General features: G+C 39.9%; 1 protein-coding gene and 2 long non-coding RNA genes across 5 annotated transcripts; 2 read left to right on the top strand and 1 right to left on the bottom strand.

The window, feature by feature from the left end:
• Positions 1-4,683: 4,683 nt before the first annotated feature.
• On the bottom strand, positions 4,684-10,741 carry LOC117667765 (uncharacterized). Its single transcript, XR_004592136.2, has 3 exons — positions 10,530-10,741; positions 7,531-7,626; positions 4,684-4,936 (listed from the first exon to the last, which is right to left on the bottom strand). It is a non-coding gene; the product is annotated as an uncharacterized LOC117667765 (long non-coding RNA).
• A 2,500-nt stretch (positions 10,742-13,241) lies between these two features.
• On the top strand, positions 13,242-21,500 carry LOC117667766 (uncharacterized). Its single transcript, XR_004592137.2, has 4 exons — positions 13,242-13,372; positions 16,430-16,575; positions 18,857-18,937; positions 21,314-21,500. It is a non-coding gene; the product is annotated as an uncharacterized LOC117667766 (long non-coding RNA).
• Positions 21,501-42,180: 20,680 nt separating this feature from the next.
• Positions 42,181-69,793, top strand: MTMR9 (myotubularin related protein 9). Of its 3 annotated transcripts, none has more exons than XM_034421312.2 (11): positions 42,181-42,637; positions 43,389-43,749; positions 49,139-49,247; positions 49,455-49,580; positions 52,517-52,690; positions 54,116-54,333; positions 55,938-56,099; positions 56,626-56,767; positions 65,272-65,492; positions 67,283-67,434; positions 69,314-69,793. In XM_034421312.2, exons 2-11 carry the CDS (start codon positions 43,565-43,567, stop codon positions 69,490-69,492), a joined length of 1,668 nt encoding a protein of 555 aa, XP_034277203.1. In that variant the 5' UTR covers positions 42,181-42,637; positions 43,389-43,564; the 3' UTR covers positions 69,493-69,793. The 3 variants fall into 3 exon arrangements, with proteins under 3 accessions (XP_034277203.1, XP_034277204.1, XP_087739436.1); XM_034421313.2 differs by having other exon boundaries at positions 42,194-42,641; XM_087883310.1 differs by lacking the exon at positions 42,181-42,637 and having other exon boundaries at positions 43,172-43,749.
• Positions 69,794-72,089: the final 2,296 nt, after the last annotated feature.

The following is a 72,089-nucleotide window of genomic DNA, read 5'->3' as shown; positions in this document are numbered from 1 at the left end:
CTGCTTGGAAAGCCTATGCTTGTAGTCCTCAGTGAGGTGCTTCTGCTGAGCCTCCTTCTCGGTCAGATCCAATTTGAACTGAGCCAGCTGTTTTGCCAACTGTTTCTCATGGTGACTGCTTAGCTCCAACAACTGCTTCCCCTTTGGGGCCCTAAGGAGCCTGGGCACGTAGGTGAGGAGTGGCCGGGAGGGAAGAGGCGAGTAGAGGCTGGCGAGGCGCCTCTCGACGTGAGTAACATCAAGTTGGCCATGCCCACCCAGTCACATGACCACCTAGCCACGCCCACCCAGCCAGTCATTAAGCAGATCATATTAGTTTTACCGTCCTTATGGAAGGCCAAGAGGGTGGGGGCAGATCTCACCATTATTCTTGAGCCACAGCAAAAAAAGGTTGTTACTTACTTTCAGTCTTTTTTTTCAGTAAGTTGAGTGCCAGCAACATACTTAGCCTAATATAGGATAGCATCTGTCTGTATGGGCCTACTTATATGTATGCAAGCATTTTCCTTCAGAAGAAACAGAGCTGCTAATTAGAGGCCTTTCTGTGAAAGGCAGGGTAAGAGAACTGTTTCCCACTTAGTGGTTACTTATCTGCAGAGATAAACTTGTCGAGGGCCACAAACTAGAAGGTCTCTATAGCAGCATTGCTTTATAAAAGGGTCCCCAACCCCTGGGCCACAGACCAGTATCGGTCCTTGACCCTGGGCCACACAGCTGGAAGTGAGCAGCAGATGAGCAAGCAAACCTTCATCTATATTTGCAGCTGTTAACATCACCGCCTCAGCTCCACAGGGTTTAGCTTCTCATAGGAGTGTGAACCCCACTGCAAACTGCATGTGAGAGATCTGGGTTGTGCGCTCCTCATCCCCGCACGGTCCATGGAAAAATTATTTTCCACGAAACAGATCCCTGATGCCAAAAAGGTTGGGAACTGGTGCTTTATACCCCTTAGCTTTTCTAACTTTTTTTTTCTATCTCTGTAGGTTTCTTTTTTTCCTGACACAGCAGGCTTCCAGAAAAGAGAATGATTGCTTTGCCAGAGGCCTGAATTTCTTGCTTACAAGGAGCTTTCAAAATTAGTCTAATACCTACATAAAATAGGCGGAGAACAGCATATGTAGCCTTAGGGTTACAAGTTGCCTATCTCTCCTACATTTCTTTTGTAGTAGTAATAACGTATGTGTGGTCGTCTTAGATAGAGATTTTTTGACTTCTGAGGAACTTTTTAAGGCAAAGTGGGTGCAGTAACTTTACTATATCTCAAAAAAAAAAAATCATGTTGCTGAAAGTTAGCTTTTCTGCTGCCAAATTTCAGCAGCATAACTGGAGGTGCTCTTGTTTATGGTTTAGCATGCTGTATGAATGCAGCCACTGCAGTTTGTAAATTATGGTTTGGTGTATTGTGAAAACCTAGCTAATGGTAGTTCGTTCAATTAACCATGGAAAAGAGCAACTTGAACACAATCTATGACTCTGATGAAAATATGTATTCACAGAGAATACCCCAAAGATCAATCTGTGAGAGCTCATTTAAAATGCTAGAGAGGTAAACTGGTTAATAAGTATTATGAGACCCTCACACGGATAAAGTCTATCTGGTTTAGGTTATCACACAGGATTATTGTGAATGGCAAGAAAAGAATGATATCTGGTTCCTGTTGGGAAAATGGGTGTTGGAAGAAATATCCATCTGGTTCAGTTCCAAGCCAGGAGAAAGGCACTAGAGACAAAATGGAGTCTGGAGGCTGATTGAATAGAGGGTCCATTTATTGCAGGCACTGCATATGTCTAGTTTATTAAAAAGAAGGACTAGAGGTGACATGATAGGGTAATAGCAATATCTAAGGGGTGCCACAAAGAAGAGGGGGTGAACCTATTCTCCAAAGTGCCTGAAAGGAGGATAAGAAACAATGGATGGAAAGTAGAGAAGAGAAGCAACCTAGAAATAAGGAAAAAATTCCTGATAGTGAGAACAATTAACCAGTGGAACAACTTGTGGATGCTCCAACACTGGAAGTTTTCAACCATTGGAAGATTGGACAACCATTCATCTGAGATGGCCTAGGGCAGGGGGTGTCAAACTCATGGAGTGCTTAGATCTGGCCTGCGGGGCCACCCTGGAAACAATGAAGGATTGGCCCACGATGCCTCTGCCTCTGCCAGTGAAAACAGAGCTCAGGGGCAGCCCTCCCAAGCTCCATTTTCGCTGGCAGAGGGTTGCAGGAGGCTGTCATGGCTGAAAACGGAGCTCGGGAGCCCATTTTCGCTGACAGAGCACTTGAGCCACCACATGTGCCCCCGACACAAGTGACGTCAAGCTGGCCATGCCCACCTCGGCCATGCCCACCCCAGCTCCCCAAGGTCAAACACAACCTCAGGCGACCCTCAATGAAACTGAGTTTGACACCCCTGGTATAGGGCTTCCTGCCTGAGCAGCAAGTTGGATGAGAAGTTCTCCAAGGTCCCTTCCAACTCTGTTGTTCTGTTATAAAGAAATTATGTGGCCCAAAAACATTGCAAATTTTGCACCCATTGAAGTAGGGGTTAGCAACTTTTTGGGGACAGGGACCACATTTACTTTAGGAGGAGGGGGAGCTCTACTGTGAGCAAAGCAGTTGTTCAAGAAGGCAGAACTGCACTGTATGTGTACATTTCCTTTTTTTCCGGTCTAATGCAGGTTTTTTGTACTCAGAGGACTGCTGGACTGGAATAGCTTGTCAGCCCCAGGAAGTAAGCAAATACTGTAAACACACTTTGGTTTATTTATGGATTCATAGTGAATGCTAAACTTGGCAACTCTTATCTTACTGTCCCAAACTTTTGTCAGGAAAAAAAATCTAGTTAAGGGACTTGGGAGGGAGACTTGGGTTTGGGGTTTGGAGAATTGCCACCTCTGGTCTTGAATGGGATGGCCCTGTCCCAGACAGATCCAGTGCATAATCTGAGGTTTCTCCTGGATTCCCACCTCCTGCTCAAGGAACGGGTGGCAGTCATGCCCAGGAGGGCCTTTGTGCAACTGTGGGTTATACATCAATTACGCCCTTTCCTGGACTAACACATAGGAAAAGATGTAATTGGTGCCCTTTCTCTGCTCACAGTCACTCATGCCCTACTCTTGACTATTGCAACCTACTCTACATGGGGCTACCCTTGAAAAACATCCGGCAGCTCCAGTTGGTTCAGAATATAGAAGTCTAGTATACAGTTCTGAATCTCCTAATGGTTTTCTGTTCATAGAATAACAAGATTCAACCCTTCTTAGCTTTTCTTAGATTGGCCAAGGTTAGCTAAATGCTGCCATCTGCTGTGTCTAGGCCTACTACTGCTGCCATGTAGTAATCTTTGGATTTGTAATGATGCAATTAATGTTATATGCAGATCAGTGGTGGGTTGCTACTGGTTCGCCCTGGTCCGGGCAAACCGGTAGTAGCGGTGGTGGGAGGCTCCGCCCACCTACCCGGACGTCATCAAATACGATCTGCCCATGCACAGAAGCTTCTGGGCATGTGCAGAAGTGGCACGTGCACGAGCGAACTGTTAGCAAAGGTAAGTGAAACCTACCCGTGATGCAGATCTCAATAATCCTAGAAGTTTTCAATCCAGAGAAAGACAACCCAATTGAAGTCTTCTTGAAGGTACTGGAGTGCTTACTATTGTAAGGTGCTGCAACAAAGATGGCTTTGTCTAATCTAACAAGATTTATCTCTGTGCACTTGATTGTCAGTATCTCCTTCCAATGAGTTAAATCTCTAAGCTAATATATGCAGTTAAACTAAGTAGTTGTAATTGAGATATGCAAAATGTTCAGTTGCGGAAGTTTCAACCAAAGAATATAGTTATTCTGACCACTGAGGTCAAACTAATTGCAGTACATTCAGGGTAGACTGTTTCAAGGTTGTAATATTTGTTTAACAAAACATTTTGCATCTCCCTGGTTCTTGTAATCAGATGGTCTCTTATAAGAAACTTAAAAATCATAGTTTGACATGTGATCTTTGGAATTTTTGCACATTCAGTAAATACATAACATCCCTATGACTTTTCTAAGCAGTGATATCAAAACAAGACATCTGATTTAATTTTCCATGCAAAAGGACTTGGGGAGGGAAATATACAAATCAAAAGAATCTTTTCCACCCAGAAATGGACTTTCCATCTTTTTTATCCTAATGTGTATCTTTTATAACTGCTACAACTTCAGCTCTATTTTTAAAGTTCCTCCAGAAATAACTGATAACATTCTATAGTATTAAAGGATGGTCATATTGAGAATGAAGACAATGAATTCAAACTAATAGCAAAACTTCGCTTATTTCAGTGGTGGATTGCCCCCTGTTCGGACCGGTTCTATAGAACCGGTAGTAAAACCGGAGGGAGGCTCCGCCCACCGACCCCAATGTCATCAGAATGTTTCTGCGCATGCACAGCCCCGTTGCAAACTGGTAGTAAAGGTAAGTAGAACCCACCCCTGGCTTATTCCTTTCCCCTACCCTTACTCTGAATGGGAATAGCGAATGGTGCCCAATATTCATGAAAGAGACGCTACTTTTTATGTTCAATTATGGCAGTGTAAAGTAAGGTGAGAAATGTTTCTAGCTTTCTGATTTGGAAAATACTACATGTCCTCTTTTCTCCCTTGAGATTTTCATCCCCTTCACCAAGGAAACACACACACAAACAAAATCAAGATATTGATGTGGCTTTATTGAAGAGGAGCAGACATGATGATGTCTCCTAAACAGTCAGGAACTGGAAGGAGCTCCTCTTGCCCCATCTCGAAGGATCAGCCATCCTCTTCTTTAGCCTTTCTTGTGAGCCCTGCAGCAGTACAATCCACGTGCGTTGCAGTCACAGGAAAAGTCGGCGGTATGGTATTTGCCGCAGTGTTTCAGACAGTTGCCTCCCAAAGAATTGCAAGACGTTTGTCCTTTGCATGCTGCAAAGAGTTGGGGGGAAAAACAATGCTAAGGAAAAGTGAAACATCTTCATCCATTTTCAGAAAGACTTAAGAGGAAATGTACAGTTGACAGATAAGAAATAAGAATTAGCAGAAATTCAGTCTCATTTTAAAACAATCATGCTTTTAACCTTTTTGGATCAGCTTTACCATCCTATTTTCTAAACTCATCACATACTAGTAGGTTCTCCATGTGTTTTATAGGATCCACCATCTAATCCATTAGTTCCATTCAGTGGTGGGTTTCAAATTTTTTTACTATCGGTTCTGTGGGTGTGGCTTGGTGGTCATGGCATGGCTTGGTGGGCGTGGCTTGGTAGGCATGTAAAATCTCCATTCCCTCCCCAATCCAGGGGAAGGTTACTGCAAAATCCCCATTTCCTCCCAATCAGCTGGGACTTGGGAGGCAGAAAATAGATGGGGGTGGGGACAGTCAGAGGTGGTATTTACTAGTTCTCTGAACTACTCAAAATTTCCGCTACCGGTTCTCCAGAACTGGTCAGAACCTGCTGAAACCCACCTCTGGTTACATTATTGCTCAAGACTTTCCTTTTGCTGTTGGATCTTTGACCACAAAAGATGTAGCTGTATTGCTACAAATTTTTTCAATTGTCACATTAGAAGACTTTCCCGGTTTGACTATGCCACCTAATTCTCCCAAGACTATCCTGGTTGGCCTTCCTCTGACCATTAGGACAGGGATGCACAAATCTACTGATATTCTAGAATCACATTTTTTAAAAATGAAAATGGCCCCTGAACTTCAGAGGTGTAAGGCAGGGGAGACTGATATCTCTATAGTAGGCAGAGCTAATAACCAGCCTATTTTGAAGGAGAGGGAAGTGATGGCCAAAAAGCAATTAATTTTACTCCTAGAACAAAAACATACACAAACATGGAGTGAATATTTAGTGCTGCCCATTTAGGTTACTGGGATCTATTTGCAGTCCAAGATCTACAGATTGCGCTGCTCTAAAGTTGGGAAAATATTTGGGGCCCTAAATCATGTTAGGCTCAATCCTATTTGCAGACATTACTAGTCAGTAGATCAGAAATGCTGATACACTCCAGGAATTTTAAATGGAGTCCTTCAACCAAATGAATCTGTCAATTTTCCAAGGGCCATTTCACTTAGTTACAACTGAGTAGCCAGCTCCACCTGCCTCTCCTCTCCCAGGATTATTTCTTTTCCAGCAGATATACATGGTAACAAAAATAACTATTTAACTACAAAATACTTATTTAACTTAATAGATATTTCCATTTATCTGGCTCCTCCACATTTGTTTTCTTTTAGTGTCATGATTTTAGACTGTCAGTAGAACCTGCCTATTAGATCAAAATAATAATTCATTAAAATTTCTCTGGAATATGGAAACCAGTTTTGATTGATATTATTCTAAAAGAGAGTCTAAAGTCATCCAAATTGACCAAATAATTATGTAAAACAAATTTTCAGAGGATTCATGAAAATCAATAGGAGGCAGGAAGCATACTAATTTCCCTGGTCCTAAACAAAGCAACAAATAAACTGCATTTACCATATATCATAAAAGCATAATATTCTATATATCCAGAAATGAATGTATTTATTCATATATGTATATATAAAAGAAGGGAGCCAATTGTTCAGTTCTTATCCACTAAGATATGTACTTTATCTTAGTGCAGCATTTCCTCTTTCCCCAGGACCAGGCAAATGTGGCTCAAGGTTGCTTGCAAGCAAGAACCAGAGACGCACCATTTCCCATTGTTTCCCTGCAACTGATATTTTGAAGCATGCGGCTTCCAATCTAACAGTGCCACTGAATTTTCAGAAAGGTAAGCTGTTGACAGACCTTTTCCTTCAGGAATATATCCAAACTCCTGTAAAGCAACCATCACATTTCATGGCAATGAAATCTACAAGTTAAGTGGGCACTGTGTGAAGTGTTTCATTTTTCTATTTTAAATCCCTTTCTAATCTTTGGATGATCCCTGCCTGTGGTGCTTTGAGAGGGAGGAGGAATTCCCTATCCCTTTTCTCAGTACCTTGAAGGATGTTATTTACACCTCAGTCATGTTACTTTCAGCCTCTTTTTATTTCCTCCAAGGAAAAAAAAATAATCCTCTGTCTTTTACCAAGCCTAACGTATCTGAGATCCTTGAAGCTTTATAAAGCATTTTTCTATTTAACCACAATTTCAGCTGTTAAGTGCCATCAGTACTCTAGGGAAAATTGAAGTGCTGGGAAACAATAGGGCATGATCACTATACATGGACTAATGGCAAGGTTTGGAGAAATACAGAAAATTCTTTGAAGAAGAGAAATTAAAACTCCTGTCCTGCATAGTGAATGATGCTCAGTATTCAGAAATCATAGAATGTTGAGCCTCAGCTGAAAAAGGAAGATGGGGAAGAGAAATAAAATTGAGATAGCTGGAGGAGGCCATAGTAGGTTGGCTTGAACCTTCAGTAACAGTATTACCAACTAGTTCTGGCTAGAAATTTCTGCAGACGCAGAACCTTACTTCACTCCCCCAATGATACATTTTTTCAAGAAGCCTCTTCATTTCCCTACCCCGTACTCATACCTGGATCAGCCATGACAGCAACAACCAACAGCATGACAACCACAGCAAGGTAAAGAACCTTCATGTTGAGAAAGGGCTGCTTTGGTCTCCAAAACTCTGAGAAACAGAAGCAACTCGATGAGCTGGATACTCAATGATGGTTGCAGTCAGGATTTGGTACTTTTATAGGGAATTTGTGGTGGTGGTGGGGAAAGCCCATGTAAATAGTTGTTTAGTTACTTGCATGCGTCATCTTACGTAGTTATCACCAGCTTACGTAAATTATGCCTTGTTTGTCAATATTTTTCTTGCTGTTTACTGCCCCCAACAATGCACGGTAGCTGGATTTTCAATAGGCATTGTTGTCTTCTCTCATTGTATGTTGCCATTTTTTGTGTGATAGCATTATTTGGCTGTCCCCAGCCAATTGTAAACATAAGAATCAACTTCATGCTCCCAGAAATTAGTCTTGGATTGCCAAGTCAGAGCCAATGAAGGAGTAGAAGCTTCCTCTCATTCGGCTTTGTAGTGAGAAATGTGAATGTAGTCACCATGAAGGCCAAACAACAACTATTGGCCTTTCACAGTGGCCATTTTCTCAAACATGGAAGTGAAAGAGCAGGCCTAAGGAAACTAATGCTTCTGAGGAACATATGAGGTGTGATGCCATTCTGGTTTGTTCATTTAATGTTCCAGATGTAGAGGACATTTTTCAAAGAAGAAGAGGAAAGGTCCACTGCCACACTTCTAACATTTATAAGGCAGAGGAAAAACCAAAAGTTTCCCATATTTTGGGGCACTTTAAATTACATTTTTTCCCCCATTCAATTGTGTCTCATTCTGGGAGACTGCCCCGATGAGTTCCTGTGGGATTTTTTTTGACAAGGTTTGTTCAAAGTGGTTTGCCATTGTCTCCTTCCTAGAGCTGAGAGAGAGTGACTGGTCCAAAGTAAACCAGCTGGTTTTGTGCCCAAGGCAGGAGAACTCACAATCTCCTGGTTTTCAGCCTGATGCCTTAAACTCTATACCAGGGGTCCTCAAACTTGGCAGCTTTAAGACTTGTGGACTTCAACTCCCAGAATTCTCCAGCCAGCTAAGCTAAGCTGGCTGCAGAATACTGGGAGTTGAAGTCCACAAGTCTTAAAGCTGCCAAGTTTGAAAACCTCTGCTCTACACCAACGGCCCCCAATCCTTTGGGCCCCAGGGACTGGCTCCATGGAGAAACGTTTTTTTCCATGGACCAGATGGGGCGTGGTTTTGCGTGCTTCCTGCATCCTGTGGGTGGGGCTTTGCTTGTTTGCGCAGACATGCTGCTGGCATGTGACAGACTAGTGCCAGCCCATAGACCGAGGGTTGGCAACCCCTGCTCTATACCAAACTGGCTCTCAAGTATTATTATACACAATTATTCAAAAAAAATTATTATTTCAAATAATTATATACAATTATACAAAGTAGTATTTATATTAGTGCATAAATGATGACATACTTTTGAGGATCAGGTCTGCTTAAAACAATGCCAGTGCCATTTTTATGTGTGTTTTTTTTTATGGCACTACACACATCATGAACACCATTTTGACTGTTTATGTCCCATCATGTTGTATTCAATTCCTAGTGACTACATAGGCGGATTTTATATTTTATATCCATGTGGTTTTCTTGATTAAAAATATATAAGTGGTTTATTATTGCCTTCACCCATGCAGTATGAATTGATGCCTTTGCCAGTAAAATGGTCACCTGCCTCTGACAACTTCTTATAATGCTTCTGTCTATATAAGTGTCTACTTGTTTTAGGTGGGCAGTTGGGATAACCTTCATACCTTGGGTGACCCTACTGGGAGAATATGTACTTTTGGCATAGAGTAGACACTCAACATTCTTCACTCATCCCTCCCAGGAACAATCCCCCTCCACAATGGGGCAGCAGCGCAAGACTTGGGGGGACATGCAGACATACTCCTGACAAAAACCCAATAAGGGTGAGGTGGACAATTTCCTACTCACAGAATGGAACCTTCACAAATAGAGTTGCTAAGTTTCCATCAGCAGTATTCCCTTAAAAAGGCATAAAATGTCCTAATTTGGAAATGACTAAATCTAAACTAATGAGGTATTCCTTATTTATTTCTATTTTATCCTAGGTTTTACACTGTTTTACTGCATTTTATTCAGTTCTCCCCTTTCTCAAGTTTTATGTCTTATTTTTCTAGGTTTCAAATGACCAACCCTGTCTTCATTGTATTTGGCCATTGTTTCTGATGGTTGCTTATTGTTTGTTTGTTTTTTGCTTTACTGGCCACTGGCTTAATTAAATAAATTTGAGGTTAGCAGGGATCTTTGCCTTATTTCAAGTTGCTCTGTCTGCCTCACCATGTAGGATTTATTTTGTTCCCAGCTTAGTATCAGACTGAACCTTCCTATTTCAGGAAACAATGACTGAATTTTTCTCCTGTGTAATCTAATACGACCCTGTCATGGGGTGAGGGGAGGGGAGAGCATGAAAAAACAGCACTTGAGCAACCCTCAGAAAAGCAAGGTCACAAACTTTCAAAAGGTGGGTCTACTTTTTGGTTGGGTCTATGAAAGTTATGACAATCTCAATTCCTTGGGATTCTGGGTTGAAGCTATGCCTTTCACCAGACATTGAACAACCAACACCCCGAAAATATTAGCATCCAACCCAGAGGTGGGTTTCAGCAGGTACTAACCAGTTCTGGAGAACCGGTAGTGGAAATTTTGAGTAGTTCGGAGAACTGGTAGTAAAAATTCTGACTGATACCCCCTCCCCCCATCTATTCTCTGCCTCCTAAGTCCCAGCTGATCGGGAGGAAATGGGGATTTTGCAGTAACCTTCCCCTGGATTGGGGTGGGAATAGAAATTTTACAGTATCCTTCCCCTGGAGTGGGGAGGGAATGGAGATTTTACAGTATCCTTCCCCTGCCACGCCCACCAAGCCATGCCACGCCCACCAAGCCACACCCACAGAATGGTAGTAAAAATATTTGAAACCTACCACTGATTCAACCCCAGAAGACAAATTTTCAGCAAATTGCTTTGTACACACAATGAAGGCCCCAATCCAGAAACAATTCTTTTTCTTAATATAGCATGGTCCGTATTTACTGATGACTGTTCCGTAGAGCTGTAAAGAGTTTCTTTCGGACTCTACCTGCCCAGAGTGCTTTCTGAGTCCAGATGAACCTCTCTGCAAAATTAAAAAGCAGAAAGAGAAGATGGAGGAAAAGAGACTGCTTAAGTAGCTACCTACTACTCCAGAGGGAACTGCTCGATGGATTGAGTTATTTGTCTCACTTCAATGAAGCTGAAAGAGTCATGGCTCAGCACAGCAACTTGCTCAGAGGAGAGAAATCCGCTGAGACACTCAACCCAATTATAATCATGCTATGCATGAAGGTTGATTTTCCTTGGGTTTTTCAAACAAGTGGTGATCTGTGTAGTGATCGACTGGAAGTAAAATCACTCTCAAGATGAATGAAAAAGAGATGGTTTTTAAAAATCTTTTCTTAATCCTGTGCTAATTATTATAGATTTACTGTAAAAAAACATATTTCATCAACATGTATTCATTGTTAGCATCTCTGAGCAGTCAATAATGGTCTAGGAAAGTTTTCCAGTTAGGAATAGACAATGTTATTTAACTAACATAAGAATCACATTGAGTTTTTACATTATTTTTAATTACTAGTTCTGATTAGATCTTCTTAATATTCTGAAAGACCTACGGCAAATATTCACTGGAGTCTAGATTTGCCAGAGAGTCAGAAAAAGGAGAACACACACTCAGTTTCCTACTCATGTCCTCTATCTCAGGGGTCCCCAATCTCTGAGCCATGGCCCATTACCAGTCTGCAGCCTATTCGCAACCGGACCACATGAGTGGTTGGCTGGTGTGAGTACCTGCGTCTGCATGCAGAGCCCAGAGGTGAAATCTAGCCGGATCTATCCGGCTCATGTGAAGCGGTAGTGCTGGCAGAGGGAGGCTCCACCCACCCGCTGGGATGTCATTATGTCCCGTTTTTGGTCCTCTGCGCATGCGCGGAAGGCACATTCACACTCCAGTAGTGAAGGTAAGTGCATTTCCCCGCTGGCAGAGCCCCACTTGAGGAAGCATGTGTATGTGTGTGTATTTTATTTATTTTTACCCTTACTTGGATTCAAACTTGGGCTTCCTGCATGTTAGGCAGTTGAATTAACCTTCTGAGCCACAAGGGTATGGCTAGCTGATGAAAGCTAAAAAGCTTGAAATAGATCTATACTAGTCTCCCTTTATTTCTTTATCAGCAAAATATAAATTTGGTATAAAATGGTTTGTCGTGAATGCGACTGCTTGAGGGCTCCTGCATTGGAGCTGAAAGGTGAAGGGGAGCAGAATGCCCTCCCCTCCCACATGTTGGGGTAGACCAGGTGTCTCGGTAAACACTTAATATATATGTGTATGTATGTGTATATATATATATATGGTGAAGCAAAACATTGATACAACTTCTGGAATTGGATTTTAACTATTTTTTTTAAAAAACCTTCCATCTGCTTATTTGAAAAAAATGCAATACTTTGACTGTGGGGCGGGGGGAATGTCCCTATGTATGGGGCTCAAGGATGTGCTAGCATTACTCTCCTCAAGTTGATCCTATGTCATGTACAATTGAAACAACTGCAGATTGTTATTCTTTTTCTCTTTGTTTTTATCATGCAGGAAGAGGATTAAACAAAATGAAGATGATGGCCACAACCATGCAATCAAAACCCCACTCTTTTCTACATACTTCATGTGGGATTCTTATCACATGGTTATGGCTGCCGTATTGTCTTTTTTGCACCTTGTACCTGTCCCAGGTCAAATTTTGGAATGCAAACCCCTTTGGGCAGGAAACTCTCGTTTTGTATTTCCTACTGTAGTATGTATGTATTTATCTATTAGATTTTTATGCTACAAACCTACATACATACAAACACCCGCGAAAACCTGAGAAACCTATATATATTATATATATATATATATATGTATATATGTATGTATGTATATATATATGTGTGTGTGTGTATATATATATATGTGTGTGTGTTTGTGTGTGTATACTTGCTTATAATTCACAAGATACCTGTGTGTAAAATAAATAAATAAATAAATACAGATTTTGCGCAAAACTCATGTTTAAAAAAAGCAAAAGGATAAAAATGGACATCTTTTAAAAGAAACAAACAGCAGAAATACATTTTTAGAAAACGCACAAGGAAAATGTCAGAAGTTGAGGAAATTGTGTAAATAAAAATAAAAACTGTTTTTAATGAAGCTGTTTTAAGGCTACTCAGAAAGCAAAGATGGAAAAATTGGTTACACAACATGAGAAACAACCTTTGCGATTAATCCTATGCAGCAACTGAATACAGATCGTGGATTCAATTCTGGTGAAGGTGAGTCCCATAACATCAGCTTGAAACTGTGATTTGTCATGAGTTTATGTGTTTAAATCCCATGGCTAACTTTGTTTTCTGGCCTCTGAACAGACAAGAACACAGCTACACAGGATAAGAAAACAAGTCCTGGACTTTTCATTCTCTGAGCAGGAGTATCAGGGTGGAATGACATTCAAAAGATATAGGAGGAAACTTTGCCTGACGGAAGTTGGATTTTATTTTTTTTTGTACTCTTCTATGTCTGCCCTGTACTTTGCGCAAAAAGTTAATCTAGGGCTGGTTCTTTCATTTAAACACTTTTTCATCTGAACTGACTCATGCAGCCCAAGAAATTTTCAACCATGAAACTTTCTGCAGTTCTTGTCCTTCTGGCCATCTTCCCACTCTCTATTGTTCTAGCAAGTAAAAGGCAACCAGGTAAGAACAATTCTGTTTTATCTGTTGTGTTCATGTTGGACAATTCAGCTTGTGAGCTGAGAAACTTTTCTTTTGAAGACAAGACTTTCATGTTTGAAAGAGAATTTGATTGGAGTGCCTGAGTAGAAGAGAGAATGAAAGACTGTGTTTGGATAATTCCAAGCGAAAAGGCACAGTTAATAAATGCCTGCGTTTCACTATTTTATCCACTGTTGTTCAAGACTTTTAAATCAGAGCCTTATATTTATTATGTTATCAGAGCCTGGAACAGCTGCAATTTTTGATTAAGAGAAATCAGAATTTGTTCCTAAGGCATATTACAGGTTTATAGTCCAGAAAATCTGTGGAAGAAAAAACTTACAGAACAGATAGACATGCTTGTCCTGAAAAAGAAAAGACTGAAGGGAGATATGATAGCTCCCTTCAAATATCTGAAACGTTGCCATGTAAGAGGGCAGGATTGCTCAGGGCCATTCCAAAAGACCAAGTCAGAAATAATGAGTGGAAATTAGAGGAAGTCGATTTCTTCTGAAATTCAGGAAAATTTTCCTAGTGTAAGACATATCAAAAATGGAACAGGTTTCTTTAAAATGTTGTAGTTTCTCCTTTGGTATAAAAATTTAAACAGATGATTGATGACTGTTAGAGATGCCAAAGTAGTGGTTTCAGCACCGGGCAAGGGGTTTGACTAGATTATCTCTAAGATCTCATCCAACCCTCACATTTGCTGATTTAAGGTTTCAAGGTTGACTCAGCCTTCCATCCTTTCGAGGTAGGTAAAATGAGGACCCGGTTTGTGGGGGCAATAAGCTGACTTTGTATAAAAAAAAACCACCGCTTGTGGGGGGGCGGGGGCGAAAGCCCTACTAAGCAGGTATATACAAAAGTATGAAGGCTATCACTTAACACATTGTAAGCCACCCTGAGTATCCGGAAAAGGGCGGCATATAAATCGAACCAATAAATAAATAAATAAATAAATTTAATGATTGCAGAAAGTGAAAATGGAGGTGACTCCAGCTTCAAAGAAAACCCAGTTTATTTGAGTATTTCCATAAAAACCACATATGAGACATAAAACAATATATATAATGGTTGAACATAGCTAGAAATTTAACTGATATCTTGGTACTCATTGTTAGTTGGTTCTGTATGGTGCAATGAGTACCAAAATCATTGAATACCAAACAAAAATGTTTCCATAAGGAATAATGTAGTGAGTCATAAGACACCCAATACTGGCAAGTTCTAGCTTGTGCATTGAATATCAAACAAACGATGAGTACTGAGACAAAATTTTTGCGTCAATATGTTTTGAGTTTCAAAGCAATTGAGTACCAAAGTATCACTGTATAATGTTCCAGCCCATGGAAACCAGAGACTAGTCATATAGCACCACCAACCAAATCAGAGCTGATAGATCTTCTCAGTGATGTCTGCAACAAACCATGAAAAGGCTAAAATAATGATATACAATGATGTCATCATGGTACTTATTTATTTGATTCGATTTGTGCGGCTGCCTATTTCACACAAGGTGACACTGGGTGGCGTAATTGCCTACAATCTAATGCAAATTCATACGTTACAACCGTTTCACAGTGCAGTCATTATACACATGTCAATATTTGTTCTGAGGTTTTTGCCTGTTCCCTGTAGACACCCACAGATTGTGTGTCATTGTTAAAATTTTGCAAACTCCCTGCTGGATTAAGCTAAACCTCGTATATCCGCTTTTACAGCTTCAAGAGGTTTGAAACTGGAACAGAACCTAAGAAGGAACATATCAAGGTCCAGCACAGTTATAGATGACCTGGTACTTATGACAAATGTCCTCATGGCCCAGGGCCATACTTTAGTGGTCATCCAGCTTCCTATTCTATTTGATTATGTGATTGCCATCTAAAATTAATTAATACCATTTAATTAGTTAAATAGCTGAGAAGCTGACTTGGTGCAATCAAAGAAATAGTATTCACCGTAACTGTAATTTCAAAAAATACTTCAAGGCCCCACACAGGTGCATTATTAGAAAATAAGGATAACTGAGTAGCTGCAGGCTAGTACCATTTTTGTGCCCACTTTTCTAAAAAAGAAACAAAGGAAAGCTGGGATGCTAAGGAGCACCCAGGAAGTGGGCAATTGGCCTGCTGGGAAGCAGCAATGGGATCCCCTTATTTTCTCCTCTTTTACAGCTATGCTGGGAATGCACACATCCTCCATGGCAACTGTCATAAACATCCCCAGAATAAGTTCTCAAATTTGCTTATATTACCTAGTCCATTCTAATGGCAACCCCAAGTCAAGCAAGGGTGCAACACAGCGGTCTGGCATTTCAAAAAATTAGCCTTCAGAGCTAAAGACCATCTGGAGTAGGAATGGATTTTATCCTTGGGATTAGTTGCTGAAGGTAAGGAATCCTGGATTTGTAAACTGTAGGTATCCTTGAAGTACTAGCCTTCCAGCATGTACTGAACCCAGAGCCAGGATGACACAGAAGTGCCTTCACTCCTGTCTCAATAACTGCCCCTTAAAGAACTGCCCCATAAAAAAGGTGTGGAGACTCTAGAAAGAGTGCAGAGAAGAGCAACAAAGATGATTAGGGGACCAGAGGCTAAAACATATGAAGAAGGGTTGCAGGAACTGGGTATGTCTAGTTTAATGAAAAGAAGGACTAGGGGAGACATGATAGCAGTGTTCCAATATCTCAGGAGTTGCCACAGAGAAGAGGGAGTCCAGCTATTCTCCAAAGCACCTGAGGATAGGACAAGAAGCAATGGGTGGAAACTAATCAAGGAGAGAAGCAACTTAGAACTAAGGAGAAATTTCCTGACAGTTAGAACAATTAATCAGTGGAACAACTTGCCTCCAGAAGTTGTGAATGTTCCAACACCAGAAGTTTTTAAGAAGATGTTGGATAACCATTTGTGTGAAGTGGTATAGGGTTTCCCTGCCTAAGCAGGGGTTTGGACTAGAAGACCTCCAAAGTCCCTTCCAACTCTGTTATTCTATTCTAAAGTACAAAGTGTCAAATCTGATGCCAAGAACATTTTCCAGGACGCAACAGAACTTCAGATACACAGACCTGCATCTTGCAAGAGGGTATTTGCAAGGCCAAGTGCATTGAGATCAGGGCCCAGCTAGAACTGGATCTTGGAACCTGCAAAAATGGGGAACAGAGATGTTGCCGCCCTGAGAAATTGGTAAGGAAAATAGCAACATTTGCACAGTATATCTTGTCCCTACAGTGAAGCAAAGCCAAAATAGGTCATTGTATCATCCCTACCAGAATACAAATCATGGTGCTACTTAATTATGATGGTCACATTTTACTAAATTGCAAGAAACTTAAGACTGTGTCCCAAATGTTTCCTGATGTTAGCAATCATATCTAATGAAGAAGCTTCAATATTTAATTCAGATCAGTCATGAAGTAATAGAAGCTCTACTCTTGTATCAGCTATGAAAAAATTTCAGACAAGAAAGGAGGCAGGAGCAGTGTCCTAATGTTATTTGCATTTTTAGCTTGCATAAAACTAACGTAGATCTACTATTTAAGTAGAATAGTGCGGGGAATATACACTGCTCAAAAAAATAAAGGGAACACAAGCAGAAGACATCCGAGATCTGAATGAATGAAAAAGCCTTATGAAATACTTTGTTCGTTACATACAGTAGTAGTTTTGTGTTCCCTTTAGTTGTTTGAGCAGTGTATAATCTACTGTATGTAAAGAACAAAGTATTTCATAAGGCTATTTCATTCATTCAGATCTCGGATGTCTTCTGCTTGTGTTCCCTTTATTTTTTTGAGCAGTATAGATAGTGCTCATTTAACAGCGCTAATTGGGACCAAAAATTCATTGTTAAGCAACATGGTCATAAATAGAAAAAACATGTGATCATACCATTTAGCAATGGCAGATTCAGCTGTCCTTGTATACTATTATTAAGCATGAATGACATGGGTCATTAAGTGAGGACCTATTGTGACCACCTCTGCCTTCTTGCTGGCTTCCCAATTGACTTTGTTTGCATGAAGCCTGCAGGAAAAGGTTGCAAATGACAATCAGGTGACTGCAGGGAAGCAGCAGCACCTGTAAGTGCAAGGTTCAGTTGTAACTACCACTTGTTCAGTGCTGTTGCAAGTTCAAATGGTCATTAGTGAGCGGTCATTAAACAAGGACCACTGCATATCTGTCTAGCTTTGCAGCAGGGGTGAAAGAGTCCATAAATGAGCTCCCATATTGTATGGCCTAAACAATAAGCTCTAATGCTGTGCATAAAACAAAGCTATTACATTTTACAAAGCATAATCTCTTGGTTTACTACAGTATGTAAGACCAGTACAGATAGTCCTTGATTTACAACTGGTCACTTAGTAGTTACAACAGACCTTCCCATATCTATTTACAAACCAATTTTGAACTCCAGAAAGATTCCCTTCCCCTCCGGTCACATGTTTGCAACATCCAGCGATCACATAACCAGGTTACGTGTTTTGCCAGAAACAAAACTTTATTCTAGTTCCTGACCAAAAAATGGCCATTCGGTACAATGGGGTTCCCTAACAATTATCATGTTCATTTTAAACCATGGCATTTGCTTAATGATCACAAAAAAGGGCATCAAATCAGACATGTGGTGACCTGCTTAACAACTGGCATGACAAGACTATAGTTCTGGGCCTCATTATAGTTAAAAATCAAAAATAGCACTAACACTTAGCAGTAGCACTTAGACTTATATATACCACTTCACAGTGCTTTACAGCCCTCCCTAAGCGGTTTACAGAGCCAGCATATTTCCCCTAACAATTTTATCAACCTCAGAAGGATGGAAGGCTGAGTCAACTTTGAGCCGATCAGAATCAAATTCTTGGCTGTGGGCAGAGATAGCCTGCAATACTGAATTCTAACCACTGCACCACTATGGCTCCTAGTTTTGTGCCTTCCCAGCTGGTGGGAATCGAACTGCGGAACTGCTGGCAGCAGGCAGTCAGCAGAAGTAGCCTGCAGTACTGCATTCTAACCACTGCACCACCAAGGTTCTTATACTCTAAAATGGAACTGTCAAACTCCCGGCCCGTGGGCCAGATGCGTCACGTACTGGCCATGCCCACGCCCGGTTTATCAAAGGGGAAAAAAGTCCTGATACATCATGTGACGCTGTGAGTTTGACACCCCTGCTTTAAAACTACCTATATATAATCCAGCTATGTAAATACGATGAATAAATAAATGAATAAAAATATGGCTCTCCTATATTGGCATGGAGTTTGCTGATCACCTGTTGATGATCTCATCGGGACATGGCAGAAATAAGATACTGCCAGGGCTTAGACTTGCTGCTGTTTGGTACAAAAAGGGAAAAGTCCATAAAACTCAAATCCTATAGGGTCAATTAATCTCCTCACATCTTCATTCTCCTTTGTCAAAGGGAATCTTGATGTCTTCATAGTTTTACTGCAAATGTTATAATCCTTAGCTTTTGGGGGACGAGAAGATCTCCAACTGATGCCATCTGTGAAGACTGCTTCCTTTTCCTTGGATTTGGGCCTCAATTCAGGTAAGATTTTAACTCAGCCAGGATACCTGCTCTGTAGGGTAAAAATTCCAAGTTCAGTGCTGCTAAGTATTTCATTTGTTTCTTCCTCTCTGATGTGATCGAGCAGGGGAAATATGCTCCAGGTACCATGTGCTAGGGAGCACTGGCTGGTGGGACCTGGAAGATGAGCCTTTTCTACCATGGTGCCCACCTTTTGGAGTACCATCTCTTTTGAGATTGAATTAGCTACATCCCAAGCTTGAAAACTGAGCCCAGGGTCCTGGGAATATAATGAAGTCCATCTCCTGGTTAAATGGCTATGTGGCTAATTGGTTGGACTACTAGCCTTTTATTTATATTTATGTATTTTACTGGAAGCTACCTAGAGTCACATATAGACTACCTAGAGCAGTGGTGTCAAATTCAAGGCCTGCAGGGCAGATCTGGCCCACAGGATGCTTAGATCTGGCCCGCAGGGCCACCCTGGAAACAGCGAAGGATCGGCCCGTGGTGCCTCTGCTAGTGAAAATGGAGCTCGGGAGGGCCACATGTGGCCCTTGGGAGCTCTATTTTCACTGGCAGAGGGTTGCAGAAGACCGTCGCAGCTGAAAATGGAGCTTGAGAGGGCCGCACACAGCCCTCACAAGATCCTTTTCACTGACAGAGGGTTGCAGGAGGCCGTCACAGCTAGAAACAGAGCTCGGGAGCCTGTTTCCGCTGGCAGAGCGCTCGGGCCACCACAAGCACCTGTGACACAAATGATGTCGAGCTGGCCACATCCACCCTTGCCATGCCTACCCCAGCCCCCCGAGATCAAATGCAACCCTGATGCAGCCCTCAATCCGGACAGAACCGGCTGAATCCCACCACTGCTTAGGACCATGTTTCACACTCATGACCATTGCAGTATCCCTATGGCAGTGGTGAAATCTAAAGTTTGTTACTACTGGTTCTGTGGGCGTGGCTTGGTGGGGGGGGTAATGTGACTGGGCGTGGCCAATTTTTTTTTTACTTATAAAACCATTTTTTCTACAATCTCTTCGGCTGTAAGAGGTTGTAAAAAAATGCTTTCAAAAGGCTCTGACGATCCCAGCTGAGTTGCCTGATTGTCAGAGGGTTTTTAAAAAACCCTCTGCCGATCAGGCAACTCAGCTGGGATTGTCAGTGGCATTTAAAAGAAAAAAACTTTTTTTCTTTTAAATGGCTCTGGCGATCCAAGCTGAGTTGCCTGATTGGCAGAATGTTTTTTAAAAACCCTCTGACAATCAGGCAACTCAGCTGGGATCGTCAGAACTTGGCTCATCAGAGGCATTTAAAAGAAAAAACCTCTGGCGATCCAAGCTGAGTTGCCTGATCGGCAGGGGTTTTTTAAAACCCTCTGTCAATCAGGCAACTCAGCTTGGATCGTCAGAGCCATTTAAAAGAAACAAAGCCTCTGATGATCATGCAGCTCAGCTGGGCATGGAGGGGGGCAGGGATTTTTGCTACTGGTTCTCCAAACCACCCGCCTCCATCACTACCAGATCGGGTGATCCGGTCTGAACCGGGAGCATTTCACCCCTGCCCTATGATCACATGATTTACATTCGGATGCTTGACAACTGATTCATGTTTATGATGGCTGCAATGTCCCGGGGTCACGTGATCCTGTTTTGTGACCTGTATACATAACCACAGATGAGCCAGCTCAGGATCATGTCTTGATAACTGGTTTAGATAGCTGTCAAAATGTGCTTCTTCCCTTAGGAAGCATAACGGAGTTGTTTTTCCCACCAGCAGAAAATACCAAGAAATCCATCAATTAGTTTCCTAAAATTAGTGACCTGATTAAATATTCACATATGCCACCCCCCCCAAAAAAAAATGAGCTCAAGAACTAAAACATTGAAGCATTTCACACACCAGTTCAAAATTATGTAGTGGTCAAAAATGAATAGGATCATGGTGCCATTAAACATAAATGCTCTGAATAGAATCTCATTCTGAAGGCACACTCAACCAGAAGTACTTTTTGGGTTATTTCCTTTTGGCTGGATATCTGGCAGGTTTTTATTTTCCGAAATACCAATATTTAGCTTGGTTGTTATTGAATATCACCTCAAAACCCTTGAACTGAATGCTCTGAAACTCGGCAGAATGTTTCTCTTCAAAAAGGGCAACTATATCTGAAAATAACTGATTCTGCCAAAAAAATAAAAATGATATTGGCAGCTTTCTTGAAAGAGAAAAATAATGTTTTGTCTTCAATTTGACAGGTTCCCCATCACAGAAGACACTATAATTCTAGAAAACGTAGCTCAATTTCAGATTACTGTACCTTTAATGGAAACCAGCTAAAAGTGATTACATATATTCTATTACACAGAAAAATAGCAATTTTCATTTGGTGTTTTCCAGGTATAATTACTAACGACGTATGGAAGTTGAAATTTTGAATCATCTTTAAGAGCTGAGCCTTGTCTACAGTAATCTTCTCCATCACCTAATCAGGATCCAAGCCTCCAACAATATATTTTTTCACATCCAGGCTGCGACATTTGGTTTTCTTGCCAATAAATTGTTTTGGTAGCCTTGCTCTTTAGAGAAAAAAACAGAAGTGTCTCCTCATAGTTCTAAAATTAAAATCTGAGTGACTGATGGAGAAAAAGGGGAAAGGAAAAGGAAGGTGCCAGGTTGCCACAGACTAAGAACAATTGTTATCATCTCATCCACTCCACAAACATCAGGAGGCTGGAAGCAGGGAGAGGCTTACTGGGACCACAGATCTAAGACTGAGGGGAAAATGATTCCCATTTTCTCTAGACAGGGAAGCCAAATGGGGATCTCACTGCTATCCTGCACAGTGATGGGATCCTCCTGGTTCCGCCCGGTTCCGCCGAGCCAGTAGCGGTGATGATATGACGTCACCGAACCAGTTCTGCCCCCCCCGCGTTATTTTTACCTTTTATTTGGCCCCACCCCCGATCTATTGCTGCCTCCTGAGTCCCAGCTGATCGGCTAGAAGGAAAAAAACTGTTTAAACTCTTGCCACGGGGTTTCAAATGGCCACCCTACAACTGATCAGTGTTAAAAGGCAGTGTGGTGTAGACCGGTGCCTCCAAAAACAAATGAGTAGACCACTGCCTGCAAAAATAAATGGGTAGACCAGTGCCTCCAAAAACAAATGGATAGACTGGTCCAAAAACAAATGGATAGACCAGTGCCTGCAAAAAATAAATGGGTAGATCAGTACAGCTCTGCAAGCAGTTAAAAGCCTGGTAGACCAGTACCTCTGCTAAATCCTAAAGAATTGTCACATGACCATCAAGCCACACCCACAAAATAAGCCACGCCCACAGAACCGGTAGTAAAAAAATTTAGAACCCACCCCAATCCTGCATCAAAACACTAGCTGAATACCCATGCTCCCCTATGAAACTACATTGATAAATCGACATTTAAAGTTGAAAACTAATGAGTAGTTACAATCACCTTCTCCTCTTCCTTTCTCTCCCTCAGGCTTGCCCCACAGAAGCCTCTCCTCTCCTATCCACCTTCTCTCCCTCAGGCTGGCCCCATTGATCTTCTCCTATCCCCTTCTCTCCCTCTGGCTTGCCCCACAGAGGCCTCTCCTATCTTATCTCCTTCTCTCCTTCAGGCTGGCCCCAATGATCCTCTCCTATCCCCTTCTCTCCCTCAGACTTGCCCCACAAAAACCTCTCCCTTCCAGGTGGGGAGTAGAAGCCCACAGGCCAGATGAGTCACATGCTGGCCAAGCCCATGCCCAAGTGGCAGTTGGAATAGAGTTCTTTTCAGGTGGGGAGGGGGAGTAGAATTTCTAACTCCTTAGCATCAGAGCATGTTAATAATAATATAAGAAATACTAATGATCGGATGGTCATTTCGAAAAATCCTTTCTTAGTGAGCACCTAGAAGCCAAGAGGAACATACATGCCAAATTTCAAGTTTGTAGGCTTTACAGTTCTGGAGATTCCGTGATGATGTGTGAGTGGTATTTCACTTTTATATATATAGAAGATTAGCATGCATGAAGCCAGTGATGGAACTTGCTTGGGCAGCCATCACAACCAGCACAGCTCCTCCCTTTTACAGCTTTAGGGTAAGAATCGGGCAAGTGAAATAGCTGCACTCCTAGCCTTATACTGAGGTTGTACTGGTAGGACAACCATCTCTCATTTTTATCCACCCAGGCAGGGAGTCCTTCTTTCTTCTTATCCTGAGGGAGGATCCGTTGAACCAAACTGAGATGGCTCAGCTGCTAATCTTATGGCCAGCTCTTTCTGTCCTGCTGTGTATGTGTATGTGTATGTGTATGTGTATGTGTATGTGTATGTGTATGTGTATGTGTATGTGTATGTGTACGTGTATGTGTACGTGTACGTGTACGTGTATGTGTATGTGTATGTGTATGTGTGAGAGGGAAGGAGGGATGGGCTACAGTCCAGGGGGTGTCAAACTCAATTTCATTGACGGCCACATCAGGATTGTGTTCAACCTCGGGGGGGGGGGGGGGCTTAGCAAGGGTGGGTGTGGCCTATGGTGGCCTGAGTGCTCTGCCAGCGAAAACGGAGCTCAGAAGGGGCGTGCTTGGCCCGCCTGGGCTCCATTTTCACTGGCACAGGCATCACGGGCTGGTCCTTCACTGTCCCTCCTGAGCTCTGTTTTTGCTGGCAGAGGCACCATGGGCCTGTCCTTCACTATTTCCAGGGTGGCCCCATCTAAGCACCCTGTGGGCCAGGTCTGGTCCATGGGCCTTGAGTTTGACACCCCTGGGCTACATGAAATGTCCTGGAGTAGGTCTGCAAGTTTTAAACCCCTTGGCTGGACTCAAAAGTGAAAAGCCAAAGAAGATGGCTATTGACAAACCACTTCCATGTTGGAGTGGATTGTTTGTGCAATAGTTACCTCCCCCTCCTGAATCTCTTCTATTTTTTTAATGAATTGTGCTACTCATAACAGAATGTAAGCAAATTTCCTCCAACCATGTACTGTACAGTATATTGCAGTGTGCTGAATATGGGACAGAATTGGAGCCCGCTGTAATTTACTACTGACAATTCTTGATGGGATAGCTAGTGTCCACGTCCTCTGAGCTGAGCATCTCATAATTTATCAAGTTACCTGCACACTGAAAGAAGAATTGCCAGGGACTTTATAAAATTAAGAGGCATTATTATAATGTTACCCTGAAGAAAGTGTATCAAAGAGGTTGCTAAGAGTTGACACCAATTTGATAGTATGTAATCAATCAATTTTAAAACCAAAATATATGCCTTACCAGTGAACTATAAATCTTCTCTACCCCTGGCCTCCAAACTTCATCTATATGTATGAATTGTGAAGTTGTTATACTGACATCTGCAGGACATGTGGCTCAGACGAGAGCCTGGAAGAGAGATTGTGAAATCTGATGGACCTGACTACCATATTCATTTTTGCAAACTGTAACAGGCTGTATTCATATAATAATGAGTCAGATTACCAGATCTGGTAATCTGACCAGATTCTGGGGTTTAGCACAGATAGGCAAGCCCTGCTTTTAGAATAATGGTATCTATGTCTTCTAAAATAGAAGTAATTGTCACATATAAATACCTGACCTCATGCCCAGGCCAGGAGACAGGGGGCTGGTGAGATCGATCCCCAAGGTCCACCCTAACCCATTGACCCCTCCTTACCTTAGCCCCGCCCCACTGGTACTTAAGGTCCAGCCATGCGGTCCAGAGCCAGTTCCAGTACAGCACCTGTAAGGAAGAGACATATTATGAATAAAGGCTTCTGATTAAATGAATACCTGTGTGATGGAGTTATTGGGCTCGATCCTTGAACACCTTTAACAATATCGTAGCAGAGGATGGTTGAATAGCCCAAATCATTCCAGGATATGCCAAGGAACTCCAAGCCGACAACAACAACGAACAGAGTGAATACCAGAGCATTCACTAAGAAAATGGCAGAACAACTACTGTCGGCATGCAAGGAGAGGTGCCAGAGACGAGCGACCAGCTTTCCAACCCAGGCACCCCAACCAGATGCGGTGAGGAAGGAGAGAAACCCGAAAGCCCAGCATGCAAGCAGAACGACCTTAAAAGAAAACTCCTCAAACTCATAAACTCAGCCCCGACCAACACAGACCTCATCGCGGAACTTCGGAGCCTAGTTGAGGACTGCGAAGCAGAGAGTGAGGAAGATGAGGGCGAGCCAGACTACACCACCGAAGAAGCAGTAAAAAATGATTGCCCCTGCCAGAGACCCACCAAAAAGGCCGAAAAAGAATTCGCGCCCTTTTTGTGGCGGCCATCTTGGATGGTGACATCACCAAAGATGGCCGACCAATCACCAATAGATTCCCGAGATTTAAATCTCATGGCGGGAATCGGGGCCTACACCGAAGCGACCACCCAGAACCATGGCGATGATTGGGACCACCCAAAACCAAAGCCCACGAGCTCGCCTACTGAGCTCGAGATCTATGGGGCCATAAAACTACTCACTGCGGCCTTCGAGGACAAAATAAAGTTACCGGACGCGTACTCCGGCACCCCACGAAGGCCCAAAGGGACCACCGACCCGAGGGGAACCGGCATCAGCACCCAGGAGGACCAACCACCGCGACGTGGGCCCAACACCAGCCGCGACCCACAGGGGGCCCACCCATATCAGCACCGGGACCAGTGACAGAGTAACGAGGGCAATGGGACTACTCACCTGACCGACGACCTGGACCAAGACCCACGGAACCATCGGCGGGCATGGGACTTGGCCCGACCCCAGGACACAGCCTCCATGCCAGGCCAAGCCATCCGCAGCGACACGTGGCTCCTGCAGGACCTCCGATCTTCTCAGCTGACCCGCACAGCTTTCCGGGGATCCAGACGGTGATCCAAAGGCCCTTCGAGCATGTGAGGCCAGCCAAGGATGAGCCGAAGGCCCATCCGGACGAATGGGGCCTTCACCCGGGAGCTACAGAAACGAGCTCCTCGCTCCACGGCTGCTGGGCTAGAATGGAGCCTGGGCATGCGCAGAATCCACCTACAAGAGAAAGAGAATGAAATATAGAGACAAGTCAGTACAAGAACATAGAAGCAAGTCAGTACAGACTCGCAACAGTCATCCCCCTGCCTTATTGTGAGTTTCCATTATGCACAAAACCATGGACAGCAATCCCCCTGAAAGGCCATGGACTTTTGACTTAGATTGCATGAACCACAAGGCATACTACATATTAATTGCTAGTATTTCCCCCAGCATTTACCCTAGCATTAGCCACCACCTAACAGTCTCAGAGATGATACACAAAATGCACAGCCTATTCTATAGTCAGAGCGTAGCAACCACCACAGGTTCTCTAGGGAATTCCACTCAGCCAAGCTCAAGGCAGGAGCCTCTATGAGTGAACACTTATTATCATTAAATGCCACTAGGGCTGAACTAACACAAAGTGGGGAAATCATAAGCGAGAGAAGCATGATCAGTATCATTGTCAATTCCCTGGACCCCAGCTGGGACAGTTTCATCACACAATTAGATATTCTCAGCCTAGAAAGACTTACATTAGAGACATTAACCAACAAACTCATTGCTGAGGATAGTCTAAGGAAGGACCGTTCACTAAGCCGCAGGGAGCAGAGACCAACAAGAAGGGTGGAATTCCAGAGTAGGAGCCACAATACGACAGAATGTTTCCTCTGTGGTTCAAAAAACCACTATAAGAGGGATTGCCCTAGAAATGTGAGGGACAGGGATCGAACACATCGTAGGGATAGGCCAGAGCACAAGGCAAGATTTCCTGTCAGGCATTCGCCCGACAACAGACACAGACGTAGAGATTCCCCCAGTCCCAGAGATAGAAGAGGTTACAGGGATAGCTCCAGGGAGAGCCAAACTGGGTCACTGTATGGACTGGGGGACCATGAACATCCCACTGATCAGAGCAAGAAAGAGGGCACGTGGCTATTAGATTCAGGGGCCACCAACCATACCACATACAATCAAAAATCACTAACCTCATTCACCAAGGAAAGCTTCATAATAAAGGTGGCGAACCAAAATAATGTCCAAGTAACAGGAAAGGGAAACACGTATGTGCCAGGGATAGGAGTAATAGAGGGGGTACTACTCGTACCAAATATACCCTATAACATACTTGCCACCCTAAAGCTGAGCAGGGACAACAACGTTGAGGTAACATTCAAGAAAGGAGAAGTGCACATAACCAGGGGAGGCAAAAGTGTGGGGAGGACCGTAGTTAGGGGAGGCCTACCATATTTTCACCCAGACAGCGACACACACCCAAGGGTGAACACCAACCTAAAGGTCAAGTCAGACACCACAGATAGTGGAGACAAAGAAGGCAACAGTAAGGAAGTAGAGGGGGTTAGCCACGAACACACACACAACGACCCAAGTGATCACGAGTCACCTGACAAGAGGAAACCATCAATAGGGAAGCTAGTACATGACAATTGTGCACACTTATTGCATAGGAAGTTAGGACATATTAGCTTTCCAGTTATACAGAATATGATGGAATGCTCCGAAGGCATAAAAATAAAAAACTGTGAGAACTACCTCGAGTGTTCTGTTTGCAAATGCTCAAAACTAAAAATAAAACCCAGGCCAAAGAAATCGGTACGCACCACCAATTCCATCTTTCAACTCATATACATGGACCTAGTGGGACCACTAAGGCCATCCATTAAGTACAAAAAAAGGTTTTTTCTAACCATAGTTGACGACTTCAGTCGTTATGGTTTTGTATACACCCTAAAACATAAAAATGAAGCATTCCAAAAATTCAAGGAATTCTATGCAAGGGTAGAAATGCAACACAACACTAAGATCAAGTAGATAATGACAGACCGCGGGTCTGAATTTCTGTCAAGCGACTTCTCACACTGGTTGAAAACACGTGGGGTATTACACTACACTACGCCTTCCAGAATGGCATCGTAGAACGAAAAAATGGAACACTGCAAACCATGATGAGGTGCGCACTAGAGGATGCGGGGTTAGGGCAACACTTCTGGTCAGAAGCACTCATATACTCAAATTACACATTAAACAGACTATGGTCCAGCGTGTTAAACAAAACTCCATATGAGTTAATGTACCAGAGAAAGCCACAGGTAGCACACCTGCATGTATTTGGGGTTACGGCTGATGTACACATCCCCAGGCAATTACGACGCAAGGGCGACAAAGTATCTAGGAGATTGAGGTTTATGGGGTATGAACCGGGGACAAAGGGATTCAGGTTCATAGATAGTAACAATAAATTAGTAATATCCCAAACAGCTGTTTTCCATGAGAACGCCAACTGATCTAAAATACACCTCAATGAGGTGTTCCCCAATAAGGAGAGGCCCAAAGACAGCCTAGAGGGGGCAGAACACACTACAGAAGGGAACATAGAACAGGGAAAGGCCAAACCAAAGAAACAGGAGATACAAGTTAGAGAGTGGAAAGAAAACCACCCCAACATTAAGCTGGACTCACTCACAGAGAAGGAGGCCAGATACCTACATGACACTGAGACACCACCAGCCAGACCAATTAGGGCAAACAGGGGTAAAGCATCAAAGAAAGTAGAGGACTATGTCCTATCTATGCACACTAATCAACTAACCCCCAACACATACGATGACGTGTTAAGGTTACCAGAGGAGGAAAGGGCTAAATGGGAACAGGCCATGGAACGGGAGATGAATAGTCTAAGGGAGCTAAAAGTATATACCCCTTCCGAAGTCCCAAAGGATAAGACACCCATAGGCACCAGGTGGGTCTACAAAATTAAGACATTGGAGAATAATAAAGTCTTATACAAGCCCAGACTAGTAGCGCAGGGGTTCGCTCAAAAGTACCCAGAAGACTACACAGAGACATATTCCCCCACAGTCAGGGCCGAGAGTGTAAAGTGTGCCCTGGTGATAGCATCTATACTAAGCCTAGAAGTCCATCAATTCGATGTACAAACCGCTTACCTACACGCTGAGCTTGATAAGGAGATTTATGTAAGAGCTCCTCCCAGCAAAAACACAACAAAGGGAGAAACCTGGATTTTAAATAGAAGTTTGTACGGACTGAAACAGTCAGGGAAGCATTGGTACGAGTGCTTATCCAAAATCTTGAGGTCTATGAGATTCTCAGCCACCTCAGCGGACAATTGCTTCTTCATTAAGAAGGTAAATAATTCCATTGAATACGTTCTGGTATATGTGGAAGATATATTATACATCAGTGACCAGGCTAGCAAACGCAATAATTTTGCTGATGAGTTGGGGAAACATTTCTCACTAAAAATATTGGGTAAAGTCGACAAATACTTAGGGGTACAGATCACAAAAACTGACAAAGGCTTCCAGCTTTCACAAAAGGACAAAATATTAGAACTCTTACAGAAATGCAATATGGTTAATGCCAAAACTTGTGAGACACCAATGCAACTGGACTTGTTAAAGGATATGTATAATGAAGCAGAAGCATTCAAGGACAATACACTTTATAGATCCACCATAGGGTCACTACTGTACATTGCGAACTGGACAAGGCCCGACATCGCCTTGCCAGTTAACCTATTATCCCAACAGGTAGGTAACCCCACCATGTACCATTGGGAGGCTATCAAAAGGGTACTGAGGTATCTGAAGCACAGTGCTGATGCTTGCCTATCTCTGGAGCCAGAAGCATCCACAAAACCTACACTAACCTGCTACGCTGACGCTGATTGGGCTGGGGACGTGAAAAGTAGGAAGAGCACATCAGGCTACGTGTTCTTCCTCAACAACAGCCTAGTACATTGGTACACAGGTAAACAGAACCTGGTAGCCACCTCTATGATAGAAGCCAAGTACATATGCCTATCCAAAGCCGCCAACAACCTGGTCTGGTTTGACGACCTACTCACCAACGTTTGGGTCAAACCCATCTACCCAATCACTATCCACAAGGACAATAAAGCTGCCATTGAAATATCGAGAGCTGATGCAGTGGGCCAGAGGTGGAGACACATCAACATCAAACACAAGCATGTCAGGCAATTTTCCAACATTGGGTTCATAGAAGTCATACACTGTGACACCGAAGAACAGACAGCCGACATACTAACAAAACCTTTACAAAATAAACAGCATGCATACCTAACATCCAAACTGGACATTCTCTCATAGGTAACCCATAGCCACTCAGGTCAGGCATTTAGAGGGGTTTTTGTCACATATAAATACCTGATCTCATGCCCAGGCCAGGAGACAGGGGGCTGGTGAGATTGACCCCCAGGGTCCACCCTAACTCATTGACCCCTCCTTACCTTAGCCTTGCCCCACTGGTACTTAAGGACCAGCCATGTGGTCCAGAGCCAGTTCCAGTACAGCACCTGTAAGGAAGAGACATATTATGAATAAAGACTTCTGATTAAATGAATATCTGTGTGATGGAGTTATTGGGCTTGATCCTTGAACACCTTTAACAGTAATATACTACATTAGTTCTCTTTCCTGAAATGTATTTCATGGGAAAGAGAAAGAAATTCTAGTATTTGCTCAGAGGAATTTATCTTTTTAAAGATAAAATGCAATGGCTTATGTTAAGGATATTGTTGTTGTGTTACCAACCAGCAGAGTGTAGATTACAGAGAAACGTTGCTGAGAGCAATGAATAAGAGATGTGCAAACTGGTTTATCAAAAGTTTATTTTATAGTAAAAAAACAGTCTCAAAGTCTTTTAAATCAATCCAAGTCTTTGCCAGTTAAATCAGTCCAGTGATACAAAAATGGATATAGTAAATTACAACCCTTCTTGGGTCTAGTATTGTCCCTAACAGACATTTTCTTATTTTTACAATACTTAGCTATATGCCCTTTAGCCCCACAAGCAAAACAACGTTTTACAAAATAGGCAGTTGAATACATTTTTTCTTCTTTTGGTTGTTGCACTCTCAACTGATCCCTTTCTTGTCTTCTTTTGGATTCTTCCAATAACCTACCGGTTATGCCAGCCAATGTCAGTTCATCTCTGGACAAAACCTCTAATGAAGAAACATAGTCGTCATAACTATCGTCCAAAGAAGAAAGAATTATATAAACTTGTTGTAGTTCTGAGAAAACAAGTTCCTTTTCATGCAGCTCCTGGAAAATTCTGGTCATGGATTCCAAATGAGCCATCATATCTCCACTTTTAAGAAGATGTTGTTTAAATAATTTCCGTGTGAGATAAATATAAGCACCCACAGAGTCACGAACATATAGTCTCTTCAACTTGGTCCAACACCTAGCAGCAGACTCTTCGCCACGAATATGGACAAGCTGCTGGTCACCCAGTGTTAGTCCAATAATGCAAAGAGCTCGTTCATTGTCTCTGTTAAACTTGGCTAATTTCTTCGCATCTTCCTCATCAGCAGGATCCCATGCTGTTACATCCGGTGGATTATTAACTATGTCCCACAGTCCTTCTCTATGCAAAAGTAGATTACATTTTGTAGACCAGGATACATAGTTTGTTCCATCCAGCCGGGTTATCATGGAAAAATTTGCTGCTTGTTCTAGTGCCATCTTCACTTGGATTGTATATCACAAACACAGTTTGTACTATTCACATTAACTCTCAGTTTAGCTCTTAACAATCCTAGTTAGTTCTGGTTGGCTCTGGGCCCATAACCAATGTTAAGGATATTGCTGTTGTGTTAATGTAAATGAAGCGGGCTCTGATAGATGACCACTGGATAACTTTCTTTTTTTTTTTATAGAAACTTTATTGAGGTTTTTTACAAACAAAACAGAAATTAAAAAAAATAGAAAAAAAGAGGAACAAAACATTCAGACAAAGACATAAAACATATAAATATAATAACATTTTCAGTTACTATCAGATGTACAGTGTTTTAGCTATTTACATAAATAATATTTGGTGATATTTCAGCTCACTTTTAATCAATATTTTGCACACCTTTAGGTCTTCCTTTCATTTTATCATGCAACCACTTATACCACCTTTCCCACACCAAATAATAAACTATCTTCTCATCATTTAATTCATAGGTTAATTTAGTCATCTCTGCGCACTCGAGTATTTTCTTAATTGTAAGCTCTTCTGGTGGTTGAGTTTTCTCTTTCCAGTACTGTGCATATGCCAATCTGGCGGCTGTAATTATATGGATCATTAAATGTATCATTTCCTTTCTATATGGCTTCTTTATTATTCCCAGGAGGAAAATCTCTGGAGTTAATTCAATATCTTCATCTATTATTTCATTTAACCACCTCCTAATTTTATTCCAGTATCCTTTCGCTTCCTGGCATGTCCACCACATGTGAAAGAAGGTGCCTTGACCATGGCCACATTTCCAACAGTTGGGGTGTATATTGGGATATATTTTTGCTAGTCTGGCCGGGGCTAAATACCATCTATGGAACATTTTGTAATGATTTTCCTTGTATGTCACCGCTCTGGTCAATTTAAGATTCCTGTTCCATGCCTCCTCCCATTCTCCAAAATTTATATCACGCCCTGTGTTTTTCTCCCATGCGATTATTTGGTTCTTTGTGACATCTTCAAACTTATCGTCGCCTAGTAAGTAATTGTATACTTTTGCCAGGATCTTTTTATTTGGTCCCAACAGGACTTTATCTAATCCATTTGGTCCAAATTCTAAACTGTATTGTTCTTTATCTCTCTGGTATCTGGATTTCACTTGTAAGTAAGACCACCAGTCTAGGATTATTCCTTGCTCTCGTAAGGTGTCATTTGATTTAAGCCTCCCTCCTTCGTCTAAAATATCTTTATATCTGCCCATTTTCTCCCTCTCCCATCTATTGGGGTGGGTCAGGGCCTCCATCGTTGAGAGCCAATTTGGGGTTTTTTTGTAATATTTATGCCTGATCTGGGTCCATGTTTGTATCAGGGAGTCTCTGATTTTATGTCTATGAAAATGTGTCTTCCTTTTCTTCTCCATGTCCCAAATGTGGGCGTGCCACCCTTTTTGCAAGTCATGACCTTCTAGGGTAAGTATCCTCTCATTTTCCAAGGTGATCCAATCTCTTATCCAAACTAGCTTAGCTGCCCTGTAGTATGTTTGCCAGTCCGGGAGTCCAAATCCGCCTATATCTCTTTTGCCCCTTAAAATTTTAATGGAAAATCTCGGTTTTTTCCCTTCCCATATAAATTCTCTGATAATTTTGTCTAATTCTAGAAAGAAATTTTTATCTAAATGTATCGGTATATTTTGGAATAAGAATAATATTCTAGGGAGGATGTTCATCTTAACTGTGGCTATCTTGCCCAATAGTGATAATCTTATTTTTTTCCATCTGTCTAGGTCTTGTTTCATTTTTCTGATTAGGGGGGTATAATTATCGTCCTTCAGGGTCGAACATCTTGATGTAATCCAAATTCCTAGGTATTTAATTTTTTTGGCAACCTGTAATCCTAATACTTCTTCTATCTCGTTTTTCTGGCTCTCTGTTGTGTTCTTGGTCAATACTTTGGTTTTAGTTTTATTCAATATAAAACCTGCCACCTCTCCATATTTACTTAGTTCCTCTAATACTTTTGGTCCCGATTCTATGGGGTCTTCGAGGATTAGAGCTACGTCGTCCGCAAATGCTTGTGTCTTATAGGTCTCCTTCCTGATCTTCAATCCTTTTATTTCCTCATTGGTTCTGATTTTCCGTAGAAGAACTTCTAGGGCCAAAATAAACAATAGTGGGGATAGGGGACAACCTTGCCTTACTCCCTTACTAATTTGGAATGTTTTGGTCCTATCCCCATTCACCAAAATACTCGCCTTTTGGTTATTATAAATAGATTTGATCATCATTTCAAAATTTATTCCGAATTTCATAATCTCAATTTGTTTAGTCATAAATTTCCACTTTAAATTGTCAAATGCCTTTTGAGCATCAACAAAAATCAGGGCCATCTGTTTCTCAGGGTGTTCTTCATAGTACTCTAGAGTGTCTAGCACGATTCTCAAATTGTCCCTAATTTGTCTCCCTGGAAGAAATCCATTCTGGTCTTTATATATCCAATTATTTAAAATCTTTTTCATTCTTTCTGCCATTATACCCATGAATAATTTGTAGTCAGTATTTAGGAGCGAAATTGGTCTATAATTTTGAATTTGTTTTGGGTCGGCACCTTCTTTCGGCACAAGTGTAATATGCGCCTCTTTCCATGACTCTGGAATTTTATAATCTACCAGTGCATCATTAAAAATTTCTACTAATTTCGGTTGAAGTGTTTCTTCTAATTTTTTATATATTTCCCCTGGGAATCCATCGGGTCCTGGAGCTTTGTTATTTTTCAATTTGGAAAGAGCTACTTTTAATTCTTCAATTGTAATCTTTCTATTAAGCATTTCTTTCTCATCATCAGTTATTTGTGGGAGCTCTGCATTTGTCAAATATTGTTCTATTTTGTCATCCGGTACCTCCTCTTCTTTGTATAGGGATTCATAGTATTCTCTCACCCTATCCAGTTTTTCTTCCTCATTTGTCAATATTTTACCCTTAGAGTCTTCTAAAGTATGAATTATTCCCCTTTCGTTTTCCTTTTTTAATTTATAGGCCAGCCACCTGCCCGATTTGTTAGTATTCTCAAAAAGATATTGTTTCGTTCTTTTCATTCTTTGTGCCAGCTCTTCTTGCTCCATGATATTTACTTTATGCTTCCACATCATCCAATTTTCTTTGGCTGTTTCATCTTCTGGGTTATCTTGAAGTTTTCTTTCTGATTCACCTATATGATTTAAATATTCTTCCAAGGTCTTCCTTTCTTCTTTATTTTTGTGTGCGGTATATGAAATCACAACTCCTCTCAGATAGGCCTTCATTGTGTCCCAAACTATTGTGCGAGGTGTGCCTTTGTTTTCATTTTCTTTAAAGAAAAAATTTATTTCATCTTTGAGTTTTTGTATACAGTCTCTATCGCCCAGTAGTTTAGCATTGAACCTCCACCTCCATTGGTGTTTTCTCTGAACAGGCTTCCATCTGATTTCTAGTGGATTGTGGTCTGCCCAATCGTTTGGATTGATTACCGCTATTCCAATTTCTAACCCCAAATTTCTGCTGACCCATGCCATGTCAATTCTGGACCACAACTTTTGTGCATTTGAAAAGAAGGTGTATTGCCTATCGTTTGGGTGCAGGGTACGCCAAATATCAATTAGGTCTAATTCATCAACCAACTCAAAGAAAGCTCTCGGTAGATTTGTCCTTTTGTTTTTTTTAACTTTATTGCTCTTATGATCCTTCTCCGAATCCACAATGCCATTAAAATCCCCTATCATACAGATTTCGTTATATGCCATTTTCACTAATTGTTCATGAAGTTTCTTGAAAAATTCTCCCTGTTTTTTATTTGGGGCATAAATACCCACTAATAGTACCTTGGAATTCCCTCTCTTAATTTCGATCATAAGGATTCTACCCTTTGTATCTTTAAATTTTAGTTCTGCTTCAATTCCTTTTTTAACATAGATTACCACCCCCCTCTTCTTTTTCTCTGCCAACGAATCAAATGTTTGACCAAATTTTTTATATTCTAAACATTTACTCTCTTCTTTTTTTATGTGCACCTCTTGCAAACACATTATATCAACATTTTGTTTACCTAGTTTTGTTAATATTCTTTTCCTCTTTTTATAGTCATTTAGACCATTAACATTTACAGATATTAGTTTCAAGTCATTCATCGCTATACCCCTATCTAGTTGTTGGTTCTTGTTTGTTTCTTACGGCCCTTACTGGTCTTGCTTTCTTCTCTTTAGCTTCTTCTTCTTCTTCTTCTGTCTTCTCCTCTACGGTTGCTTTGTTCGTGTTCTGTTGGTGTAGGGCTTCCTCCTCCACTGCTGCTGTTTCTAATTCTTCTTTGCTCCCCTGCTCTTCTTCCACACCTCTCAGCTGGTCAAGGAAATCTTGTGCTGTACTCAGGTTTTCTATTTTAATTTTTCTTCCTTGCCAGGTTATTAGCATCCCTTCTGGGAGAAGCCACCTAAATAATATCTTTCTTTTATTCAACTGTATGGCCAAAAATCTATATCCTTTTCTCAACTCCCGAACCCTTCTTGGTATCTGTTTTAGGATTATTATTTCTTTTCCTCGGTACGTTATCTGTTCGTCTCTTGCCATATTGTATAAGATATCTTTAACTTTTTTCCTTGCGAAGCGAATATGTACTTCTCTAGGAAGCTTATTCCTTCTTGCATAGTTAGTCTGGACCCTGTATACGTCATCCAACTCCCTAATTATCGCCTGTTTGTCTTGGTGAAGTGCATCAGCTATCAGCTCCGCCATCTTTTCCCCTAGGTCTTCCTCTCTATCCTCGACAACGTTCTGAAATCGCAAATAGAAGGAAGCCCGGTCCATCTCCAATTGGATTATTGAATCTTCTAGCTCTTTATTTTGACTTGTCAATGTTTGATCCACAGTATCCAATTTCTTTTCAGTTTGGTCAATTCTTGTTTCGGCTTTTTGAATTCGCTGTTCATTATTAACTATTGATGTTTGGATTTCATTCATTTTCTGGTCCAATGCATGTATGTCTGATTTTAATTCAACATGATTATTTAACAGTTTTTCCTGCATTGCCATCATCGTTTCTTGAATCAGGGTTAGTGATGCTTGCACGGTTTGCATTGCCAGGCTTTCTGTTGATTTTTGTGTCGCCGGAGAAGTTGTCGCTATGGTAGGATTTGAGGGAGTCTTTTTTCCTGTTTTCCCCACTGTGTATGACATGCTTGTCATTTCTTTCAGAATTTTTTTTTGTTCTCTAATTATCCTATCGATATTATTCCAAATTCTCATTCGCCAGTTAGCGCCTCTGTTATCTCCTTTTTTATAAATATTTATATATCTATAATTCTGTATCTAATTTTCCTTCTAAATTTATAACCAAATTTAGCTAATTTTCCGATAGACAATCAATATCAATATCTATGGGGTGATTCAAATTTGTCACAATACCTTATACTCAATGTACCATTTAAATATATTAAATATTAGCTTAGTAGATATAAGTTAAACAATTCAATGATATGCAATCAATATATCAATTAATCAACAATTCACGCTCAATGTATCAATGTAGCAATTAATTTGGCTAAATATTGTACTTTAAATGCTTAAAATACTATAAATACTATAAATATAAAATTTTTAAATACTTGATTTTAAATACAATTATAATTTTAAATACTATAGAAATAATATGAATACTGTAAATACTGTAAATGCTAAGCAGCGGAATATATATAGGAAAATTTAAGATGTCATAATTTGAGGGTATATTATATATATCTAGTCCAAGCAAAAACAATTTATCAAGATATTTACAATTTTAACAGTCAGAATACTGAGGACAGGATATCTAGAGGTTCAAGAACCTTTTTTTTTTTTCAAATTTCCCTCCTTGGGATATGCTCTAGTCTTTTTTTTTTTTGCTCAGTCTCTGTTCTTCTGCAAGCTTAGGACATTCCTCCGAGTTCAGCACTCTATCGTGTTTCTTGCTGCTAGACTGTCCACCACTAGACAGTTTATTCCTCTGTCAAGTCACTCTAATGGCTGAGCTTCCTGTTCGTTACAAAAAAAAAAAAAGAAGCCAGACTCGATCCACCCAATTTCAGCCTCCGCTAGGTCTAGTTTTAGTCACAGTAAAAAGGGGAAATAAGTGCTGGTTTTGAATTTCTCACCGATCCTCACTAGGCACGCACACTGTCGGTAGAGATTTTCTGTCTTATTTCAATGCCGGCTTGTCGGGCTCTCTCTCTGTCAAGGAACTCCGAAAACTTTCAATCGCCGCTTCTCTCGTTAGTGGGACTCTCCACCCGACTTCACCGACCCCTTTCCTGATGATCTCTTTCCGCGATGCTGGGAAGGTGTGTATTGATCAGCACTGCAACATCCGATCTTCCTTGCTTCCAATCTGGTTGCTGGTTACCGCGGCTTCGTGTCGGCCATTAAATTGGCCGACTCACGCGTGCTGGATTTGACAGAGCCGCCCGGTCTTGCGATCAGCGTTTTGCCCTCCGCTTTCACGCTCACCCGGCTCGCTCTCTCGTCCGTGGGGCTCTCCGGGCTCCACGCCCCTCAAGGGGACCCCAAAACACGGTGACTAATGGTATTGAGGAGCAGCGGTCACTCACTCAATGCCATATCGCCGCGGGTCACCAACCGGAAGTCCCAAAAGGTACCATTTCTATGCAAGACTTTCTATGCATCTTTTTGATGGTGGCGACTGACAATTCTCCGACCACTGGATAACTTTCTATTCACTCTATTCTAAAAAGCAATGCATCCGGTTGGAAAAAGTACAAACTCAGCCAAAATCCTTTTGGTTTCTCTAGGAGGCCTCTAAGTTGTCAGAAGAAAGGAACATTCTAATGACATACAGCTTAAAGGTTGGTTAGGTCAAGGGGATCCACATGAGTTAAAAGTTGTCTATCGTCAGAAGATGATTTGAGTCTATGCTTCAGTAATCTACAAAAAGAATTATAACTGTTTTGCAAAGAAACTCAGTAATTAGGAAATGTCAATTAAAAATGACAAATATATATGACCATATGAATTGCTGAGTTAACAGAATCCTTTGTCTAGAAGGGTATAAAACCATTGTACCTAATTTCTGTCTTTGTTCAACGCTTCATGTACAGAGCTTTGAACCTATTGTACAATATACAAATTGTCTCTGATTAATCCAAAAGTTGTGTTTGTCTTATTAAATCCACAACAGTGTTACCAACCAACAGAGTGTAGAGCACAGAGAAACGTTGCTGAGAGCAATGAATAAGAGATGTGCAAACTGGTTTATCAAAAGTTTACTTTATAGTGAAAAAACAGTCTCATAGTCTTTTAAATCAATCCAAGTCTTTGCCAGTTAAATCAGTCCAGTGATACAAAAATCTTCTTACCACACAAACAGTAGTTGGTTAGAATAACAAACTCATTCTGGTTCACAAACCACAATGGTAGCAGATCCATCCAACGATGATAGCACAATGGTAGCAACTCCTCACACAATGGTAGCTTATCATCAACTGAATACGTTACAGTACCTTTCTTAAATACATTTACAACTAGTGATTATCTAATTACAGCATGACTCAGCATTACAATGAATCAGCAGTAAAACTTTAAAGTCACACAATACATGTTAAAGTCACAGAACACATATATTGCCTGGACAATTTGTTAGGCTCAAACCATATCCTAACATCCTATGATAGTTTGATCTCCTTATGTACTTGCTTGATATTAAGCTTATTTTAAACTTTCCCTAGAGAAAGTTTGCATCTTTTAGCATTTTTGGATCAGCTACCTGCACAGTGTATCTGGATAAGCAAATTAGTTCTGTGTAATTAATTTTATAGCTACTATTTTCCCAAATAAAGAATGCAGAAATGTTGTTGTTAGCTCATTCACAAGTATATGCAGAATGTCAGTTTTAGGCCCATGTATGATTTTTAATCAAAGGGGGCAAAAGTCAACATTAGTCATTATGGTAATTAAATAAGAACATGATCTTATATATACATATTAAGAAATGTGAACTTCAATCAGTGGATCTTATTCCTAAATGTATATAAAATTGAAGACTTATAATTTCAATTTAGAAGTAAATAATTTACATCCTGATCTAGCAAGTATTCTCTAGATGTTTTGGATTATGTCTGCCTTGTCTGATAGCTAGCAGTAGTCTAATACATCTACAGCTAGTCAGATTGGAAGACTATTTTAAGGCGTGATTTTATTTCAAGTGTTTCAAATCCCCAAAGTGCTTTTTCAGGAGGCAACTGGACTTTGTTTTTTCTTTTGAAGATGTTTTGCTTCTCATCGTCTGCAATGGATGGGAGTAGGAATGGATTTCTGGAAATCCAGATAAAATTTCTGGATTTCCAGAGAAAAAACAAGAAAGTCCAGTTCCCTCCTAAAAAAGCACCTTTGGGAAAACTGTGTCCTGGATGACTGAGAATCTTTACAGACTTTTAGCTATACAAGTGTTTCAAATGTTTGAAGTGTGGTCAATCATTTCAAATCACTTGTATTTTTCACATGTAACTATGCAAATACAAATACATCACAGCAGATGGCAGCATCCAAGGCACCTTAGATGATCCCCCAAAAGCTAAACACAGCAAGACCTTGTCAATACAGGGAATCATTAGCAATTGCCTCATTTAGTCATTTAGTAACTAGCAGTTGCCTCATCATGTAACTAGCAGTTACAACGGTGATGAAGAAGTAACTTTACAGCCATTCCTCACATTTAGAATTTTCACAGGTATGTAAATCAAAGGAAAGCTGAAATAAGTAACAACCACTCAGTGACCGAGTTGCCAGTCCCAACTGTGACTGCCTAGCGAGATTCCCCTCCAAAAAAAAAACAACAAAAAAAAAATAACATGTTGACCACTAGATGGCAGCAAGAGTTAGCACAGGCCAGGTTGACATGATATAGTCAGCTAGAGTTGGCTAGCTTGTGGTTTCATGCATTGCGGAAAGAACTTTTCACGTACTTCTCATCCTATATTTATTAGTTAAATATATTAGAATTAAATCCATTAATTCTAATTTGCCAGGGAAGAAAAGAAAGAACAATAACGTTGGTTGAGGAGCTATTATTTTCATTAATAATGGCCTAATCTTCAGTGTGAAAATGTTAGAAGCTTCCAGAAAATCCCACTATACAAGACCAACCACTTTAAATTAGGATTTTTCAATTTGGGCTACAAAAATCCAAATGACTGTTAGATCACCATTTTGCAAAAACTTTTTGAAGTGTTTATTGAAAGTATCCCTCTTTTATCAGCTTGGTACCTGGTGCCATCTAACACTAAATATTCAGTTTTCTTCTTTTCCCGTTTCTTATTTTACAATGCTACTTGAATTTTTTTGGGGGGGAAAACCTCCTTACTGTAAAATAAGGAGCAGAGGATTATTCACTTGAAAACCAGACTTTGGGAAGCTTTTTCCTCCACCACCACTTTTATCCCCAGAAGCATTCTGTGAGATAAATTGATTTTAAAAAACCAGACTGGTTTCTTTTGTGTTACTGCTGCTTTATTTTGCCTTCCTACATTTTTATATTGGGATGCTATTTCATAAAATTTTGTTATACTTTAATGTTGTTGTTCTTGAGCAAAATCTGATAGAGAGTGGACAGAAACTAATTTTAGAGTGCAGATCAAGTTCCTGCCAGACTAGCTTAGCGTCAGTGAAGGGGCTAACATCCTAATCGGAGATATTCAATCTTTCTCTTCCTTTCCTGAGCTATGCCCTCCTGGTGCTCTTGAACTTTATGGCAGGCACAGTTCCTTCACAAATAAACTCACACACCTATGCACTTAGCTGAAAATATGTTTCTTACAATCACAGCAAAGCCTAAATAATAGTGATTATCCATAAATTATTATTTTTTAAATCATAAGTATAGATCTTCTATTCTTAATCTGATGGTTTTGTAGACACAACAAACCTAAGCTATAATGCAAGAGTCTGATTCTAAATGCATTGCCATTCAACTCCTTCCCTAACTTCATGCTTTCTAGATTCATGGCATGGTTGTCCCAAGAGAATGGAGGCTGTGGTCCATCACCGCTGGGATGGTCCAGGTCCACTATACCCCCCCCAATGTATTTCCAATGAGACTAATTTGTTGTTATGGGGAGCCACTCTCACAGTCCCTCAAGACAGGACTGGGGCTCTAGAACAGTTGCCCCTTCTCAATGTTACAGGACTTGACAGTTTCTATCAAGATGGAAGCAAAAAGATGCAAAAAAAAAAAATTAAATAAATCTATCAGTCCTTCGTGCAATCTAACGATCGTCGTCTGGATTTGTGCAGCTCGGATCGGGAAGCCCTAACGTTTCATGCCATATTTTCCATCGCTGTTGGCCCTGGGAAAACGATCGTGATATTGATGCAGACGATTTCAAGCGGAGAATATATATATTCTATATTCTAAAGCGGTGGTCCACGAACCACTGGTGGTCCGCGAGAAAATTTTGGTGGGCCACAGAAAAAATATTTGCATTTTGTATCTTTTTTTAAAAAAATCGTATTAGTGGTCCGCAGGATTTTAAATTATGAATTTAGGGGTCCCTGAGATCCGAAAGGTTGGTGACCCCTGTTCTAAAGAATAAGAATATAGATTCGTCTTTTAAAAAAAAAACAAAAAAAAAACCCCATAAACGGGGATTGTGCAAGTCGAAGAAATAATACTAAAAAGAACAAGAGTATTGGGAACGCGTTTCCAGTCGGCAGTTTTCCCGAAGTGGACGCTTCCGGTAAGGGCAAAAGCAAAAGAACCGGCTGGCAAAGGACTTTCACCGGGAGAAGTCGGATTGGTCAGGGGAGCTTGTCACGTGGGCGAGGCGTTGGGACTGGGCACGGTTTGCCCCGCCTCTCCGTCGTGGTAGTCCCGGTGTGGTGCATGTGTGGTTGTTTTCCCCCTCGTTCTCCTCCATATCCGGGGTACAGATTGGGAGCGTTTCCTGCCGGCTGAATCTGCGGGAGCCTCGGTGGGGAGACCGGGAAAGGGGCGAAGAAAAGGCTGCGCTAGGATGGGAGTGGGGTCGCGGAAGAAGGAGTCCTTCGCCGTGCTCGCCCACCGCCTCTTTTAAAAAGAGCCCCCCAGTTATCCCAAACTGCGCCGATCGCCTCTTTCAGCCTCTGCCGCTTCCCCACCCTTCCCAGGACGCTGCGATCGGATGCCTCGCTCTGGGTCCGAAAGGTGGGTGGGTATTCGTTAAGTTTCTCTCCCCTCCCCTTCATCCCCTCCAGTCCTTTGCAAGTTAAGGGTCTCCAGCCACCCCGAAATCCTCCCCTAGGAGTCCCGCCTTCCTCTTGGTGATATAGTGATGGGGAAAGGGGGGGGGATGTTAATTCACTGAGTAGTGCTATAATGGCTTCTTGTGATTCTCTTTAAGAAAGGAAAGCTGGTGTCCTTTTCTCACCCCATTTTTCTTGAGAATAGGAGAGGAGGAAGTCATTACTTCCTTTTGCATTCAGTTGAAATGTTCTAATGCTTTACTTTCTCCCCAGGAATCCTGAACTGAGATTCTTACCCTGCCCAGTTGCTTCTGGGCTTAAATATTCTATCCTATTAAATTACGGTGGTTTTTCTTGAAATACTGCATGGAAAAGTCTCCAGATTTTTCTACGGTCCTTGAGGTCTTCCTTGTTACCTTACTGATTTAATCTCCTTGCCCACTTAACCCCTGACTCTTTCCTACAAGTTGAACAAAAACTGCAATTGTGACATCCAGAATCATGCTTCAGTGCCTCCTTGGATTGTGACATCTCTCCAGTTTTACCCCAACTTTTCTGCCCCTGGGGCTTTTTAGGTCATAGTTTGATCCTTTCCTAAAGCTTTACCATATCTGCCCCTTCTTTGATGAGCATTCATGTTCTTTTAAATAATCTTCCCTTGTGAAAGCTAGGAATGATTTATGGTTGCTGTGTTGTTTTCTTCTCCCATCCAGAAAGAATTTGGATCTTGCTATGATGATCTCTGCCGGATGGTTAACTCTCAGCTAGTACTGTTATCTTGAGAGTTATAAACTGCTTGTGGAAGCTGTCGAAAAGTTGAGACTGTACCTGGCCATTGGGTTGGGATTGGCTTGCCTAAAAGGACAATTGTGCTGGATCTGGAGGCACTATGGAGTTTGCTGAGCTTATCAAGACACCGAGGGCTGACAATGTAGTCCTTCACCGCCCTTTCTATCCAGCAGTGGAGGGAACCCTGTGCTTAACAGGGCACCACCTCATCTTCTCTTCGCGACGGCAGGACAATGTCGAGGAACTTTGGCTTTTGCATTCCAACATTGATTCAATTGAAAAACGGTGAGGATATTTTAGCTCATGAAGGTGGGGGGAGCAATGATGTAGTCCAAAAAAAACCCTCCATACATCTCTTTCGTGGTAAAATTTTGCAGGTGCTGGATGCAGGAATGGCCTGGATTAAGGATAATAAATAGAATTGAATCCTAGCTAGATAGGAATGCCATGAATTTCCATTCCTTCATTAAAATGAAGTATCCATACTGTATTTTACCATTTTTAGCTGATTTGCATAGTTGTTCTCCAGATAAGTAGAGTTAGTTACAGCTGTGCAGTAGTATAATTATACCAGCGCACCAGTTATTAAGCAACCTGTATAATTCCCTTATCAGCTTCCAAGTACTGTTCTGGATGTTGAGCATAGGCCCTTAGCCTATTGTGACCAAATATGAGAAGATACATTTCCCCATTCCTTCCCTTATGTGGGCTGAGAGGGGAAAGGTGGGTTTTTATCCATACTTTTATTGCTTGTTATGAGCCCCCTAGTACCATTATGAGATTGGTGACCATATATGTTCTGTTAATATGAATCTTATTTATTAATGTATCATGTCTTCACTTGAAGTTTTTCTTAAGTACTGTCAGTTGATGTGGAATATTGCATACCCAAGGATGGGGAGAGGTTTATTCTGTATTATACTGGTAGCCTGATTCTGAAATAGGCTCTTTCTGGATGCTTAACAGGTGCTGATAGTACAGCCTTTTCAGGACTAGATTTTGTTTCTCATTGATTCAGGCATTTTTTAAATTGCTTTTATTGCCGTTATTGCTTTCAGTTCTCACCAGAATAGGAATATGGAATATAAGTGGCATGAAATAAATTTAATTTGTGATATTGCTGCTTCTTAGTTTATTGCTATTTGAAGGCTAAATGTATTTTGTTGCATTATTTTTCCATTGGCTTGGACTTCTATTGTTGAATGCTTTTTCTAAATTGATGGGGACGGTCTGGATGTTTAAAATGAATTATTACATAAAATTCACCTAAAATATATGTTCTATTTTTAAACATTTAAAATATTTAATGAGAATTTTAAATGAAATGAAATTTGCATATTGCAGAAAGAGAAATCCTGAAACAGGGAACACTTTATTTTCCAATGATGGCTGTTTTAGAAGGTGCTTTCTTAAAAAGACATTCCTTCTTATGGAAGAAATAAGAGGGAACATCACCGGAGCTTGTCATTTGCAGCTTTAATAAATGCATTAAATAGAAGCTGCTTAACTGAAAAGCTTTTCCTACAGTTTGCATTTTCCTGTCAGAAAAGGCTTCATCTTTTGATTTCAGACCATCCATTAAATAGCTATTGAGGACTTAGTCATCTGTTTGAATCATCTGGATTGATCCTGTCTGAAAACATCATTTGTAAGGTAGTGCAGTTTCTTCCCTTGTTCTCTGCTTTTGCACCTTCTTAGAATCTAAAATCTAGAATTGTTAGATTTCTGGCCCAGCATCTTGATTTGTGCAGAAGGCTTTCAGGAAGCTTGTAAATTGAGCTTGTTCAATATTTGTTTCTCTCTATTGGCCAAGAAATATTCAGAGATATGTACCAATAAAAGAGAATATTTGTAGCTCAGGGTTGAAATCAGGGGTCCTTGGTGCTCTCTGAGCTTGCTTGTTTTCATGCAGATGTTTCATTATCCAAACTAGCACTGATGATGTTACCAAGTATATGTTTCTGAATATTCAGCTGAGTCGTCAATCAGTTTCTATAAATGATATAAATCAGCGTTTTTCAAAATTGTCAACTTTAAGATGTCCTGGGAATTCTGGGAGTTGAAGTCCACATATCTTTTAGTTGCCAAGTTTGAAAACACTGATCTAGATTAATCATCTTGCATAAATGCATCCAAATCTTTTATTAAGCCAGCTCAGTTGCATTACCTTGCTATTTCTCAATTCCTGGGTGGTTGGGTTTTTGTTTTTGTTTTGGTGCGGGGGATAACATGTATAGTGGGCCCAAACATCTGCAGTGTACCACATCAGGGAAAGCTGATTTAGATAATTGTGAAATAAATGTTCATTTTTGTTTTTTAGATTAAAGGATGGAATGCATCTTATTTTGGGAAAAGCATTGAACTCAGTTGTTTAGACTTTGAGAGTTTTACCTTTTCCAGCTCCAAGATATCAAGGGAGAGGCTATTAACTAATGAGTTTTCAAAACTGCTTTTATTTTAAAGGGCTTGTAGAGAAATATAACCCACAAAACTGTTATTTTATTTGTGTCGATTTTTCATACACTATTCCCGACTTACGACTGTAATTGAGCTGGGAATTTTAGTCATATATCCTGGTTGTTAAGTGGATCACCATGTGATCAGACCTGACATGATATTTTGTCAGCTATTGTTAAGTGAATGTTGAGGTCATTAAGTGAATCCATTTTACGTAATGGCTACTTTCTGTTGGAAACCAGAAGTAAACTCTGGAAATCGGCAAAAAAAAAAATCATCAAACCTTGTGGTCATGTGACTGCGGGATGCTGCAAATAGTCATAAAGGTGAGCCTGGTTGCCAAGCACCTGAAATGCAATCACATGACTGCAGAGGGGTGCAGCTTTTGTAATTTTGAAATCGGGTTGTAAGTAGCTTTGGGGGGGGGATCCATCATAAATTCAGTTGCTAAGCAACCGGTTGTAAATTGAGGTCTATACTGCTTTCTTCAACACTAAAAGACAAGCAATTTAAGGCTATATTCAAACTTAAAATGGGACAATTAACCTGCTTTGTCTTCTCTTGCTTTTCTCCTTGATGCCCTGATATTATGTAGTTTTTTTGATCAAGAATAATTCTTAGAATAACAACAGCAGACAATCTCCTTGTATAGCAGCACCAGTGAGCTGCTGCAATTCAAAGATATGCTTTGCGTTATTCAGACTCGATGAAAAGGGAGCATAATTAGACGTTTATTTCCATGAAGATAGGTCGTCCTGATGAAGAACAATTTGGAAATATTTGTGACTCAATATTTCTTTAGAAATGAGAAAAATAAATCCCTGCATTTTTATTCCTATAAGACAGTCTCAACAAAACAACGTATTTAAGACTGAACCAACCGGTATTGCTTTATCATATTGCTAGGTGCCCGCCCAGGGTTTTTATTGCTCTTTTAAAGTATATTTATCTGATGCAGAATGGCTGACAGTGTTGACACCAGCTTTATTTCAGAAGGACAGCACTCCAATGACGGGGTGCCACAATAGAGGATGTCTGTCACCCACATCTCCATTTAACAAAAAGTGCTTCTTTCAGAGATCTCTTGTCACTGTAGGCATACAGCAGCCAAGTAAAGTTATCACATTTTGCTATATCGCAGAAGAATTGGGAATGGGGTTTGTAGCCTTGTCTGGTCTCATTCGTATGCAGTTTTATCTCCTGATTACTTTTAGCCACAGTTTGCTATGGCATCTATATTAGAGTAGCTGGTGTTATGGTTAACGCTGAAATTAATTATGATACACTTTTGAAATATAGTTTGGAAGACATTCTGATTACCCTTTGTCTCTTTGAAAATTACAGTCAATTATGGGGGAAATGAACTGACATCTGTGTGTGTCAGTGTTGGATGGCTATCTGAACTAAGCTGGTGTATATTCTGTGTTTTTTTTTAAATAAAACTCTGGTTTACAATATTCTCATACAAGTATACATGCAAAACATTCATTTAAATTTTTCTTCTTGTTTTCTTTCCTCTTAGATTTTGAAGAAAAGCAATGTTTCCCCTATTCTCCTGCTCTATCCAATAATTTCATTGGAAAAATTATAGGTTTTGCTATTTGCTTCATCATTCGTATTTTTTAAAAAAGAATCCTAGTCCCTTGGTTGGTTAATTATTTCCCTCCAAAACTGAAGCTGAAAAAGAGCTAAAAGAAACCTGAATTATAGTTGCTACAGTGTAGTAAAAATGTCAAATTTCAACCCTTCTCCCTTCTTACTTGACCCTGTCTAAGAAAGAAGGATGGGGGCTTAGATGAATTTTTTGTGATCCTCCCAGGATTGGCCTTGGGGTTTCAACAACACTACTGAAATTACTTACTAAGCAATATTCTGCTATAAAGAAATTACCTATCTGGAAATTGCATTACTAACATGATGTATTTTAGTATGTTTCTCCCATCTCTTTGAGTTTGGAGCAACACTCCAATGAGGTAGGCTTGGCTGAATGCTAGCAGTTTATGTGGTTTTGGATCTCACAATTTGCTTCATTGCCATGTGGGAATCAAAATCTAAGTCTTCTGCCATTTCAGTGTGGCCTTTGCAGTTGCACTGTTACAAGATTTTTGAACAAGGCCTAGTAATGGCTATAAAAATGTATGCTGCCTCTGAGTGAGCACTAGATGCCTATTCAGTAAATAATAATAAAAGGTTCACATGTCATGGAGCAAGAGAGAGAGGCAATCCTATTGCAGCTATATCCTCATAACTTCTCTTTGTTACATGGCTGAAGAAAAGTGATGCATTCCCTTTTGAGAAACTGAGTGGGTAGTGTATTTGTGCAGCATTCTGAGAAAGTTTTGAAAATCTTTGCATTTGAGAAAGAAAGGAACTGTTGGTGTGTGACAGCACAGAATATAATCCTCAGATCCATAGCTGACCATCTACTGATGCTAATCTACTGGTCCAGGCTAATTTAGCATTATCTCACCATGAAAACTTTTTCTGTCTGATCCTGCATGTTTGATTCTCCATAATAATGGTGGTTCCCTCAAGAAATGTTGGGCTCCATTGTCTTAGGTGATCAACTCTCACCAACCTAAGCTAACATGAAGTCAAAACCTTTTGTAGAATGACATTTTCTCCTTGATTTAAAGTCAGAACAGCTAAGGAGCATCTCATTTATACTACCATAAACATTTTAGTATTATGAAGAGACAGAAAGGGCCTCAAAAATTGTTAAAGCTTGAAGTTGTCTGCAGTATTTCATGTTTGTTAATCCTCATTTTATTTCATTAGTTCTAAATCCTTAGGAGTCTTCAGTGCAGTTTCTGAATTTTCTTTTCAGCTAATCTACGAGACTCAAAGGAAACGGTGGCAAAATGCATTGGAGAAGAAACATTTCTGGGTGCATGTAGACAAATGTACAATGCTTAATATCATTTCCTTCCTTCCTTGCCAACCCTTCTTTAAAATTACATTCCATCCTTACGTTCTTTTTAACTTGATTGCTAGAGATTTGGAAATCTTAATTTACTAAAATAACCTGCAGTTCTCTTGTTCATCGACATATTCTCCCATTAATGTTTTTCAACTAGCAATGCTTGAATGTTTTAATGGCTGAAGTAGGATAGGCTTCAACTTTTGTTCATTTGAAAGCCATGCAAGTATCTGCAGTTCGAAGGCTATCATATTATATTCTTAATTCTTCAGTATTCATGTTTTTATATCACTGCAGTTTTATCGGCTTCTTGGGCACCATCATTATCAAATGCAAAGACCTACGAATTATCCAGCTTGACATTCCTGGCATGGAGGAATCTTTGAACATTGCTAGCTCCATTGAGGTAAAATTATTTATAGAAAGTAGAAGAACCCAGCAAAACTCTGGTTCTGTTCTGTAGAGATTCATGTGGAAGATGGGGCTGGGGAACTAGCATTGTACTCTCACTCATTACTCTCATTCTCTCCAAATCTTCTGAGTATTTAAAGGCATCTTATTGTATGGGCAAGTAGCCCATTGTAACACTGTATGCATTTTCTGCTTCTTGTAGGCACTGTCTACCTTGGATTCTATCACACTCATGTATCCTTTCTTTTATCGCCCCATGTTTGAAGTAATTGAAGATGGCTGGCATTCATTCCTGCCTGAAAGTGAATTTGAACTTCTCAATTCAGTTGTAAGTTTTTGTTTTTATTTTTTATCACATTTTTACTCCCAACCATCTTACAGAAGTGACTCTTGGCGGTGTAAAATAATCAATAAAAACAACAAATGTATAAAAAGTCTTTATAAAAATTATAAAATCATTGTTAGAAATGAAAAACACTATAAAAATTAAAATATACAAGAGCAACCACAATGGAGCCATCTAAGAATGTCTCCAGTTCACTTAGACCCCGAGGGCTGGTGACATCATCAGGTCTTGAGGGACTTATGGCTTGATAACAGGTAAGGCTAATCTGACTTTTAGAGAAGAAGAATGTTCCAAAGGGCGTGTGCTATAGCAGAAAAGGCCCATCTCCTGGGACCCACCAAATATAAGTCTCTAGCTGATGATACCTGCAGCTTAATTTCTCTGCCAAATCTAATGGGACAGGCTGATGTAATTGGGGAGAGGTGGTTCCCCCAGATAACTTAGACTAATGTTAGGAAGGCTTTAAAGGTTAAAACAAGCATCTTAAATTGGATCTGGAAGCAGACTGGCAGCCAATGCAGCTCACAGAGCAGAGGTATAATATGTATTCTTTGGGGAGCACGCATAACTGCCCGTACCACCAGATTCTGAACCAGTTGTTGCTTCTGGATACTTTTCAATGACAGCATTGTAATAGTTCAATCTGGAAGTGACGAGGGTATGAATAGTTCAGTGTGGAAGTGACAATCTGTGATCAGCCTGGCAATCCAGGAATGGATGCAACTGGTGCACAACACAAAGCTGTACATAGTTTTTCCTAATCACAAAAGTCACTTGCTTTTAAATCTAGGAGGTTTCCCCAGATTGCATACCATGTCTGAATGCACCCCATTCAGCACCAAAGATGGCATAGTCTTAGTACCAGTAGGCCCGCAAACCCAAAGCCACTCAGTCTTGGCAGGGTTTAGCTGAAGCCTGTCCAGACCATCACAGCCTCCAGGCACAATAATAAAGTGTTCACAGCATTGCTTAATTCTCCAGGGGCAGAGATGTATAGTTGGGTATAATAAACATACTGATGAACCCCCCCATGTCCCAATGGATGAGCTCACCCAGCAGCCTCATGTAGATGTTAATTAGGAGAGGAGAAAGCCTTGTAGTCGATGGCGCACACACACGCACACACACACACACACATCCACAGTAGGTGGGAAGAACCAATCTGGAGAAAGGAGGTGAACCAGCACGACACCCTGCAGCCCATCCCCATTCTGATCTAGAATAATACTATGGTCTATGGTATTGAAAGCCACCAAGAGGTCGATGGTATTGAAAGCCATCAAGTAGGGCAAAAATGGATGCCCAACCTCCATCCCACCCATACCAGAGATCATCCAAAGGAGTAACCAATGCTGTTTCCATCCCATATCCAAGTCTGAATCCTGACTGAAAAGGATCCAGACGATCTGTTTCACCCCTCTGAAACTTGTGCAACCATCTTCACAACCACTTTTCCCAGAAGGGGAGGTTAAATGCTGGACCAAAACGGTCTGATATGATGGGATGCAGCAATGGCTTCTTAAGGAAGGTCCCTGTGGTTCTGTTGGTTCTCTGGGCTGAAGTGGAAACCACAAAGGAAGAACTTGGTTCTTAGTTCTCTTCAGGCCTGTCAGAACAGAAGTCTTTTTTCTGTTTTCTAATACGCATAAACAACCAGTAACAATGCAGTGAAGACTTCATTTAAAATAGATACCTTTATTATATAAGTTATAATTTAAGCATTTTGCAGTTGTTTAACAATGCTACAGTCAGGTGCAGCTCTAACATTTAAGCAACTTCATGCTTACCGACATTAATATTTCAAAAATTACAGGTAATATTGACATAACCTCTTTTAATCCTTAAAAGCTTTAAGTTATCTATATCATCAGAGCGTTAATAATCTAGTTATTATTGTATAATGCCACTTTATTCAGATGTACAATGTTCTACTTGTTTTATAAAAGAAAATTAACAAATCAAACAATATTAACTTGGAGGGGAGAAGGGCTTCCAACTGGATCTTATCACTGCGAGGCATTTGGTATGGAATGAGAACCTCTCTTCTATCAGACATTTTAAATGGCTGTAATAGCATTACTATCTGTAGTTCTGGTCTCTAGGTTTGCACTGCTGCTATGGCATGTACCTCACATTAAATGTCCTGGGCATCAGGCCATCATGTTGTGCCAAAATAAGATTAGTGGGTTGGCCATTGACCTTAATGTGAACATGACAACTGCATTTTATTACCCCGGTTTAGAGCGAAAAGGAAATGAAGCCACTGTTTGGGAAAAGGGGATGGTGGAAGTTTTGGATGGCTTTAAACACAGCTCAGGTGTTACATTGGTGGCCAGTCGGCTTCCAGGTGTAACTTAAGGTGCTAGACATCTATAAAGCCCTACATGGCACTGGGCCTAGTAATCTGAGAGACAATCCCCATCCAGTTGTTTCTGCCCTACTGGTACATTTGGGTAGAGTAGATGCCCTCCAAGTGCCATCTTCGAGGAAGCATGTCTTCTCTGCAGCTTCTGCCTTCTGGAATAGCATCTTTCCCCCCAGATACATATAAATCCAACTCTCCATGAACCCCAGAAGTCGCCCTGATTGTTCCCACACTAGGATTACAATGATTAGGTTGACTGTTGATGTAGCTAAAGGCTGGTTAGAGTTGGGCAACATAAAAATCAAATTAATAAATATTCTCATCTTTCTGAATTTCTCATGTAGTTCTTAATTCAAGATATGTTCAAGACTTTGAATAGGTTAAATTAAATATACAAAGATAATTTTAGGCAAAATGTGAATGGATGTTCATGTAAAGATTTATTTTGTAAAGTTGCATTCCGAAGCCAAATTAATTTATGATGAGAAAAAGAAAGAGAAAGTAAGTCAGTTTGAGCGTGGTGGATTCTTACATGCATAGTATTCTTTCCTAGACAAATGAATGGCGGTTGAGTTACATCAACAAAGATTTCTCAGTCTGCCCTTCTTACCCACCTGTTGTCACTGTCCCTAAATCAATTGATGATGAATCTTTATGCAAGGTTGCCACTTTTCGCCATGGTGGACGTTTCCCAGTACTCAGCTATTATCACAAGAAAAATGGGATGGTGAGTTGGACACTTGGATTACAAGGCATGTGTTTTCTTTGTAATAGCTACATATTAAAAATGTATGTATGTTGCAGTACTTAAATGCCATAATTGAAATTGTTGTACTGAAAGCTTGAGCATTTCGGAGTAGCAGGAAGAAAAGGTTATCTGAATATATGATTAGGAAAGGTCCTGAAGAATCACTTAGCAGCCTAAGAATCTAGTGGTTACATTAACTGAATGTTTCCAGTGATGTAAATAATCCCCAAAGATGTAGAAATTATCTCCTTTTTACAATAGGTTATAGTTGGCTCTTGCACTTTTATTTTAAATCTTTCTCATTGTTTAATATTAATAGAGAGTGAGACTGCAAATTCAATAGCTTTTTGGAAGTTGAACAAGCATCATTCTGTTTTCCTGATATAACAATGAATTCCAAAGGAACATGTCTTTTTGAGAGGACTATGTTAAGATCTTAAGAGTACTGTGGGTGCATTCCTATAGAAAAGCATAAAATGCTGTCCCTTCATGAGAAGAGATATTTGACCATCCATACTCTCCTGTTGTGTGTTTCTAGAGGTTGACTATCGGCTATATCGACTATAACAAGAATTGTTATATTAAAATTACACACTTCTGAAGAAAGGGGATGGAAATGGGCTTCACATTAGACATAAATGCTAATTGTTATTCTGCTGACTTAATATTTGCAGAAAATATACTATCACTTTTGTAAAAGTGAAATAGTAAAAAAATAGTATATATTTTTTTAAACCCATGTCTTTGAAAATCAACATAAAATTGTTCTCATTTGAAATATAGAATTATATCCTGGATATATATATATATGTACCAGCTTTCTTTCAACTTTTATTAAGAAAAAAGTGTTTTCATATTAATATTGAACATTTGAATTGTCAGGTGAAATGTACAAACCCTATTTACTCTGTCAGTAGAATAGAATGCATGAATGACTTTGAGGGAAGAGGGGAAGTGAGGTTGTCTAGGATGAGGTCTCCAACCTTGGCAACTTTAAGCCTGGCGGACTTCAACTCTTAAAATTCTGGGAGTTGAAGTCTGCCAGGCTTAAAGTTGCCAAGGTTGGAGACCCCTGGTCTAGGAAATAATCAGACAAATAGAAGCAGGAGCCCCCATCACTTAGCAGTCAGAGAAAGGAACTTAGGAAGGACCCACTCTAATGGATAAAACAAGTAAAAGTAAAGGCCTTCAGACTTGCAAGATTCTTTTAATGCAATTGTTAATAAAATAGAATTAGGTCATCTTGTTTTTCCTATCTGGTTTGCTGGGGAGGGTGACAATCAGTTACTCCAGAATGGTGAACATTTTCCCCCATGGAATCATAGAATAACACTACATTGGCTTTTATACTACAGAAGACTTATCTGGGTACATAGTCTTACTACAGTTTGTTGGTCCTTCTAGGTGATAATGCGCAGTAGCCAACCACTTACAGGTACTAATGGGAGGCGTTGTAAAGAGGATGAGAAGCTGATCAATGCCACCCTGAGAGCAGGCAAGCGTGGATATATCATTGATACACGATCTCTGAATGTCGCTCAGCAAGCCCGGGCCAAAGGTGGAGGCTTTGAACAGGAGGTTCATTATCCTCAGTGGAGAAGGATTCACAAATCTATTGAGCGGTGAGTTTCTGTATGAGAAAGACTTGTTTCAAGAAATTTAATTTAATTTAGAAGCTTTTTTTTTTCTTTTTGAAGTTTAGAATATGGGATTTAGGAGATTTAAAACACACAGATGAACCAGTTACCTGCCCAAATAAACTATATCAGGTTAGGCATCAGAGTTCAATGCAAGAAAGCTTTGTATTTTCTTAAAGCAGATCTTTAAGAAATTTTTTTGAAGCATTCTCCAAATGAGGTAGGGAGCACACTGACTATATGGGGTGGTGGTGGTGGTGGTGTAGAAAATGCTTACATTTTCATGCTTTCATTTCATTTATTTATTAATCTATTTGTGTGTGTGTTTATTTAATTATTTAGGAAATTTATATGGCCGCCCAACTCACGGTGGTTTTAGAATGAGCAGTATACTGTTTTTGTGTTGTTTAAAGGAAATAGCATTCAGTGGAAACTTTTTGTTATGTTTAGTCCATTTAACCATTGTATTTCATTTATTACATATTCATTGTACACTAATTTTTCCATTTAACATTAAAAAAAAGGAAGTGGTACAAATAATCTTTTATTTTTAATTCATTATTCACAACAATAGGTGTTCCATTTTATGTGAGAATTACAGTTCAAAAGAATAAGATTCTGAATTTAATTCACTGTTATAATTAAAAGCCTATCAGCAAGAGGTGTTCAGATTGCCATTTAAAAAGCTCAATATTTCCTGCAGCTTCATGTCTCAGTAGAATTATAGACGGGAAAAAGAAAAAAAAGGTTTCTATTAAAATCCTGGATTTATAGCCCACAGAATTTGCTTGACAATCCTATTTCTTTAAGGGAAAGGTTTGCATCTCTCCTATTCTTTGCTATATTCATGCTTCATTTTTGTGGTACCAGAATGCCTGTAGCTGCAATCAAGATGCATTTTTTTCTGAATTTGGCATCCCTATTATTGGGTATTGGTTCCTTGAAGGGCAATCTAGGATCGATGGTGAGATTATGAGTCACAGTGTTTCAACTGTAATGTAGCTTCTGCCTCTCTTGTCGGGCAGCAACATGCATTATGCTTTCAGAATACTTTGGGCAACAGAAATGTTCCATGCAATGTACAATAATAAGAAATAACTGCATGCTGACACAGATGTAAAAAAATAACAAAAATCAAACCAAAAATACACAGGGCTTAATCTCACAATGAAAGCCAGAGTATTTTAATTTGCCACTATAATGCTAACAATATTGGAATCTTCCACATCTTTTGGTATGAAAAAGCTGTTCCATTGATAAATGGCTCCTTCTCTTCCCCAGAGACTAATTTTGTATCAACCAAGCTATATGTACAAAGTAAAAAGAGGTACTTCAGCTGCCACATCAACTTTTATTTGATTTTGTACTATTCTCTCTGAAGTCCTCTAGCAGAATACGAGGCTTGACTCATTTGCAAAAGTTCTAATATTGGAATTGTATGGTGTTCAGAGTCCAATGTCTGTTTCTTAAAATTGAACACTTGGATGTAGGAAATACGAAAGGTGTTCCCATTGTGATAATAAAAGTGTGCATCATGGATGTAAGGTTGTTTTCATGTTTGTCCTCCTTTCTTCCTAATGTGCCTATAGATACAATATTCTGCAAGAAAGTCTCATCAAGCTTGTGGAGGCCTGTAATGATCAGTCTCATAATATGGATCGCTGGCTAAGTAAGTTAGAGGCTTCAAACTGGCTGACCCACATCAAGGAAATCCTGACCACAGCTTGCTTGGCTGCCCAATGCATTGATAGGTAAACATTCAGGCATCTGTTTCAGTTTATTATTTATTTAAAACATTAATACTATCCATCTTAAAAACCACATTCTGGATGGTTCACAACTGAAAGATAAAATAATATCTACAAAGAACAAGAACAGAAAACAACAAAGAGAAAAACCTGGCACTACAATAAAATTTGTCCAATGAAGCCCAAAATGCTTACCTCCCATTCTGATTTTCTATCAGTTGGTCTGGAATAGACCAATAATAAACACTCCTTGGTCAAATCAGGATCACCTCTAATATTGGTAGCATTGACTAGTTAGTTGACTCTGGGAAGTACTTGTAGAAGTGTGGTTGGTTGGAAGATAGACAGACAGACAGACAGACAGACAGACAGACAGACACACACACACACACACACACACACACACACACACACACATGAGAAAGAGGAAGGTTGAAAGTTTCAGTTCTTGAGTTTTGAGTTTGCTGTATGGGTGATACATGATAAGTTCATTAAGCAGTTCCTTTTCTTGAAACATTTTTTCTCCTAGGGAAGGAGCATCTGTCTTGATTCATGGAACAGAAGGCACTGATTCAACACTCCAGGTGACTTCCTTGGCTCAAATCATTTTGGATCCCAGATGCAGGACCATTCGTGGCTTTGAAGCTCTGATTGAGAGAGAATGGCGTCAGGTATGAGCTGTTATGTTTTCACCAGCAAAACGTTTTGTTGTATCTTCATCTCTGAAATGCTGAACATCATTTGTTTGCTTATTCGTGCAAAGAATAACATCTTACCAAGAATCACTCGTGGGCAAATTATATAGATGTGTGTGTTTATCACATTTTAAGTTGCAAAATTGTTCTGGAGTCTAGGCTGCTAATGACAATCAAAATAAAATATATCAGACGATGCCCAGCTTGTTCCAGTAATCCAAGTTAACATGCAGATATTTGCATTTTGTTACTTCAAGAACAATACCTGGTTACATACAAATTTTACTGTAAGATCCTTAGTGCTACAGTCCTGGCCCTAAACTCAAGGTTGCTAAGAGACTGAAAACCTGGGAGGGCAGATATGAGGATAATAGTTGTCCCTCCACCCAATGAGATATCCATAATATATGCCAGGTGTATTATATAGATGAACCATTTTAATTTTGGATGAAAGAATTGTAATTCAGAGTGAATTTAAATCAGCCATTCTCTTATTTTGAAATGTATAATTTTATTACAGTAAGCCTGCTGTTAGCCCAATCCAATAAAACATTTTGGTATGTAACAAAGCTTTTAAAAACTGAGGGATGTAATATAAAATTTAAATTGTTTTTTCTCTCTGGATATCAGCAAAACAAGATTATTCAAAGCTAAAGCAGTAATCTGTTCATATTTATTTGGAAAAAGAACAGTTATATAAAATTGGGTTTTATGTGCAAGTTAAATATATTCAGGATTAGACTGTGTGTATTCAGCATTTTCCATATGGAAAATGTGATAGCTGCAGAGAAAAACAGTACTTGTCTGGGGGATAGAGATTAAATATTTAGTCAGTTAGCATGGTAATTTTTTTATGTGAAGAATAAGAGATCAAGATCACATGGGGTTTTTTAAAACACAATTCAACAGACATCTGAAACAATAGACATTACTGTTAATGAAAAGAAAAAGATGTGGTTCATAGATATAGCAGTATCAGGGGAGTCAAACTGATGAAAATCAAATAGAAAAAGTAACAAAATTTAATTGAAAGACTTTAGAGGAAAAAGTAAACTATAACTTTATAGCAATTGGAGCTTTTAAAACCATACCAAAGATTCACCAAAAATTTGGAAATTTTAAATTTGATATCGCTGACTTTGTAAAAAGCCACATTGCTTAGAACTTTGTATATACTACAATAATTTCATAACTATAGTACTGTAGTATAGTACAGTAATATCCATACCAGCCTGTCCAGATCTTGATAATATTATTTTCTAAGATTTTCCTTAGAAAAATATTTTCTAGTATGTGGTCCCAAAAATTTTTAATAGTAAAGCCAAAACCTTTTACATTAATTCCAGTGCACAGATTTCACCACTCTGTCATGCTTTTACAATTATGCTATAGTCTCTACTGAGCTGATCCACAATTTCATCTTTTAATAATTTCAATTTTCAGCAACTGCGGTTAAATTTTTGATCTGATTTTCCTTCATTGTTGTGCACATATTGACTGAGTAGTATAGTTGCCTAGAGGTGGAGCTCTTACCTCACAATTAGAAGGCTGTGAGTTCAATCCTAGGTAGCGGCAGATATTTCTCTCTCTCGGTGCAAAGTGAAAATATCTGCTATGAGCTCCACGTAGGCGACAGGAAGGGCATCCGACCAGTAAACACTTAGCTACATTCAGTTGCCTTGACTCCACTGCCAGATTACTAGGTCATTAAAATGAACAAAAATGCATATATTGACCATAAATATACAGGTCCTCAATGGAAGGCAGGTTGATAGTAATTGTTTTTTCTGCAATTCTAATTATCTTCTGATGTCTGTGTCTGTCCTGTTGAGTTGCAAAACCAAACCAGACAGTTAAAGAGGTGCAGATGACAGGCTCAATAATTCTTCTGTAGAACTGTATCAGCAACTCCTTGGGTAGTTTGAGCTTCCTGAGTTGGTGCAGAAAGAACATTCTTTGTTGTGCTTTATTGATGATGTTTTTGATGTTAGGGGTCCATTTTAGGTCTTGAGATATGATAGAACCTAGAAATTTGAAGGTCTCTACTGTTGATACTGTGTTGTCTAGAGGTGGTAGTATGGGAGGGTTTCTCCTAAAGTCTACCACCATTTCTACGGTTTTGAGTGTGTTCAGTTCCAGATTGTTCCGGTCGCATCACGAGACTAGTTGTTCGACCTCCCGTCTGTATAAAGATTCATCGTTGTCTCGAATGAGACCAATCACTGTTGTATCATCTGCAAACTTCAGTAGTTTAATTAACAAATGGATCGTTTGAGATGCAGTCATTGGTATAGAGAGAGAAGAGAAGTGGAGAGAGCACACATCCTAGGGGAGGCCTTGTGCTAATTGTACAGGTATCCAATGTGATTCTGCTTAGCTTCACCTGCTGCTTCCTGTCTGTTAATTGGATCATCCAAAGTATTTATGGCTTTAATTATGTTCCCTGCATTTAATGTTGTTTTCTACATTTTTCAAATTCATTTTATATAATTAGACTTAGTATTCTTTTCAACTTGCTCATGTAGTAAGCTGGATACTTCCATTAATCTTAAATTAATGTCTTAATCTTAAATTAAGCAAGGGGGCGCTCCCATGTGACACCTCTCCTGCGTGAGCTGCATTGGCTTCCAGTGGTCTTCCGGGTGCGCTTCAAGGTGTTGGTTACCACCTTTAAAGCGCTCCATGGCATAGGACCTGGGTACTTGCAGGACCGCCTTCTGCCGCCGATAGCCTCCCACCGATCAGTACGCTCCCACAGAGAAGGACTCTTCAGGGTGCCGTCAGCCAGGCAATGTCGGCTGGCGACCCCCAGGGGGAGGGCCTTCTCTGTGGCAGTTCCTGCCCTCTGGAACGATTTGCCCCCGGAGATACGAAGGATATCGGATCTCCGGGTCTTTCGCCGTGCCCTGAAAACTTTTCTTTTCCATCAAGCAGGGCTGGCGTGAATCCCCCCCCCCCTTCTTTAGTCTTTTTTAGCTTTTAAATTGTCAATGGGTTTTAATTTGAATTGTTTTAAATTTGGGCCAAAGTTATGTAATTCTTTTAATAATTTTAAATTTTGTATTGGTATGTGTTTTAGTTCTGGCTGTGCACCGCCCTGAGTCCACTAGGAGAAGGGCAGTATACAAATTGAATAAAATAAATAAAAATAAATAAATAAATAAGCTAGTTGTCTTCAGCTAGTTGTCATTTCAGCTCATTGGCTGTAGTACATCAAGAACTTTGCCTCCTTTAATCACTGAAGTTGCACATTTGGATAGACTGAATTGCATTTCTATGTCGTCACCAAATGCATGAAAAGTGTTCAGTAGAAATTCAAGTTCTGCTTTTGATTTTGCTAGTAATTTTAAGTCATCCATCTGTAGCAAATAGCTATTTTTGCACCTTGTTTTGGGTCAGGGGTGAAATATCTAATCCTTGAAATGTTTTACAAACTTATCACACGTGTTTAATTGTTCAATTGAATCTGGTGCTGGACTTATTTTGTACAATCCATCCTCCTGCCTGAGAAAATTGTGTTGGCCATTTACTGGTGATATAGTGATGATTGAAAACTAAGCTCTGCCATCACTACACGTAGAGAGATTGTGCTCACATAAATTTGCTGCTAAATTTAACCATCTGTGCTGCAGTTGCCTGCTAGTTTGCATCATTGCTATAGACACCAGAGTAAACCCAGATGCTTCCTGTAAGCAGAGAGGACACTCGGGAGCAATCATTCAGGGATATTTCTCATCTTACCATTTCACGGGGCCTCAGCAGAATTCTAACTATTGTGCCTTGAAATCTATCCAGAGTGTTCAAGAATCCTTCAGATTCCCAAAGACTGTGAAGAGAATAATTTTAACTTGAAATTGTAATACTTCTTTACAAGTCCATCTTTACCTTTCCTCAATGGGGATTATTAAATCTGTTTCTTATGCTGTACTGTGGTGTTTATTCTATCAAGGATACAACCTTGACCTTATAACCCTTATAATCTGAGAAGAATGTAATATGAGAAGGAACTCATCTTTCATTCTTCAATTAATAGTTATCTGAAAGTTTCTAGCAACAAACCAGAGCTGACCAAATCATATTCATAAGAAAATGAAAATATGTGGCCATGCATATTTTTAATGTTTCAGCTGTCTCTCTCCTACAATCTTGGGCAGTCTTGCACATGACTGCATCTCTTTTGCGTTCATTTAAGATATAGTCCACCACTTCCGGTGGCTCCGCGCACGTCGATGGACGCTCCTTCAGGAGCTCCAGCCCCATGATTCCGTTAGCCGCTAGAACAGCGAAAATCAGCTGTCTAGCGGCTCGAAAATCTCCCCCAGGGAAAAAGGGGGAGAGAAGAGCAGAAGGGTCTGGATAGAGTTCCCCTAGACCCCCAGGTTTTTCTTTTTAAGCCTGGGGTTTGCGGGGTGAGAGCTCGCTGAAAGCCCTTCAGTTGCTCTGGATCCGGGATGAGTCTGCTTTATGCAGACCGAGGCATCGCGACCATACCAGCAATGCAATTTTAAGGATTGTAAGAAATTTGGACTTTGGATGCTGGCAGAGCAAATCAGGAGAACAAAAAACACAAGTACTGATCTTTAACTCCGTTTAAAAAGGAAAAAAATGGCGCCTGAGGGCGTGAAATCGAAACTTACTAGTGAAAGTGATTGTTAACGCTTGTAACATTGTTAAAGCTACTGGATTTTATTTATTTATTTATTTATTGAAGTATTAAAATGGTTAACTTAAAAGTTAATGGATAGTTTTTTTAAAAAAAAGTTTTGAAACTTATATTTTGAAGAATGTCTTATTGATAAGGTAGGGAAAGGATCCTAGCAACAATTGTGAAATGTGATAAGAGAAGATTAATTTCTTTTGAGGAGGATTTTAGTAATAAATCTGAAAAGTTTACTGTTTCATTGAAGTAAAAAGATTTAATTAAAATCGGATAGCTTTCTAAAACTTATTGAAGTATTAAAATGGTTAACTTAAAACTTAATGGATAGTTTTTTTTAAAAAAAGTGTTGAAACTTGTATTTTGTAGAATGTCTTATTGATAAGAAGGTATGGAAAGGATCTTAGTAACAAATGTGAAATGTGATAAGAGAATTTATAAAAGGAAGGTTGATGAATAATCTTTAAAAGGGGAGTTAAAGAGTGTGAGGGAGTTTTGAATCTTGTAGTAAGTTAGTTTATTTTAGCTTATGTTTGTTAAATGTTATACCCTGTTTTTGCTCTGGGAAGTCGGGATGTGTGTGTGGGGAGGGGGGTTGAAGGATGGTTGAGGATAAAATTGTTGTTGAAAATTTTTTTTTACTAAAATAAAAAGATAGATAAATGTATCAATAGAAAAGTAAGAAATTTGGGGGGAATGTCACAATAAATGAAATAATAAAATTAAGATATGATAAATACTGGCAGAATAACAAGAAGATACAAAAGATGTACTCAGATGACAAACTGTATGATTGATTAAGAATTGTATGTTTGTTTGTTTATAAAATAAAAAACTTTTTAGTAAAAAAAAAAAGATATAGTTCACCATGGGGCCGTACATGGTAGGATACTGTGACTCAAATATGAGTTGATGTGATTGTTTCCTTTCAAAGAGAACTGCCAATTTGCTGCTATTGGCTTGAAGCCTCACAGCAGCTTACAGAGAGCGCCATGTGAGACATATTAATGTGTCTGTTCTATTTATATACTCTGTCAGACATTATCAGGAAGACAGGTGGACAATTAATGCAAGATGCTCCACAAAAGTAGTAGAGGAAAAGTGTCCTAAAATTGTAAGCCATGGTAGCATAAATAGGCAGGACTGACAATATAAGACTTAAGAACAACTCTACTGAATCAGATCATGGATTGTCCCTGCATGGATTGCCCTGGTGACTATGTAGGACAGATGGGGAAGAAACTAACCACCAGATTGCTGGAACATAAGTGAGCGTTCAGACGAGGAGATCCGAACTCATTAGTAGCCTCATACTGCAATGAACAAAGAAGGACACACGTTCAATTTTGCAGCTACTAAAATTGTTGGACGAGTAGGCACAAAAACAGCCAGGGAAGTGATTGAAGCCTGGGAAACAGGCCCCTCATCAGTCAACAGGAGTGCTGATTTATCACCAGCCTATCAAGTACTTAGAAGGCGAAGGCTGGACAACACTAGCAAAGGACAGCTAAAAGCCAGTCATCAACACACCCCAATCAATATCTAAAAAGCCATTTAAAACAGGCATTTTAAATACTACACACAAAACAGCACACACTGCTAGTGAGAAGTTCCCTGAAGATGGGCTCCAGCTCAAGTCTGAAAGCTTGGAAGACAAAACCTCTGGTCCTGGTGACCAACTCGTATTGGATCCTGAATCAGATCAATTCAGCATCTTATTTTCAAATGTGACTTTCTCTGATCCTTTGAAAATTATGTCTCTGATAAACTCACAGAAAGAGTGCAAACAAAAAAAGAATCCTGTGCGGTTTCTCTGGAACAATATATATTCTGAAGAATAGATTTGTATACTTATAGATCCCATTTACTATGTTGTCCTGATAGCCAAGTCTTCCATGAATCTGAATTTTCTAATCATCTGGTAATGAAACCAGTGAAGAGCACACCCTGTTGATCAATAAGTTGTTTCAGTGGCTGCCTAGATGCTTAGTTTTTTGGGGAGTGGGAAGATAAGTAGTACGGTATCCAACCTTTCTCATCCAGTGCCTTCCAATTTGTATATTGGCTGGAAATAATGAAGCTATCCTTCAGTGTTACTTTGAGACCATTTGTTTGGAGAAGGCAGTCCTATTATCTAACATACCTAGTTGTTGCTTTTACAATACCATTTTTCTGCCAATGTTAGATTTTTATTTACTATATTGTGTGCAGTTTGAGTCATTTCATCTTAAAACATACATTGGAGAACTAAAAAAAGTCATGAAAAGAGCCACTGAAGTAATCAGGCGACTAGAAGAAGGTTTGGGAAAAGAAATAGTAGCATTTAGAACATTGGAAGCTAATATATTGGTAAATGTCCTGCCTCTCCTTGTAGGAATTCAAAACAATATAAACCTATAAGCTATATGCACCCACGTCTCATTACTGGTACATGAGTTGCATTGACTGCCATCTGGCTTCCAAGGACAATTCAAAGTGCTGGGTATTACTGGTGCCTACAAAGCTCTCTATGGCATAGGGCCTAGATATCTGAGAGATTGCTTCTCACTGTTTCTGTCCATCTAGCATGTTCCAGCAGAGTAGATGTGCTTCAGATTCCTTTGTTAAACATTGATATCTTGTGATATCTTTTATTTAAGGCCCCTGATTTGTTTTGTTGATTTTGTTGTTTATTAGATCATTTTAGTCTGAGCTGTCCACCTGATTTAAGCTGTTAGCTGTTTTTATGTTTTCTTCTAGTTTTGTACACAGCTCAGAGTCCATTAAAGTTGTGTGGTCAATAAATTTAAATAAATAAACCTATTTCTAACATCCCAGTGGATTTAGGTATGAAAAGGACAGCTTCCATCGAATACTAAAAAGGAACACTTCCTAACAATAAAACAGCTCAACTATTACAAGAGTCTCCTCTTTACTAGATGCTTCACAATAGAATAGAATAGAATTCTTTATTGGCCATGTGGGATTGGATACACAAGGAATTTGTCTTGGTGCATATGCTTTCAGTTACATAAAAAGACAAGATACATTCGTCAAGAATCATAAGGTACAATACTTAATGATAGTCATAGGGTACAAATAAGCAATCAAATCATATTAGGAAACAGTCAATATAAATCATAAGGGATACCAGCAACAAGGTTACAGTCATACAGTCATAAGTGTGAGGAGATGGGTGATAGAAACGATGAGAAGATTAATAGTAATGCAGACTTAGTAAATAGTTTGACAGGGTTGAGGGAATTATTTGTTTTGCAGAGTGATGGCGTTCAGGAAAAAACTATTCTTGTGTCTAGTTGTTCTGGTGTGCAGTGCTCTATAGCGTCGTTTTGAGGTAGGAGTTGAAACACTTTATGTCCAGGATGCGAGGGGTCTGTAAATATTTTCACAGCCCTCTTTTTGACTCGTGCAGTATACAGGTCCTCAGTGGAAGGCAGGTTGGTAGTAATTGTTTTTTCTGCAGTTCTAATTATCCTCTGAAGTCTGTGTCTGTCTTGTAGGGTTGCAGAACCAAACCAGACAGTTATAGAGGTGCAGATGACAGGCTCAAGTAGGAGAGCTGTTTGTCATTTGGGTTTCTGTGCTAAGAGTTGAACTGGATGGCCTAGCCAGCCCCTTCCAACTCTATAGTTCTATATTGTAATATGTTTTATGCAAGTAGAAACAGTAGAAATCTTTATTAATATTAGTCATTATTTCATAAAAGGAAAATTTGGATCCCAAAAGATTGCTGTAGTAGAAATAGCTAATATTTCTTATAACCAGTACATGATCATTTTGTCTAAATATATAATGTATATATTTTTATGCTATTACATTACAGGCTGGCCACCCATTTCAACAGCGCTGTGCCCAATCAGCTTATTCAAATAGCAAGCAGAAATGGGAGGCTCCTGTATTCCTCCTTTTCTTGGATTGCGTCTGGCAGATCCTTCGCCAGTTCCCTTGCTCCTTTGAGTTCAACTATCATTTTCTCATCATGCTCTTTGAACATTCTTACGCCTCTCAGTTTGGAACTTTCCTGGGTAACAATGAAAATGAAAGGTAGATGAACATTTTTTTCTGAGCTTCTTGGAGGCTAAGCAATATGACAGTTCATGCAAGGCATTATTAATGTCATTACTATTAAGATTGTGAGGAGACTCTTTGTCAGAATGTTTACAGTGTGACTACTATTTTGAGACCACCCAGGAGCAAAATACAGGAGGTTTGTTTTACAAACAGTGGTTTATATACAAGACTTCTATATATAGACATACGAGTGGTAGGCACATACCAGACAAGCAATCAATCTTCTTCAACTCTACACGGAGAATTATAATGCAGATACACACGACAAGGAGAGTGATACACAAGGAGGGCCTCTAATGGCCTCCCTTATATAGACAACTTCTTAAAGGGCAATAACCCTGCTGACTCATCCTCAGTCTTGAAGGGGCTGGTCAGCTTTAAATCTTCATTATCCTGACACTCTTGGCTATTAATTTAAAAGACTTGGAAGTTTGCATTTGGGCTATGCCATTTATCAAATTGGGATTAGTTCATCTATTACAGAAATGGCTATGCAGGTTTCTTGAAGTCTTCCCACTCCTCAAGCCTGTCCCTTATAGGCCTCTTTCCATGCGCAGGAAGACATGGCACAAATATGGCAGAACATACCACTGGATGAATAGGGTTTTGGAAGATGATGAGGGTCTTTTTTTGAGCTTTCAAAGGCTGATAAGAAGTTTTGCAGGTCAGCTCTTCCCTAGCTATGATCCCAAAGGAAACAATAGCAGGAATGACTATTCCAACACTGTTTTTAACAGTTGCGTTTAACCATGTAACGTGAAGCTCACAGATAATTTCCAGAATCACACTGCTGGAATTTGGGTGCGAAATAAGAGATAGTTTCTTGCTGATAGACATAATATGTAAAGCAAGCAAAAAATGAAACAGAACCACAACCCCAAAACATGGAAACAAAATTATAAAAATCTAGGTCTTCCCCATTTGCTGTCAGGACAATATTTCATAGTCTTGTCCACATCAGCTTCTGGGAGGAGTGTAGCCTATGAATACTAAAACATTTTCCAACTTTCAATCGAAGAAACTGGATATCAGGGTTTAGAAAGATTGCCTGAATATTTAAAGATCTAAGGATTACAATGATGAATTGGTGATCTAATTTAGCAGAGATTATATCTTCCTGATTTAATGTATATGTTTCTCCTCTAATCAACTGTGGTGTCTGTGTTTACTTTGAATTTTTTGCAAATATTTCATGGTTGTGTTTCAAAGATCACTTTGAAATCCTGTAATGTGTTAATGTTTCTGGCAACAAGGGGGATCTTGCATCTTATACTGCTAAAACTTAAACTGAAAACACAGTTTATATTTTCAAGGAGTACCAAGAAGACAGGTATACTAAATGCATATCTTCTCTATCCTTTGACTTCCTTTGTTTTCTCTAGTATACAGGCCTTTTTTTTTTTTTGACAATATACAGAATATCCTGCACATTTTTTTCTTTTTAATGTTTTAGTACAGGAGCGCCTACTTTACAGTTTCTCCAGGACTGAGTTTACTAGCTAGAATCTTTTTTTTTTTTTGTATCATCTTGTTTTTGTTCTCACATACTATTACTTGCATATTGAAAAAGCATGATTTCTTTTCATTTATGTTACAGAAGTAGCAGAGCTTTTTTTTTTTTTTTAATTCAGTCTTCTTCCACATAAAGAGAAACCCCCTGCTTCTCCAGGTTCCACTGCAAATGTTGTGAATAGAACAGATAATTCTGTTTGGTTTTCTTTCCAAATTTGGAGCACTTATATTTACTTCTAATTTTTCACCAGGTCTAAGCTTAAATTGCCTCAGAAAACAATGTCCTTGTGGTCCTGGGTAAATCGACCAGAAGAGCTCAATCGATTTAAGAACCCTCTCTTTGAAGCCAACAGTCTAGTCATCTGGCCTTCCGTTGCACCACAAAGTCTGCAGCTGTGGGAAGGTACGTTGTCTCCAAGCAGCTTTGGAGGCCTCTGATCTGCTGTTCTTCCTTACTGGTGGCATTAGCTATCTGTCACTAAATGGAGTTCAGGCAGATGTGGTCTCAGTCATTCATACTCATACTCCAGATTGGGTTTCTGTCACATGTTCTTCAGGGAAAGAGTTCAGAAACATGAATAGCAAGTAGTGCTGGCTGGCTGAAGTATGTATCTCTACTATTTTTCCACTATGATCAGAAAGTCTGAAGTGCTTCCTCCTCTCCTGTACATAACATCTCCTACTCCAACCATGAGAAGGTTTTTGTTTCTCCTGCCGTTTGAGAAATAACAGATAAAACGTGAGAGACGAATCTTTTCAGGCTTTGCAGATTTCAATATCTTTCTTAAATCCGTGTTGATAGCAGTAATTAGATTAATTTAAGTAGCTAGGCCCTTTTCTGCATTGAAGCCCTATTTTCTATAGGTAGTATTTGAATAGCTCCTTCCTCATAATCTTTGCAAAGCCAGAATAGGGAGGCTGTTGCCCACAGGCTGCAAACAGCCGTCCTTTTACTCTCATCCTCTCTTTGTGGCCTATACAATTTTTTTCAGATGACATTGCCAAAATTTGTCAGTGTGTTTTATCAGTGGGGTTAATTTTATTTCCTTTTTTTCTTTTTTGAGAATAATAAGCAATATTTTCACTAGACTTTAAACTTTTTTCATTTGAAGGAGAAGGGGGTGCATGTGTGCAAAGATCCCCTCACTGCTGCCATGTTTCTGTAGACCAATTTAACAAAAAAAAATATATATATATCCCCTTTTCACAGTATAGGGTAATAAGGTTTAATATTTGCAGAGCTGTTAAGCTAACAGTTGTTCCTGCCTTCATGACTGAAAACTGTTCCATAGAAAGATATATAGCTGTATAACATTCCCCTTTAAAATGTTCACAGCTACCACACTCCAAGAAAGCTGATCGAAATTCACAGCTGATGTGATCTTCTTACTGGGTTCTTTTTTTAAAAAAAATCTTAGGGGAGCTACTAGAGCAAGTGTGTCAAACTCGATTTCATTGAAGGCCGCAGGGTTGTGTTTGACTTTGGGGGCTGGGGTGTGCGTGGCCAGGGTGGGCATGGCTGGGGTGGGTGGGGCCAGCTTGATGTCACTCGTGTCAGGGGTGTCTCTGGTGGCCCGATTGCTCTGCCAGTGAAAACGGGCTTCCAAGCTCTGTTTTCAGCCGCAACAGCCTTCTTCCACCTCCTGCCAGTGAAAACGCGGGCCTCCTGAGCTCCATTTTCACTGGCAGAGGGTGGCAGAAGGCCATTGCAGCTGAAAACAGAGCGGCCCTCCCAGAGCCCACAGTGGCAGAGGCACTGTGGGCTGATATTTTGCTGTTTCTAGGGCAGGCCCGCTGGCCAGATCTAAGCACCCCACAGGCCAGATCTGGCCCCAGGGCCTTGAGTTTGACACCCCTGTAGAGCCTGCATTGCTTGGTTTTCTTTTTGTGGAGTTAAGAGAAAAGCAAAGCTGAAGTGATGGAAAGATTTTTCTGACTTCTAATCATCCATCAGGTCACAGATGATTGTGCTGTGTGACTCAGTTTTTGTATCTTGCCAGAATGGAGAGCGTTCTCCACCAACTTGTCTGTCAGGAATAGCCATTTGAGATCAAAGTAATCTGAAGGAAGTGAAGCAACAAGAACCTGATTGTTCTGTGGGTGGCTTGCTCTTCCCAACAGTCCCCATATTTTAGACTCTTTTATTTAGTGTTTTGATAGAAATGAAGGCATTGCATAAATAAAATTATCTTCCCATTTCCCCACTACTGACTTTTATTAAACATATTTTTAAAAATGTTCTTTTATTGTTGTTGTTGCTGTGTCTCCCCCCTCCCCCCCAGGAGTTTTTCTTCGCTGGAACAGATCCTCCAAATTTGTGGACGAATCTTATGAAGAAATGATCAACATCATAAAATATAACAAGGAACTCCAAGTGAAAGTCAACATGCTAAGACGGCAGCTAGCGGAGCTGGAGATAGATGACAACACACAGGATGACGGGATGCCCGAGAGCCCCTGAAATCTGGCAGAATGCAGGGCCAGATTGTGTTCCTTCCCGATTAAGCGAGTCACTTCTACACACTAAGCACTAAACAAATAAGACTTGCATGCGCTCAAGCTCATTTTTGGTGCAATCAGGTTGAACTTTTCTTTTTTTTTGCTTCAGAGTTCCTCACTTGGCACTATAGTCACCCACCTCCATTTAGGATCGTGGTGCTTGTTTTTGTTTACATGATGAAACTTGTAATTTAGCTGGTTGTTGTCCCTCCTTGTCCCCTCCAGGGAGGTGTTTCATCTTTAATAAATTGTGTGTTCGGTTACAGTGTCACTCAGGTTTTTAACCACAACTAAACATCAATGACACAATAGTGGTGCCCTTAACTTTGTGGAAATTTTCATTCTGGATCTGGCCAATACTGTCAGAGGTTTCCATGCTTTGTAAAGGATGATCTTTAGGATCACTGTGGTAAGGCAAGTCTAAATTCTTCTTTTCTTCCCCAAAGTATTTTTTGTTGCTGATGTGGTTCTTATTTAAAACACTTGTAACTATGGCTTGGATAGGACCTTCAATCATAAATTAAAACAATCTTTTTCTGTGTTCCTTATTCCACTCTGCAACTTGCAAAAAGGAAAATGAGAAAGTGTCCACTAAAAAGCAAGACTTTTTACTGCATTTTCTCTACCCTCCACACTAAGTGGAGCGGTCGGTGCTGTTCACATCCTTTTCCTCATATCTTGGCTCAACAGGAAATAGATTCTACACAGCTGGTGGGCAGGTACATTTTGGAATGCTATCCATAAAGATACGGGCACTTCACTATTTTTAGTGAAAAATTATTTTCCTTATTTTTATGTTTTATTTTTGTTGACCTATTTGTGAAAATGCTAACTTGCTGAATGGGTATGTATCTGCTGTAGATACATAGTATCTACTGTACTAAATGCAAGCTTTTCTCTCATGTAACCAATTCTGGTGTAATGTTTGGATGGCTTTGTTGTATCATTGAATCACTTCTCAGTTGGGGAGACTGGATATTTATGCAAAAACATGGATTTGTGTTCCTTAACAAAATGCACTATTTGGCTCAAAGTAATGGCTTGACTGATGGATAAGTAATGCATATAGCACCAACAGCATGAAAACTAAATAACTTTGATCCATAGGCTGTTATCACCAAGACAGTGAAATGACTTTGCCCAACTTGGAAGCTTCTGATCATTAGCTTTGTGCTAGTCTGTTAAGTTGAAGGTAGGAGAATTTAAATATCATATCCACTTCTGTATTCAGCTTGGCTTGCAGGTTAAGTGGATTTGGCCTGAGGGTTGTTTTGTCCTATTCCTATGGAACTAAAGCACATTCACAACATCATTGAAAGGAGAGTATATGTGTTATGCATGCTCACACTTGTTAAACCCTTTGACAAATTAGTAATGTTAGGTGTATATGTCAGCACTGCATTCTGTTGTAGAATTTTCTCTTAGTCAAAGGACTTTGAAGCATATAGCTAGGCTTTCATTTTAACATTTACAAGTAAGAGGCCTTACTTTGTATTTTGCTCTGTTTCTTTGAATGTTCTGTAATACTTTTTTTTCCTATTCCACTTAAAAGAAATAACTGCCTTTTTTATTCCATTTCCTTTAGATATCTGTCTCACTAGACATGTCTATTTCCCTGATCTTTGGAACATACAACCCTTCTTGATCAGATGTGGATTTTTTTAAAAAAAAATTCCCCATTTTGATCAGAAGCTTTTTCTTAGAGGCAGTCCCTCTTGAATGAACAAATTTTATTCTTTGCCACCCTGTCAATTTAGCTGACAATATCAGAGGTTCTTCCCCTCCTCAAAGTGCAACATAATATAGTTGATTGGTCAAACAATAGAGCATTCAGCATTTTATTGTTAATGTGAAATATATCGTACCTTTTAATTAATTTTACAAGTGCTTTGGAGTAGGAACAAATTGTGGGTTTTTTGTTGGTTTGTTTTTGTGTGTGGAGGAGGGCTTGGAATTGTGGATAATTGTGCCTAACCTAACCTGCTGATCATCTCCTTCCACATCTCCCAAACCTTTTCGGAAGAGCCAGAATGCACAGTATTCATTTTCCTAAAGGTATGCTGCTCAGAATTAGTACTGTCTATAGCTCTTGTGACTTTGACTAAGATGTATTTCTTTCTAAGTATAGTGATATCTAGCTGTTCACAACAGATTGGAAGCTGCAAGCCTGTTCCAGGACTTTATCAATAATGGTTTAGGCTTACCAGATTCATGTAATTGCCACTAGAAGGTTAGAATGACAAAGATGCGTTTTTAAATTCATTTGGGTATCACACAAAGGCAGTCATGTCATATTAAAATAACAGAACAGAGGGAAAAATGGGAATGGGCATTTTTCGGATGCTATCCTTTTTCTCAGTAGCCAGGACAATATCCAGCTGAACTAACTACCGGTAGGAGATGTGGGCTAACCTCACATCTATCCTTGCCTTTCTATAATTTTGTGGTTATTGGAAATGGTAGCACATTATAGGGTTATTTGGTTCAAGAGGTTAACTGGGATGTTATTTCCACTGAATTTCTGGGAAAAGGTAAAATATCAGGGATGAAAGTTCAGAA

This window comes from Pantherophis guttatus, chromosome 1, assembly GCF_059756535.1.
Source record: "Pantherophis guttatus breed Tessera chromosome 1, ASM5975653v1, whole genome shotgun sequence".
NCBI lineage: Eukaryota > Metazoa > Chordata > Lepidosauria > Squamata > Colubridae > Pantherophis > Pantherophis guttatus.
This window is presented reverse-complemented; position numbering and strand designations above follow the sequence as displayed.

Excerpts from the sequence above, each read along its gene's own strand:
- MTMR9 (XM_034421312.2), top strand. The coding sequence starts at position 43,565 with ATGGAGTTTGCTGAGCTTATCAAGACACCGAGGGCTGACAATGTAGTC. Across the intron at positions 54,334-55,937 it reads ATTCACAAATCTATTGAGCG|ATACAATATTCTGCAAGAAA; the intron begins GTGAGTTTCTGT and ends ATGTGCCTATAG. Across the intron at positions 56,768-65,271 it reads TTGAGAGAGAATGGCGTCAG|GCTGGCCACCCATTTCAACA; the intron begins GTATGAGCTGTT and ends ATTACATTACAG.